Genomic DNA, 71,877 nt, shown 5'->3' on the forward strand with positions numbered 1-71,877 from the left:
TTTAATCTCATTTAGTCATCACGGCCATCTTTCTTTCTCCCTGGACGTTGGAATGTTTTCCTGCATGCTCGGCATAGTTCTGACAAGTTTTCTAACACATTACACAATCAATTACTCCATGACATCTAAAATAAGTATGAAAAACCATAGAACATTAAAAAAAGACAAATCTGAGTCAGTGACTAGTCTGCAAACTATTTCTCTCCTCAAGTGAGTGACAGCAGCGTCATCCGTAGAGAAATAGATAGATAGATAGATAGATAGATAGATAGATAGATAGATAGGGGGACATGTGTTTGTCGCAGTAGCAGCTTACAGACACAAAAATAACAGGAATGAAAGATTCAACAAAACAGCAGAGTGTATTCATTTAGAAAATTAAATTTAAACAATAAAGCAAAGTGCAAAAATGCGCTGCAAACTACAGAAGATGTGTTTATTCAGCAACAAAGGCTCAGCTGCACTCTGACCTCACAGACCAGAGCTGTTGAGTCCTGTTGTTCTGGATGCTTAATGGAGAACAGGTAAACTAGATTTGTATGTCTCGTAAAATAAAAATATAGTTTCTATTTATAACCAAGGATCAGGGTTCAGCACCCACTTCTCCTTTTGGATAAATGACCTTCACAATACATTAAACGAGGATTCATAATCACATTCAATCATCTTCTGGTTCCACATATTTCTTCAGATAGGCAATGTTTATTATTCTCTCAGTTCCTTTTGAGGTCAGCTCTCTTCCCCTCCATGTTATTGATGTATATGGACCCAATAAGTCTGCCTCTAGCTTCTCCCTTCTCTTTGTTCTTTCCCAATACCTCTCCTCAACACTTTGTCCCCCAGGAGAAAGCTGACATACAACCTAACGTTAACTAGCGGGGGCGGTTCATTTGATCCACTATAAGCTGCTTGTACTTATTTTTCTACACTAATGTTACAGATATCTGAGGACCACGTCGCTGCAATAACACAAAAATGAAGATGTTTTGCAGCCACACTAAAGACCTCAGAGATGTGCTAATGTTTCAGAAGAACGGGAAAGGATGTGAAAAATGAAATTGGCAAAGGGGGTTGATGTCAGCTTTCTCCTGAGGGACAAAGTGCTGAGAAGTATTGGGGAGGAACAAAGAGAAGGGAGAAGCTAGAAGCAGACCTCATATACAATCAGGGAAGAGAGCTGACCTCAAAAGGTCAAAAGGAGAGAATAATAAACATTGCCCATCTGAAGAAATATGTGGAACCAGAAGAACGGATACCCGCTACATGGGTTGCCTCCACGTCCACTTCTCCTTTGGTTCCTTGAGGCCCCCTCCGTCATAATTAGTCCACAATCCCACACCGTGACCTCCAGTCATGTAATGCACCCGCCTCCCCAGAGGAATGTAAGTATAGATGTCAATACAAATTAAATGTAATGACCGCTTGGGTGACCTTTTGGAACTTGATGCTGCACCTTGTAATCTCAGGAGCAGCTGACATCTGGGCGGGTAAACACGAAGGTGTGTGTGGATCAAAGTGGGACCCTGCCAGAAGGGAGCTGGAGAGTGAGGTACAGGCAGTAAAAGTATGCAGTCTTTAATTTCTTATGGCTTTTTAAAAACACGCCACGATTATCACTTACAGTTTGGAATGCATCCATTCATACAACAATGACGCTGCAAGAGAAAAGTCTGATTGACTGCCATGTGGCACGCATCATTCAGAGGATTAAAAAAAAGGTAAAAGTTTTAAAATTCTGTTCAGACATGATTAAAGATACAAGCAGCATTTTCATTAATTATGTGTATATGTTTTCAGCTTGACCTTCGATGACCTCATAGGACCGCTTTGTGACAAACCCCTGATCACCTCAACAAATGCAGAGATATGACAAGGCAAAGTATACATCAGTGGTTATGTCATAAATAGAAACTATACATTTCTTTTGAGACATAAAACTCGACACATTCCTCGGTGGACCTGTTCCCCATTAAGCATCCAGAACAACAGGACTCAACAGCTCTGGTGTGTGAGGTCAGAGTGCAGCTGAGCCTTTGTTGCTGAATAAACACATCTTCTGTAGTTTGCAGAGCTTATTTTAACCAGTGGGATGCTAGATCTCTAGATGGATGAAGCTGCTGTCACTCAGTTGAGGAGAGGAATAGTTTGCAGATTGGTCACCGACTCAGATTTGTGTTTTTTTAATGTTAATGTTTTGTCATATGTATTTTAGATGTCATGGAGAAATTGATTGTGTAATGTGTTAGAAAACTTGTCAGAACTATGCCGAGCATGCAGGAAAACATTCCAACGTCCAGGGAGAAAGAAAGATGGCCGTGATGACTCAATGATATTAAACTGACAGTTCTGTAATCTTACAGATATGGACTATGATTAATCTAATGGTGTGCTGCTCCTCAGATCCAGTGTACAACATGCGGTCTCTGGTTTCACTTCTACTGTCCAGCATGTTTTATTTCACAGTCGGTCTTGCCCGTTGTGTTTTATTATTTGTATTTATTTATTGTTTACAAATTGCTCCCGTAGCTGTGCCTACGGTGTATGAATGTGTGTGTGAATGTGTGCAACGCGCTGCACTGATTGGCTGTTAGCCGAAGGGTCTTTGGTTTGATTCCCACCTACTAAGTTACTACTACTACCAGTGAGGCCTTTGTAATGTTGTTGCATTTAGGTGTTCATGTTTCAATATGCGAAAGAAATATGCATCACTTCAGTAAAGCGGTCTGAATGGGAGCCACCGTAGTTCACTATAACGTTACAAGACACATTTAAACCTGGAAAATGTACACTTCCATGTCCCTGTTTTCATTGTTTTGTGAGTAGAACATTACTAGTATTACATTCATCTTGTGTTCGCCATGTTTTTAGTGTATTTTCACTGTAGGATCGTCAGTGTATAATCCTCACAAACGTACATTTGTTTTTGTCAAAATGCGTCGGTGGTGTGCGCCGTAGCCTGTGTGTGTGTGTGTGTGTGTGTGTGTGTGTGTGTGTGTGACGAGCCGCTGCAGCTGTGAACACAACGGCACGCACGCGTACGGAAACCAGTAGGTGTGAAAAACCAGTTGGGGGTGTAACACCGGGCTCACCTGTCCGACCCTTTGATGGCGGTGTTAGATCTGACACGAAACTGTCTAGCAAACATCTTCTCACAAAAATAACAACTCCCGCGACGAATTCAGCATTTCCGCCTTTTGATAAAACGATAAGCGACGCCTCTGCAACGAGACGACAGCCTGAGACTTTCTTTTTTTAATTATAAAATAGGTTTCACAGTAAACAACTATTTCTCGCTGGGTTTGCTGGTCCGACACGTATTTATGTCCGACGGGAAACTGCACCGCGCCAACGCTCGTTCCGTGGAGTGAGCGGACGTGGTCATCGTTGTATGACGCTACGCCGGGTTTTTAAAATCTAAACTAACTTTAAATTCACGGACATCAATCTGAACTTGATAGTTGTAGCATTGGGTACAGTGGGGGACATTTTTTAAGAATATTCCCCTGTTATCGGTATTAAATATAGTAATACATTGTTTCACACAAACGCTGGCAGGAGGGAAGTGAGGGAGACAGATGTTGACAGCAACAGCATGGAGATTAGTGAAGAAGTCCTTCATCTGTAGAAGTGATGAGAGGAGGGAGAGTGAGTGGGAGGATGTGGTGAGAGGCGGTAGATCAAGTCAGAGTGCTGGGCGTTCCAATACACTTGCACTATACTATTTAGTATGCCAGAAAAATATTTAGTATGTCCCAATGCATAGTGTGTCAAATGCAGGTTGCCAAAAATCGCATGTTCTACTGCATCCGGTCGCATTCTGGATATTCTGACCCACAATCCTTTGCGCAGAAGATATATACATGTAAATTTACTGTATATATATATATAGCGCAAGAGGGTCAAAGTTCGAAGTGCTGCGCGTCGGGCCTAACAACTCCCTTGAACAGTACATTATTGCACGACACAGTACTGCCTCGAGTACCTTATTGCTTAAATACAGCATGATGTTCATTTCATGAATTGTGGTCCATTTGTAGTCTAAATACAAAATATTCCAGTCCATTCTCTCTCTGCACATCCAGAGAGAAGTCCTTAAATGTAGAAGCACAGATCACAGCTATTTGAAGATCATGTTATTGATGAACTCTGTGCTGCATCTGTTTCTTGAGCCGGACCTTTTATTGGTCATCGCTGGAATTAACTGATGCATATTTTGTCATGCCAGACCGTTCATCAGAGCCAAATATCTGCCTTTTGTCGCATTATTGCTCTCGTGATGAAAGTCAAGTCACTTAGTTTGCACACCATCAGAGACAAATAAATATCTCACGCACACTGGACACAATGCTTTCCAAAATATCCTTTGATCCAAAAACCTTCATTAAATTATCTCAGCGTGATTCTTCTTCACAACATGGAGTCCAGATGAAAATGGTCAGGGATGAATTTTGTTCCCTGTCCGACCCTGCATGTATTTATCAGAATGTCCTCGTTCGAACCTGACAAGTTGTTTGTTGTATCAAGTTTAATTTAAGGTAATAAAACTGTAATAAACAGCTGCGACCACCCGGGTTTTGAATACATGAGAGTTAGAAAGGTGAAACAAGCATACTGGAAAGTAATCAAGTACTTTAAATAAAGTAGTGTTAGTAAAGTTTGGAGGTACTTGTATTTCACTTGAGTGTTTCCATTCTATGCAACGTTATACTTTGACAGAAGATGGGACCATTTGTGCGTACATCCAGGAAAAACTACTCAGGTGAGATATAAAAAGATGATCTTAGTAGATCAACTATTTGGAACATTAACTGTGTGCTGATCTGCTTTGTTCCTTCAGTAAACTTTGTACACACGAGTTCATGGTCTTAATCTCTATAGTTTCAAGTCTTCTTCAATACAGCTTGATGTTCAATCAGTAAATTATGGTCCATTTAGAGTCAAATAGACCTTAACGCAGGGTATGTTTTAGGGCGGGGCTTGCTGTGATTGACAGGTCGCTGCCACTAACAGAGACCTATACTTCTCTACGTCACTCCTCCGCATTCCAAATATGGTAACTTCTGTTTATTGGCTGCAAAAAACAACAACATGGCGACTCAACGCCTCAAAATAGCAGTCCTTAAAACAACGGGTGGCGTCACTTTGACTACGTCCACTTCTTAAATACAGTCAATGGAGGCAACAAGGAGAACGTGCTTGAGGGTGAACAAAATGGAAGTATTAAGTACGGAAGTTAGCGCGCTACAACTGTCGCAGTGGCATCGGTTGCATCAAAATGGCCGCCGCTCTGCCCATCCTGCTACATCTGTTCTGCTCCTCCTTCTCTACACTGAAGTATGGAGGGACTGAACAAATTGTTATGATGTTATTTACTAATAAAGAGTGGAAAGAAGAAAGAATCCCAGAGAGACGGAAGGAAGCGATAATTATTCCAACAAGGAAACCCGGGAAGGATGCCAGCAGGCCAACAAACAACAGGCCTATTGCTTTGACATCGCATGTCTGTAAATTGACCGAACGGATGGTCAGTGAGAGGCTACCGTATATCTGGGAGAACATGGGAGCGCTGTGGTGGCATGGATTAGAGGGGGTCATGGCACTATGGATTGTATGTATGGAGGAAGAGATAAGAAAACTTAAAGTAGATAAAGAGACAGTGGCGTCAGTGTTCTTTTTAAGTGGAAAAAGCATTTGACATGTCAGGGTTGATGATCAAATTATGGCAATCGGAGTAAAACGTCTCGTCTGTGTTTCGGAGACTTTTCTGATATGAAGATAAGAGTTAAGGTCAGAAAGGTCAAGCTGTAGAGCTTGGAGCACATCAAGGGAGAGTAAAATAGGAGTAGAAAGGATGTTACCATTCATATCAATGTATTAGGACGATGAGAGCAGTGGCTATTCTTTGTGTGCAGCAGGCTAGCGGGCTAACTTCCGTATGATCTAAACTGACTTATGGCGAGTCACAGTTTTGTGCAGTCATGACTAAAAAGAGCAGAGTAAATTGCCACAGTGTAGGAAAAGCACGTTGCTATCGCCAGAGGAGACAACTTTGTTCGCCTTATTTTCTGTAACCGATGTAGCATGAAAGCATGGTGGAATTAGCTATTTAGCACGCCTGCTAAGGAGCTAACGGTCCCCTTACACCGCACTCCCAGCTAACTGTGCTTCCTTCCTGGTGAGCTGTGACTACCCTTTACGAACCCCACTGACTGTCACTCACAATAAGAATTTAACAATAATCAAAATGTTCTTTTGTACTCATCAAATGACCACAGAAACCACTGGAATGTCTGTTCTACTCCTATTATATTTCTATGGTTGTCAGTCAAATATACAAATGCCAATGGATATGACTAAATAACTGTTTGCAGATGAAGGCGCTCTGATGAAAATAGTGGAAGTGTGGGTTTGTGTGTCATTTTTGTGTGAAAGGTCAACTAAGGAAGTTCGGACCTGATTCATTTGAGAAAATGACATAAAGGACAGAAAATATATATTTTTTATTCCTATACTACATATGATTATAAATGTTTTTGAATTCAAATTGGCTCAAATGTAAAAAAGAAGAAGAAAGAAATGGCACAAAAAGTTGTGGGTGCAAAAAGACAATTGACCCCCCAGGAATAATAGTCTCCTTCCTCCTTTACCCAGGCGCCTACACACTATTTCTTGATTATATCTTCGGTAGCGTGACAGATTCAGATTCGAAAGCATGAACAAAACAAAACCCAAAATTGATTGACACAAGATGTCATGCCCGAAAGGAGGACAGCAGGAGCCCGAACTTCTCTGTCCTGCAGGTGTCGCTGTTGAACCCCTTTAAACTGTTTCAATAATGTTATTATCTCTTCCAGATAAATATTGTATAAATGACACTGAGATTTATAAATGTGTTTATTTCAACCAATTAGCCTATTTTTGGAAAAATCATAATTGTGATCTCACTCTTGCCTCTCAGAAATAGAGGAGGAGCAACCTTCCTTTTTCCCAGGCACCCAAGTGAGATGCTGCTTTCAAGTCCACCATTTCAGCCCCGGAAGTTTGCTCATTCGTTTATCCCGTGATTGATTAATAGTATTCATTACGTGATTTATTTAGTTTTGTGCGCCGGGATGAGTTGTTCTGGCAGCCAGTGGAGAATCCCAGATGAAAGCTGACTTCCTGGTAAATCACTCCGCTGCTGGTGGAGGAAGGCTAATGTCACACAAGGACAACAGCACGCGCTGCAGCAGGAGACAGTGAACTCTCCGTCTCGCAGTGAGCGGGCGGTGAACACGCGACCTGCCGGACGGGTCGTTACCACTCATGTGTGGCGCGACATAGTTAAAGCATGTCGAACCAGCTCCAGCCGGCTCTCCCGAGCCCGCAGCCGCCGCCACAGCCGCAGCAGCAGCAGCAACCCAATCTGAACTCTGCTCCTTTCCCACCACAGTGTTTCGTGAAAGCGTTTAACAACCCTCTTCAGATCAGAAGGAGCGTCATAACAGACGAGTACAATGTAACACGTCAGGTGCTCGGGTCGGGGATAAATGGCAGAGTGCTGGAAGCATTCCACAGAGAGAGTGGAGCAAAGTATGCACTAAAGGTACTGTTACCCTATCATGCTGTTAAACTCATTTTGCATTGGCGACTATATTAATAAGACGCTTTGTGAGCTTTTTTTTAAAAAGTAATAATATTGTTTTTATCCTGGCTATTTATTACAAATATGAAGTCTTATGTAGATAGATAGTTTTACACCATTATAATTTAGTATTTTTTATAGTAGCCTTAAATATATAAGCTCCAATATTGTCCATTCACAGTCATAGCTGTTTGATATTGATATCAGACGTGTCTGATGTTTTTGTTTGTGGCTCTCGGGATGCGTCAGAGGTGGTGAGCTCATCTTTGACACTTGAACCGGTCACATGACCTCTGGCAGTGGCACATTATGCAAGCGCTAGAAAAAAACATGTCTTAATAACACCAAGTCTTTCTGTATAATGACGTTTATGTTGCTTAAATGCAGCACCTTATGAAGGATGACGCTCCTATGTTGTGATTGGTTTATCTTCAAGGTCATTACAAAGTGATATCCAGCGGTTTTGGAATAGATCGCACAGATTTGAATATAATCCCTATTTAAATAGTTTGTACTTGCAAAACAGCATTGTGTTATTGAATCAAATGAATACACCCTCACATGCAGGCGACAGTACCAGTAGTTCCCGGGGGCCTCTCCTGCTCCAGCCACTTGTTATCTACACTTCCTCATCTTAACTTTTTTCAGAGAAGCCGCTGAAACTTGTTTTTCATTATTGGCGAGCGGGATCAAACGCCTGCCCGCGAGGGACTATCGTGCGACGAGTTTGTCCGTCCTCGGTCACCTTCTCAGGCAAAGGAAGTGCAGCCAAGGCCTCGGAGTGAGGATGTGTCATGTGAAGCCAGTTGTGAAGTTAACAGGAGAGAACCTTTCTCTTGAAAATCTGCCTCTCTCACACGGGTTTCTCCCAGGCTCAGCCCCTGGGGAGAGATCAATCGGTGCGTTATCGCCCCGCATTCCTCTGGATGAAGACACAGGAGATGAAACGCGTGTGATGCATTTCCAATAATATAGATACCTGCTGTCACATCTGGATTTAAGGGCAATACTTGTATTTAGAGCTCAGCAGAGTTCAAGAGGTGAGGTGAACGTTGGTTAGTTATAGATCTTCGTCTCTGTGAACTTGTAATTTAAGGGCTACGTATATGACAGAGGGATTTGCGGGGAGTCTAATTTATGTTTCTACCGTTTGTAAATTATATATATTGTCCGAGGAGCTCTAGCCTCTCTGCCCCACTATCTTGAAGGTGTATGTTTTGCAAACAGGAGTGTTGACTTTCCCGATCCAAAAATTGCTGCCACCCAGAATGAGGGAGGGGAGAACATGCCTGTGTCTAAAAGTAGCCCGGTGCGAGAGGCCTGAGATGGCTGAGGGATTATGACGTGTGGTGAGCTGCAGCGGGACGGGGTGTCATGCTGACAGCACATGCTCAGTGGTGGAGGAACCTTGAGATGAGTAAACAAGATGGAGGAGCTACATGTACCAATCCTTTTCCCCGACATGTGTGTTGTGTGATTATCCTTTAGAAGTTTAGAGCCTCATATTTGTGTACATTTTCGCTGCTAATTATTTCAACGAGAACTGGACGTCCCCTCTGACATTTCATCAGATATGATTTCTTGACAAAAAGATCACCCAAATATGGTCTTTTCATTGGAAAGAAATAATGCTGTAGTTAGTTCTGCCATGGACAGCAGACAGCTTCCTTTTCTTTCTTTCCTTTTCCTTGAAAGAAAATCATCCTTATTAATATTGTATCGCATTTAAATCCCCCTAAATTCTGCACACTGTTGCTTTAAAGAAAACAAACGTATTCATATTTTATCCTAGTTAAATCCCCCTAAATTCTGCACACTGTTCCTTGAAATAAAATAATCCTTATTAATGTTGTATCACATTTAAATCCCCCTGAATTCTGCACACTGTTGCTTTAAAGAAAACAAATGTATTCATATTTTATCACATTTAAATCCCCCTGAATGCTTTTGAAAGGAACAGTGTATTCCTTTCAAAAGACACTTATTCATATTGTATCCCCTAAATGATGCATACTGTTCTTTTATAGAGGACACCCAATAAGCTCCAGGGACCGAAGCATAAATATGGAGCTAATCCTCCAGTTACAGGCGGAATCCTACTCTGATTCTTTGAACATCGGTAACTCCTCATCTTCCACGGGGTCGTCCTCTCAGATCTGGCACTGCCGTCTCCGAGCTCTTGTGAACGCAACGCATCCTGTGCGAGAGCATAACATCATGATACATATGGGAGACAGACTAATCCACTCAAGCACATGGACCACAGTAAATTATAGACCGAGCTCCTCCGAATGTGTCCGATAAAGGAGATTGTATAACTGACATCCTACAAATTTACGTTGTAGAAATATCACAGAAGAATGCGACTGAAATTCACAACACTTGTGGAAGAAGGAAGTATACATTTTGTTATCAGTATTGACAGAAATGAGTTGAGCCCGACGTAGCATGGGTTCTCCCATAATAAATTGCCCTGATCTACAGTGTGTGTTCTCCAACAAGAGCCAAGATTAAAGGAGAACCGGCCGACTGGCAGACTGCACTACCACTGATCTGATGTAAAACTATAAATCATTGCATTATTGATTGATCCGCAGATTGTTTCATCAGTTAAAGGCCGGATTTTTGATATTTTAGTTAAACACTCTCATCACATCTTGACAGCGACCAATGAATCAAAGGCTTAAAGCGAACAAAAGCTCGCTGTTTGCTTTCATCACGATCATTTTTGGGGGCGTGGCTTCGGAGGGAGGTCTGAAAATGATGGTCTGTCAGTGTTGACGGCGTTCTTGATCAATGCAGCGACTTTTGGAGCTGCTCGCTACTTTGATCGGACATGAGTTGGCAATGTGTTTTTTTGGGTTGGATAATAGATACATAAACCTTGCTTGCTCGTGCTCGTTTCTCAAGGTTACCAACCATGCCTTTTAGTTGTTTTCTTTCTCCAACTGCGTAAAAAAGTAAACAACGCCTGTTAGAATTTCCCAAATACTTTATTTTGTGGGCCCAACATTCCAAAACCCAAAGATAATCAGTTTACCCTCATTTAGCACAAAGAGAAAAGTTGTTTGATATAAAAAACTACTTTTGTGTAATTAATTGTCCATCAATGAATCAACAAAGCGTCTCTTTTTGCAACTGAGGCCAAGCCTTCTTGCAGCAACATCTTTACAGGGGAAATGCCTGAGCCCTGTAATTGCTTTTAAAACATCTACTGAGAATGGTATTTCCTTTTTGCAGAATTCAAAACAAACTAAATACGACCATATTAAACCGAGAGCAGGTTCACGTGACTGTGCCTGTCTTCACGCTCGGTGATTTGTCGGTTCCTCTGGCGCCGTGCGTTTCAGATGCTGCAGGATTGTCCGGAGGCCCGACGGGAGGTGGAGCTCCACTGGAGGGTGTCACCGTGCCGCCACATTGTGCCCATCATCGACGTTTACGAGAACCTCTACCAGGGCAAGAAGTGCCTCCTCATCATCATGGAGTGGTGTGTTCTCCTGCACACACACACACACACATACAGAGCCAATACTGTGTGTGGTCTTAAAAAGCATAATTGCATAATGTTAGCTTTGTTAATGCACACCATTACTGAGGTGAGCAGTTTTCTAAACGCTGCGGGGGAACAACGTAATAGAAAGCAGGCCGAGGCAGCTTTGTCGAACACACAACCGGACAGGTTTCCAATTTCCAACTCACATGTAACAAAATATTAGACGACGTTCTCAAAGCTGGCTAGGATATGATTAATGTTGTGTTATAATTCAAACCTCACCCAGAATACTACAAGTGACTAATAATGACTGTGTGTTGAGTGATGCTTCCAGCTGTTTCAGATTTTGGTCCAGAGCTTTTTTACTGTATACCTAAAATTCGCATTAGTAGTATTGCATTGAGGAAAACCATTTTTCGTGACACGTAAAGAGTCATAGAGCTTGGCAAAGTAATCCGCTCTTAAATGAGGAAAAGGACAAAATAACGCAATACGTTAGGCAAAGAATAAGGTAAATACAGTTTATCCCAGAACATAGGAAATAGTGTGTTATTAAGCACCTTGGAGGAGTCTTGTGAAACCCTTGATCCAGATTCCTTACCTTGGGCATCTGGGACATCTCAAAGGTCCTCACAACCTCCTGACACCGAGTTTAACTTTAAGCTTGCTAAGTTTGAAGGACTCAAACAGACCACTCAGGTTAGTTACCATGAAAGCAACAGGTATTACTCATTTTAAGTGAGTAATATAGCTCCTTTGACAACCATGTGAATCATTTGTGGTCATGTCCATTCTTTTTCCTGGTTCTTCGGTGAAGAGAAAAAGAATGGACATGCCATACATGCAGATTCTTTACACTGTGTTTATGTTCCATTTTTGCTTTTTTTGTTTTCAGTATGGATGGAGGGGAATTGTTCAGTCACATCCAAGACAGAGGAAAAGGAAATCATGCATTTACAGAAAGAGGTAAAGAGATTATTTTTTATCAAGTCAAGTCCAAGTTACAATCCTTCAGCGTTCTGTGCTGGTTGCTGACCGTTGGTCAGTGTGCTTTCATACTACAGGTCCCAGGGTTCTTGGGGCAGTCAATAATTGGCCTTTTTACTTTCATGACATGATCGATTCTTTGCTATCCACACAAAGAGAATCCTGTCCCACCCAACAGCAGACAGTAAAGGATTGGTTCATGGCTCCAATCCGCCGACAAGAAAACCCCAAAAAGCTCAAAATGACTAGAAATAAATAGTGTTTTCTCTTCGAATGCTTTCAATTTGAAGAAGCGCCAGGCAGTCCGAGAGTGAACAATAAACAGTAAGGTGATTCCAGCTATTTAAAATCACTGGAACTGGAGACGTTAATTGATAAGAAAAGTAAATAGCAACACTTCTTTTAACAATCAATTATATGTTTCAGTTGTGGAAAAACAAAAATGCCCCAACAAAATTCTGGTTCCAGCTGCTCAAATGTTTTGTTATTTAGAGAATTTAATTGTATATTTGGACGACACAAAGTATTAACATGTTTCACAATTGACATTTTAATAAACCTGCTGAATTGAGTGGTGAAGAACATTTATCAAAATGAAGTAATAATCGTTCATTGCAACAACCCAAAAACCACACTGGAAGCCAGGCATGCTTTGTTTTTCTTGGAGACGCTACTTTATAGAGAGGTAATTGCAGAAGAGAGACTGCTACAGCACAGCTGTGTCCCGAACTCACTCCAGGTTCAAACACAAGGAGGGAGAATACACAAGTTCCCTCGGCTCAGTTTGAAGGTGGGTTCAAAGCTTTGACGGGAATTTATTAGCTCATAAACCTTCATCTGACCAATAAAAATAATTATTCTGATTATTGGGTGTGATTTGGGCCGGGAAGGGAATTCATTTATTCACACCTACACAGACTTGAGCAGAGACAGATTGATGCAAACCAAAATTGGGAGGCCATGTGGGAGAGAGCTGCAAGAGAGAGAGAGAGAGAGAGAGAGAGAGAGAGAGAGAGAGAGAGAGAGAGAGAGAGAGAGAGAGAGAGAGAGAGAGAGAGAGAGAGGCCTAATAATGAATGAAATACACTTCAGACATGGATCAAATGGAACAGGGCCATACCTGATGGTATTAATTACCACCTCTGCAGTGACACGAAACACAGCTGCTGTAAATAAAAAGAGGCTTTACGGAGCACACAACTGGTTAATAAATAACGCAACAGAGCAATGTACGATTATCCCACCGAGACATGTTACATTTGGCATCAGTGACCGAAACAAAAAGATCAAACTGTCCATTCAGACCAGGTTTATGAACATTTTATTCCGTTTGTCCCCTGAATGGAACCCCAGAATACGCAAAAAGGCTGTTTGGAGACCAAAAAGGAAACGATTGATCAAATATTGTTATTTACTAAATGTATTAATGAGATGTGAACAAGCAGCATCATCATTGGAAATCAGTTTAGCCCTTTAAAAACTGTGAGAAAATCTCCCTGCTTCTATTATCAGACAAAAAAACAACAACATATTATCTCCGGAACCACAATGTTGTTTAACTTCATTTAAATTGCTACAATACCGCAGCCCTTGTGAGAAGATACATCTGGTGTGAAACATAATTAAAGTAACCGTTAAGTTGAAGTACTTACATAAACGCCATTTTTGAACCGAACGACACAGTTTTTTGACTGAAACCCCTTTGAACACCAATATGCTATTATGATTTGTGTTGAAGATTCTGATTCTTTAGGTCCTAATCTTTCCAAAAAGCTGTTTTATTAGTATGTGGGCTGTTGCTAGGGCACCATGATCCAGTTTGAAAAACTTGGTGACTGCTCAAGGAGGAATTTTCGAGAAATTTTGCTCATATCGTGCTGGATGTTATGGAAGCCCGTCTCCGCATAAAAAAAAAAAACCTAATTATGAGACAGTAAAGCTGAAATTATGAGATAAAAAGTCCTAATAATGAGATAAAAAGTCCTAATAATGAGATAGAAAGATTTTTAATCTCATTATTATGACTTTTTATCTCATTTTTATGACTTTTGCGGCTACGAGCTTCCATAGAGTTCATAGTTTTGATCAAAATAACGTTCAAAAGTGGGAAAAAAAATACATTATTTTCCCAAGACTTTGCTGAACAAATACATACAATAAACACAATTTTTGGAATTAATTTGGGGTTCCTACGATGACTCAAACACAGAGGAAAAGAAAAAAAAAAGTCTGGAACCAAAACTGGTTCCACCGTGCTTAAAGTTAAAGAGCTTCGTAGGCTTTAGAGCTCATCAGCACAGGTGTGCCAAATCACAGGTGAACCAGGTCAAAATCTAAAGGATTCTAACTTTAAACAATCTCAAAATGTGCTGCTGAACGTATAATTAAATCTGCATCTTGCTGTTTGAACTTGTGTCCTTGTCTTCTCTCTTCACTTCCTTTTTTCCTCAGAGGCCTCTGACATCATGAAAAGTATCGGAGAAGCCATACATTTCTTGCATTCCATCAACATTGCTCACAGAGACGTCAAGGTAGCGTTAACCTTTGTGTGCGTTAAAGACTAAACTTGTAACACGAGATCCTTCTTAACTTAATAAAGCTGTGGGTTTGTTGTCATTGTGCTCTCATGCCACTGACATTTTAATATCCTGTCAAAGGACTCATATTTAAGGCCAAGTAGAACAATCAGTAATAAGTAAAATCCTCTTGGCTGAAATAAGCAGACTATGCCGCCCCACATGGCAAACCCACAATCGTTTCCATGGACACGTCCAACACTGGAAGCTTTTCCTTCTCAGTTTTCATTTTATGTATCTTGATTTGGTCACCGGGCTCCAATTGTATTTTTATTATCTGCTGTTCACTCTTGGTAACTAGAACCATATTGGGTTCTTTGGCTCATCCTCATAGGAAAATCCCTTTAAGTTGCTATTAGAACCTTTTATTAGGGTTCCACCTGGAACCCATTTGCAGGGTTCTTCATAGAACATAAGGGTTATACCTAGAACCATCTTTGCACGTTTCCACCCAGAACCTCCAATGAGAGGTTCTACAGTGAAACCTTTGATGTAATGGTTCCATCCAGAACCACCTCTGGAGGTTTTATCCTTTACGACTTTTAACGGTGCTAACAACGGGGTTTCTACCCAGAACCCTTTTATATTCCAAGGTTTTCATCTAGAACCAACCCATTTGTTTCTACCAAGAGCCCTTTTATAGTCCAAGGATCATCTGAAACCCCCTCACAGGGTTCTATCGAGAACCTTTTAAGTTCCAAGGGTTTCATCTGGAACCCACCCAGATGTTTTTACCAAGAGACTTTTAAACTACAAGGTTTTTTTTATCTAGAACCCACCCAGAGGGGTCAATCTAGACCCTTTTATATTCCAAAGGCTGATGAGGTGCAGTGCATCATACAACAATCGTGGTTCACAATCACAGTTTGATGGTTGGTCGGAGGGATTGTGGGTGTTTAAACACTCATGCGTTCAATAATCCTTGAACAACTTTTTCTTTCAAAAAGGGTTCTTGATAGAACCCTTAGTCTCACAAAGAACCCTTGGAAATAAATGTAGTCAAAACCGGTTGTTGATGGAACTCTTAGTCTCACAAAGAATCCTTGAAAATTAATTTTGTCAAAAAGGGTTCTTAATGGAACACTTCATCTCACAAAGAACCCTATGAAATAAATGTAGTCAACAAGGGTTCTTGATGGAACCCTTCGTCTCATAAAGAACCCTTGAAAATGCAATTAGTCAAAAAGGGTTCTTCATGGAACCCATAGTCTCACAAAGAACCCTTGGAAATTAATTATTTCTGGAGCAAATGGCTCTGGCTAGAAATTCAGTCCTTCAGGAAGAACCCATTTGGAACACTTATTTCTAAGAGTGTAGCATAAAGATATATAAAAAAGTGCAGTTTTACAAACAAATAAAGTATTGTATTTTTCTTTTCTCGCCGCTGATGACCATATCTTCTCTTTCAGCCAGAGAACCTGCTGTACACCTCCAAAAGGCCGGATGCCGTCCTCAAGCTGACGGACTTTGGGTTTGCCAAAGAAATCACCACCTTAAACTCTTTGGCTACACCTTGTTTTACCCCCTACTATGTTGGTAAGACGCCACATCATATGTTTATATTTGTATATATACTGTACACACATATATATATATATATCGTTTTTGTCTCCAGACAACATGAAACATGGCCAATAGTAACTGACTTGAAAGAACAATTAAAGCTTTGCCCAATTGAAACAAGTTCCTGAAGATGAAGACCTCTCCAGATGGTTAGGCGGCCAAGACGATTTATTTTGTTTCCGGTTCATTGAACCCTTCTTCTGCTTCTACTCCGTTTACAGTTGGATTACATGCGTAGCCTATAGCGCCAACGTCTGACCAAGCTACGTCCAGTTTATTTGCGCCCAACCAGTTGATAGGAAGTGCAGAATTCACATTTCTTTTAATGCAACATTTCAAAATTTCCCATGAATGAACTCGAATAGAAACACCCATACGATGATCTGTGTTTCTGTGTCGGCAGCAGAATCCCATCTCTGAGTCAGCGGGACAATAAATCAGTGCAACAGCGTCTTTAATGATTGTTTTCCTCTGGGGGAGGGGGAGTTAGCAGTTTGCTTCCTATGGAAAGTGGCAGAACTGATGCGGGTTATGAGAAATTACTTCCTGTGAAGTGGTTGTAAAAATCCTGAATGCACCACTTTTATGGCCTTAATTTGTAGAAATTTCAAAGGGATTAAATGTGAAACGGAAGCGATTCCTCTGATTTAAAGCATGTCTCTTGACACTGTGACAGCTCCAGAAGTTCTTGGTCCAGAGAAGTATGACAGATCCTGTGACATGTGGTCCCTGGGCGTCATTATGTATATTCTGTAAGTCAACCAGAGTCATTTTACTTTTCTCGTCTTGCAATCAAACATTGTTCACTGTGAAGTTTCTCAAAATATTAATTATATGATTGTTACACACAGACTTTGTGGATATCCTCCATTTTTCTCACATCATGGTCTGGCGATATCCCCGGGAATGAAAAGGCGGATCCGTAATGGACAATACGACTTCCCCAACCCAGAGTGGTGCGACGTCTCTGAGGAAGGTGAGACGGGCGGAAAGTGAAACGGGTGTTTTAATCGGATTGCAAATTCGGCGTGCTAAAGGCTTCCCCCCTTTTCTGTTTTACTCTCCATGCATGCTCCATCCACCATTACAAAAATACATGCATTATGCATTGATACATGCAACACAGTATAAAACATGATAAACAGTACCGTAAAAGTTGGGTTTCACGCCGCTACTATCTTCGGTCAGTGTCCCCGTTTGTTCCCCGCTGTAGCCAGCTGGCGCTCATGCTAGTTCCCCCGCTAACTTCCGCTAGCTCTCCGCTAGCTCCCCGACAACCACCGAAGGTAGCGGGACCAGCCCCGGCACTGCTCCTAGCTTGCTACAGCGGGACACTGACCGGAGGTAGGAGCGGCTTGTGACCCAACTTTTACGATACAGACAAAAGTAGCCAACTAACAAGCGGTGATGTATGCAATCAATGGCCTGTAAAACATTGTAAAAAAAACCACTTCGATCAAACTCAAAAACAAGCGGTGATGTGTACAGGCAATTGGCTCGAAGTCATCGTATAAGAAACGTCATACAAAAAATGTAATCAAACTCAGGAAGATACATTTATAATATATTGTTAATCAAGTAACAGATTGCTAAACCTTTGCAAAGGCATTCAGATTTTTCTTTTTACTTTCACGGGGGACATCTGGAAAAATGGTCCCACATCAGTAGTTACGGCATGACATGTTGGTTAGAAGCAGATATAATTGTTTAAGGATGATGTTGATGATGATGATGATGATGGTGGTGAATTCCTGTTCCAGCCAAACAGCTAATCTGCCACTTACTGAAAACCGAGCCCACCCAGAGAATGAACATCGGCGAGTTCATAAACCATCCCTGGATAAATGTGAGCGGCCGCCTGAAGGCTTGAAATTGTCTCATGAATCGCAGCTTTTTGAGAGATGTTTGTGACGCTTATTCATGTTCTCTTGCTCAATGCAGCAGTCGGGCGAGGTTCCCCAAACGCCTCTTCACACCAGCCGCGTGCTGCAGGAGGAGCAAGAAGTCTGGGAGAAGGTGAAGGTAAGTGTTGGTGCTGTTTGTCACTTTGTTGCTGTGGTGTTTAAATGCACAAAAAACGGCTCTTGATGTTATTTTTTGTAATATTTTCATGCTATTTTTTTTACCCGTTTCCGTCGCCACGCAATGAAATCCAATCTAGCTTTAACTTAAACCTGGATGTGCGTTTTGCACACTGTTTTCCTCCCGGTTGTGTTTGCTAAAAGTGATATTGTTATTTCTATTATCAGGAGGAAATGACAAACGCCCTGCAAACGATGAGAGTGGACTATGATCAAATTAAAATCAAAACCATTGATGACTCAACTAATCCTCTACTCTTGAAGAGAAGAAAGAAAAGTAAAACCTCAGCCACACAACTTCCAGACTAATGAGACAAAGAGGTATTCAGTTTCACACAAACGCATGCATCCGATTTAGTTGGGGAAAAAGGAGAGCTTTAGGGATATGTTGCATTGCCAAGTGGCTCTCATACCTTTAAAGTATATTTTTAGCGGTTTTATTTTTTTTTTTTTACCTCAAATTATGTTATTTTTAAACTTATAAAGCACATATAAGCCTTTTTATAAACGTGCTTTAAGGATAAAAAGATATTCTGTGTGCACATAAATGATTATTCATAAATCCTCTCACTGAAGAAAAGTAAAAAGTACTGTATTTTTTGTATTAGTTGAGGTTCATGTTTTTATGTGACCTTTAATGCCCCTTTTAAGGGCTTTTCTGTCTCTTAAAGTTTTACTGTTCTCATAGAAGGAAACCGCTAAGACCGACTTTTTGCCTTGAGGTTGTTGTTGAGATAGTTTGCGAGTATCATTGATTTTTGACAATTGAATGACTATTACCAGGAACCACGTTTTATATTTTTCATGCTGATGTGAGGTCACAAGTATTTCTCCTTGTTGGTGTGCAGTATCTAAAACGTGTTGACCATATGGAGCAATGCTCGTGAGACAGAAACTGTGCTGCCAACTGGACAACTGTTGCCTGTTTAGCACTAATTTGTTTTCTCGCATCTTCAAAGCAGGCATTTAAATAAATACATAAAAGTGGACAGTAAATGTTTAGAAGGCAACAGGATGCGGATGTCTGTCTTTTACTGTGAATTAAATCTTTTGATATTCTCTGTGGTTTTGCGTGTTGTTTGACCCATTAGCTGTTCACTGGTGGGATAAATTGGGATTGTGCTGTCATGTAAAAACCAAAACAATAAAATCACAGAAATTTCAGAGAAAAGACTCATTCCCTGAGATTTATGTGATATATTTACGAGGAAAAAACTCACAAATTTACGAGAACAAAACGTGAACTTTTTCGGAGATTATAAAGTCATAAAACAGAGGAAAAAAACTCATTGCAAGGTCGCAGACGCCACCGTTGAACACTGTGGTAAAATAAGCTATTGTGTGCAAAATATATTAATCATATGAGTACATATCTATGTTAATAAAAACACACATAATGAACATGAAAGAAAACAAATCTTTTGGGACCTCGTTCAGTTAGGAAGGGCATCAGGAAAAAAACTAATAAATACATAATGTCTTTTTACATTACAAGCGGCCAAAATGAGCTTCCTCCGTGGGGTGGTCAGGGTCAGCCTTAGAGATAGGGTGAAGAGCTCGGACATAAGGCGGGAACTTGGAGTTGAGGCGCTGCTCCTTCGTGTCGAAAGAAGTCAGCTGCGGTGGTTCGGGCATCTAGTCAGGATGCCTCCTGGACGCGTCCCATTAGAGGTTTTCCAGGCACGTCCAGCTGGTAGGAGAACCCGGGGAAGACCCAGGACACGCTGGAGGGATTATATCTCTCAGCTGGCCTTGGAGCTCCTCGGGATCCCCCAGAATGAGCTGGAAAGTGTTGCGGGTGAGAGGGAAGCCTGGGTCGGCCTGCTGCCACCGCATCCCCGGATAAGCGGCTGATAATGGATGGATGGATGTCTCGTAAAAGTAAGTCTTTATTCTTGGAAATTATCATAATTGGTTTATTCAAAATTTGTTTTCACAGATAAAAGCCCCACATTTCACAATTAGCACTATTGTATTTTGTGATAGACACTAATGGGCTGTAAGGCGTCCTTAAACACACTTAAATCAAAACAAGCTGCGACGTATGCAGCAAGACATTTCATACAATCTTGCCAAAAACTAAATACAATAGCCAACTAACAATCGGTCATGTACGCAATCAAAGGTAAAACAAAAACACTTCAATCAAGCTCAAAAACAAGAGGTGATGCATGCAGGCAATTGGCTCGAAGTCGTCGTATGAGAAACTCTACAAGATAAATGAAACCAAAGTGAGTAGCAGCCGAGAGGTATGCAGCAGTTTGTGTGGTTGTAGAAGCACTCAGCTGTGTTATCTCTAGAGGCCCCTATTGGCTGGAGTAGTGAGTGAAGAGTCAGCCGGCAGTCAATGGTAATGTAAAACTGGCAATAAAATGTGTTTTGTGTGAGTCACCACCAGCGTGAGAGCATGCAGCCCCACAACTTGCCCAAAATATTATTTTGTTCATCACAACTGACCGTGTCATAACACATGTTTTCAGCCCACTTTATTGTTCTCCTTTCTTTTTTTTTGCCATGTTGTTTTTCCACTGTTATTTTTGGAAGGTGGTCCTCGGGACATTTTTTGGACCAATCAGAAGTGGACCTCAGGTTACAAAAAGGTCGAGAACCGCTGCCATAATTATGTTTGAGATGCATACATGTGTGCACATGCTTGAGGGATCACCACTTTCTGATCTTTTCATTTTGAAAGAATTCCTTCAAGCAGCAAATACACAAATGTGTTTTAAAGTATCATTTTTGTGTGCGTTGAATACAGTCCACCTTATTTATAATTTTTTTTAGAGAAATCCATTCAAGAAATAGTTGTGGTTTTACTGGACGCTGCAGCAGTAACAGCAGAATTCCTCAGGGATAAACGTTTATGGTGCATAGTCATATAATTGGGATAATGTAAGCTTTACAGGCTTCAGTTGGATCCATGAATATATGACACCCGCACAGAGGGTCGTGAATTTAGCATGCTGCTTTAATTACAAGACAATATTTCCAGCTTTTGCATTCTGTTTTTATCAAGCTGTCTTTGTGACACTCATAGACACACACACAAACACACACATACACACACAAAGACTGAACGTGAAGCTGTCCTGCCAGAGAAAAAATATATTTGTGCCCGTTGTATAGCGTGGACTATCGGGAAATTTGAAGATTGTTAGATGATAACTGAACGATGAAGCCAACTTTGAAGTTTTCAAAGGGATGTTTTCATTTCCCGAATGATTACTGCTACTTTGGACACAGCATCACAGTTATAACAGAACGACAGGTCTGGCTTCTAAAATATTGAATCATGTAACATCACTTGGAGAGAGAAAATGTGTATTTGGTTTGATTAAAGGTGGTTTTCGGTTCAGCTGTAACCAAAATACAAGTCCTTTGTGCAAAACAGGCCCATCTGTGTATCCTCAGGTCCACTTATGTCAAGTAATTATTCAATGAAGTTATTTTACGTGACGACAGAACGTTGTGCTGAAAGACTGTTTTCCAATCAGAGGGACACATAGTCTCTGAAACCTTGTGTTCCTGCTCCAGCGGCGGACATGGATGACAAGGCCCATACACAACCACCAGGGATAATGAGGGCTCCCCTCTCTGCAGGCGCCAGCACCAACACATGTTAACTTTCTCCACAGTTTGAACACTGTAATTGACAAAAGTAGTGACTACCAGAAGCTGGCGGGACAAAAGGCACAAAGGACAAATATGTTGAAGGAAGATGAGTGGGGACAAATAACAGGGTTCGTCATACTTTGTGCAATAATGGACAGAAGCGTGCTGATACTTGCGGTGGCGGGCCGTGGTATGTGTACCTAAGCCTGCTATAACAGCTGGGCTGGGAGAAAATAAGCTAATAGGGAACAATAATTATAATACATGTAGTGTAAAAACAACTAAATTATAAAATAGCTATAACTTTTAATTTAATAAAAAAAAAATATATATATATTAAAACAAATATTATAATACAAAATGTAAATTTAAATGTAAACGTTACGCCAATTACAGCGTCTAGCCAAGGTTCGTTAAATGTTCTATACGAGAAGCCCCCCTCATTTCCATAACATCCACGTTGCTGCAATAAACAGCAAGCCAGACGTATAGGGTGGCTAATGATAAGGCACAACATGCTAAGGGGGAAACAGGGCCGTTAAAAAAGCAGATGTCTGCTCCGGTTTACAGATGGGGTTGATATTGGCATGGCTGGAGGGGATAAATGTTGTAGTGCAGTGTAGTTTGTATGTCATGTAATGAGAGTGGGTGTCTGGGGCCAGGGCTACAGCTATGTATTTATTCTATAGCAGCAACAAATTCCACTCAGTCTGAGGAAGACACAGGCTACAGGAGAAAAGGAGGAGGCATCGCGTCTGACCGACCAACCGGTAGGTTTATTGTACTGTACTACTGTACTGTATTATTGTTGCTGTACATTGTGTACAAGTGGAGCAGAGAGAAGTAGATCCGTCTTAAATGAGCATAATTCAGTGTTAGTTGTCAGACATTTCATATTATCAGTGTATCACAGATTTAAACTTGACGTCATATGAACTTAACAATGTTTTCCATCAGGGATCATGTGGACCGGTGTGCTCCTAATCACTATGGGAATAGTGGATTTGAGCATCAGCCAGCATTACAGCCAGTTCCAGTGGCTGTCCCGTCTGCGTGGGCGGCATCGGCAGCGGCACGCCGGCTGGCGGGCCGAGGACGGCGACTGTCCCCTGGAGTGCGACTGCCCCTCGAGCTTCCCCACGGCCATGTACTGCAACGGCCGCAACCTCCAGCACGTCCCCCACGTGCCCTCGCACGTTAAGTACGTCTACCTGCAGCACAACCAGATCGCCGGCATCCGGGACGGGGTGTTCGACAACGCCACCAACTTGGTCTGGGTCGTGCTGCTTCACAACCAGCTCGACTCAGGCAAGATCGGGGACAACGTCTTCAGCAAGCTCCAGCACCTGGACCGGCTCCTCCTGGATCACAACCAGCTCACGCGTGTGCCACCCAACTTGCCGAAGTCCATCACAGACCTGCGACTCGGTCACAACAAGATCTCGAAAGTCCTCCCCGGCTCGTTCGAGGGGATGGCCGACCTCGTCACCCTTCAGCTTCGAGGAAACGTCATCGAGGACGCCGGAGGTGCATTCAAGGGACTGCGGTCTCTGACCATGCTGGATATGAGGGATAACAGGCTGAGGAAAATCCCTGAGGACCTTCCTGAGAGGCTGCAGCAGCTCTACCTGGAGTTTAATGACATAGAGAGCGTGCCGGCGGGCTTTCTCACCATGAACCCCAAACTGCAGTTTGTCCGCTTGGCTCATAACCAGCTGACAGATAAAGGACTTCCATCCAATGTGTTCAACATCAGCACGCTGGTTGAGCTCGACCTTTCTTTCAATAAACTGGAGAAGATCCCTGTTGTCAGTAGGAACCTGGAGAACCTTTATTTACATGCCAATAAGATCAAAGGTATGGACACTTCTCTGTTACTATGTGTAATATAAAGGTAAATTAGGGGTCCTAAACCTATGAAAGGATTTTTCATTGGAAATAAGACGGCTATTCAAGAGCAGTTACTTGACGATAGACACTTCATACTCTTATTTTTTAATGCTGAGATCAGTCTTTAATCGAGTAAAGGTTAACTCGAGTAATAGTTTGACAGTCCTGAGTGCTAATGGGGAAAACAAGGGGAGTAATGGAGAGTCATTCGACACCAAATGACCCTCCATTACTCACATACCACTTAAACAGTAATGAAAATAATCGAATCCCTGAACAGATAAAGGGGTCTGTTAACAATTTAAAATACATAATTAAAGTGTTCTGAAAAGCATGGCACAGAACAGTTAAATGTACAGTACAAGGAGGGCATTTCCCCAAAATCCGGTATCCTAGTTTGCTCTGAGGCCAAAAAAACAAATCATATCAATTTAATTAAATTGCATATTTGAATAAATTACTGAGATATGGAATTTGGGAAAGGATGGTTTCTGGACAAGCCCTTGTCTGTTTTTTGTTGATTTGTAACAAGGTAGGAAGGATAGACAATACCCTCCAAACCCTCGCCAGGGAGAGCAGACATAAACAAAAACGGTACGGTAACAAACAAAAGAGCCAAACATGTACTTACATAGTGAATAGTCAGAAGGTCTCCACTTTGAGAATGACAGTGAAAAGGGTGTGACTGAGTCGAGCATGAATGACATAGATGCTTTCTGACTTACTCAAATAACACTGTCAAATAATGTCAGCTAAAGAACAGAAAGAACAGCTCAAGGCAACTCAGATTTAACTGTTTATATCGTGGTTGGTTCGCACAGCAGGACACGCACTCTACGAACTGAGACAACTCACATTGGCACAGATGTGGGCAGAACGTTTGCTTGTGTGGGGTTGAATTGTTTAGACATGCGCCAGTTCACGCATATTGTCTCTAGCTGCGATAAAGGTCAACATATTAAACACATATTTGATGTAGTCTCCATTTCTTAGAGAGTTTGATTTATTGCACCGCGCCCAACGATGATGTAACACCAAACATGACTGAATAGGCAGATGCCAATGTAAAGGTTTTACATAAACAGTTTCAGTGGAAGCTCACACACATTTCACAAAATATAGAGTTAAATCTCCAATTCATAAGAAAATACTTTAAGTCCCAGCGGGAAAGCAATACTAATTTTGATTTAATTTGTCATCGTTTGATAGAACGCTGTCATGTGATTACCTAGATAACTTGAACAGCTTTTCTCAACCAGTGGGATGTGGCCTCAGAGCGCTATCTAGTGGGCCGCGAAGTTATTAGCTTAATTTAAAAAGATGTTTGGATAATTTACAAAGCTATCTAAATGTGCTCAAGAATTCACATAAGCAAAACATGTCAAAGGTCAGGTGGCAATCTCTGGTCCTAAAAAAGGAAACCAATGCTGAAAGGCCTTAAACCTGCGTTTCTTCTAATGGCCACTAGGGGGCGACTCCTCTGGTTGTATTGAAGTCTATGAGAAAATTACTCTACTTCTCCTTTGATTGATTCCCTCAGTAAACATTGTAACAATGAGTGTATGGTCTCAATAGCTAGTTTCTCCAATACTGCATGATGTTAATTTGGTAAATTGTGTTTTTTTCCTAATTTATTTTGGAAGGTGATTAGGTTAAGTAGGGTTCAGACTAAAGGAGTTTTGCGCCAATTTAACGCAAATTTACCCCACCTGACAATCGGTCCAGGGCCTTGGTTGGTATCAATACTCGGCCCACTTTATCTGGTAATGTATGTGGGTAACAGATCCAGTCTTTAACCTCCTTAGCCTTCTCAGGCCCCCAAATTGTAAAAAAAACAAATTTGATATTAATATTCAGGAGTTAAAATCTAGATGACTGTGGCTTAGTGGTTAGCATGCTCGTCTTTCAATCAGCGTGTCGGTAAAGACACTTAACCCCAAATTGCTGTGTCTACGGTGTATAGAAAAAATATAAGTTGCTTTGAAAAAAAAAACGTCAGATGTAATATAATCAGTACTTTCTTTACCGTTGATGGCGGTGTTTCTTAGCAATGGTAAAAGTTCCAACCCGTCGTGAGCAGAATACAACTTTAAGTCAACGACGTCCCACCTCCGGACACGGGATCGTCCTCGTAGCACGTAAATGCACCATTAACCTGCCGTGCCATCCGTCTCGACTCGAGTTCGAATCAATCTGTCCTTCCTCGTTCAAATATACATTACATACTATTCTAGCATAATTCTATTATTCTACTATTCTCTGAGCATCATATACAACACAGGGATAGAACCACAGCAAGTTGGCCTAGTCCCCCACCCCCACCAGTCCTCACAACTCATGTCCGTCGGAGCCACTAGTATACTGGGATACCACACAATTGGTCCGTACATCGATGCCGTTCCCTCTGCCGGTTTAAGACGATTTCCATGGCGGAAGATGGTTTGCAATAGATCATACGCGCCGCTTAATCCAGCACCCTCCAACGCACCACTGCGTTCTCGATGCAGCTCATGTCCGGGCTATTCCAACAACATCGCTTTCTTAATCCAGAAGTTCGGAAGATCAGATAGATCAGACACCTATCCACCTATAAACTCCCCACTTTTGTAGATCATAGATGAACAGAACTCCGTCGTCGATCTCCCTCAAACTTTTCATTCAAACGGCCAGCTTTGGAGAGTTCCCACTACTTCCTCGACGCAACCGGTGCATCATAATCAATCTCGTCCCAGGACCTGTTTTCGTTACGTTGGCCCTTTCCGTGATAGCTATAAGAAAAGGCTTCTTCTCTAAACTCTATGTGGTGACCCGAGCCTGGCCTCCAGACATCCTTACTATCTAACCTGATCAATGACATCACTCGCAAAGATCTTCCACACAAAGAGCCTGCTCAAAAATCCCAGCAGCTATCAGATGCAATTATCCTCACATTGCTTGAACCTTGGCAGCAGCATCCCCGCTCGTCTTTTTTTCGTCTGCCACGGATGTTTCGAGTTCTCCGCCTCATAATTATCACTTTGATTGACCATGGGGTTTTTGGGGGGTTCGCCGATTCCCTATCGGAGCTCCCTGCAACGCATTCGGCAAAGCAAGCCAGCTGCATGAAGTTCAAGCCTCGCATCTCAATCACGTTTACCTTTATCAAATCTGTTAAACACTTCTATTTGATGGTGTGATTCTTGCTAGTGAATTGGCGATACCTAGCAAGATTTCAGAAGCAGGACCACCGTGCCACTTCGTGCTTATCCATACTTCAGTTGTTGTGTGTATGCAATGAAGAAAAAATGTAATACAACATTTTTTCCCCTCCCAGGAATGTCACCACAAACACCCATTTCTCAATATTGCAAATACATAAACATTTATTTACATGGGATTCTTCAAGACAATTTTACTGTAAAAGGTTGTGAACCCCTGACCTTATGTTAAGCATCGGTATTGCATTTAATTATATCCATGCATGCAAATATTTGAAAAACAATCACCAATCTCTGACCTTAAATAATTCCAAAGCAAAAAAATAAAGGTTGCAAATTTCTTTGAATATAGTCTACATCATTTGTCGAGGGAAGAAGCAGAAATTTCAGTTCCAAGTTTTTATCAACTACAAGATACAGAGGAGCAATACAAAGCATCCTGACTGGGAACATTACAAACTGGCATAAGATGTGCACGACACGGGACAGGAGAACATCAAAGGTGGCCAAATACTGAGAATCAGGGATATTGGTGACAAGAGATGCCCGTAACGGATATTAAAATAAAATACCCTCCCATTCACTGTCTGTCGCTGTCTGGCGAGAGACACACAAGTATCAGCTGCCGTATCACCAGAGGTCAGAGCTGCTTTTTTCCTCAAGCTGTGAGACTCTTAAATCCATACAATGTAGTTTTTTTTTTTTTGTGTTTTTCTTACGTCGCAAAAAAAATGCAGCCCTGTGTTGACAATGAAAATAAAGGAAACCCTTGAACCTTGAAGTAGAAACAGTCGTCAGTCGGGCCTTAATCCAATCCCCCCTGTGAATCATAGCTTGTTTTATGAAAAAAAGCCCAAAACTGCTGTATTTGGATGTATTGAACACCATAAGTAATACACAAGTGAAATATATGGTTTGGTACATGAAAAAATAAAAATGGCACAGATGTGCGCAAATGTTCCCCAATGCAAATGTTTTAGTCCTCGCCTGACTTTTCTCTGTACTAAATCCTCTCTAACTTTGTTCTGCTTCACTTTATCAAAGTCAACCTTTGCAGAGAGAATGTTCCCATATTGAGCTATGATTTGGGTTAGAGAATGTTCACATATTGTGTATGATTTGGGTTAGAGAATGTTCACATATTGTGTATGATTTGGGTTAGAGAATGTTCACATATTGTGTTATGATTTGGGTTAGAGAATGTTCACATATTGAGTTATGATTTGGGTTAGAGAATGTTCACATATTGTGTATGATTTGGGTTAGAGAATGTTCACATATTGTGTATGATTTGGGTTAGAGAATGTTCACATATTGAGTTATGATTTGGGTTAGAGAATGTTCACATATTGTGTATGATTTGGGTTAGAGAATGTTCACATATTGTGTATGATTTGGGTTAGAGAATGTTCACATATTGAGTTATGATTTGGGTTAGAGAATGTTCACATATTGAGTTATGATTTGGGTTAGAGAATGTTCACATATTGAGCTATGATTTGGGTTAGAGAATGTTCACATATTGAGCTATGATTTGGGTTAGAGAATGTTCACATATTGAGCTATGATTTGGGTTAGAGAATGTTCACATATTGAGCTATGATTTGGGTTAGAGAATGTTCACATATTGAGCTATGATTTGGGTTAGAGTTGGACCTTACAGCTGCATCATTTCAAAGAAATAATCATCCTGAAAGTGATTTTTTTGTAGGTGGACCTGAAACCTTACATTTTTTTTCCTGTGTGCCATCTTCATTTACTCTTAACCAGTAACATATAGACTGATATTTATACATCTGAAAAAAATATCCCATGTGTAGCCTTTTATTATAACACCAAAAGTATTCAAATAGCCCTCGTAGTTGCAGAGATACACTCTTTTTAGTTTGGGTATGACATTTTCAAGGAAAGGGCCTAAAAATAGGTGTTTTTTTAAAAGGTTAAGTTACACAAAGGGTTGAGAACCGCTGGAGCCAGTGACCTCCCTTCATAGCTCTCTCCTCCTGTGCTTTTTTTTCAGAGTTCTCCCTGAGCAGCTTCTGCGGCCCGATCGACATGATCAACTTCTCCAGGCTGAGAATGCTGCGTCTGGAGTCCAACGAGATCAGCGCCAAAGACATTCCTGCTGAGACGGCCTACTGTTTGCGGCGCGTCGCCTTTATTGATGTGTAGCGCTGCCTGTTCTGTCTCTGTCTCTTTCTCGCAACGCATCCCGGGTGTTGCGCAATCCGTCACACCGCCCATTGCTATGTTTACCATATATTCTGCCACGGTCCGGCTCTATCGAGACACATTTGAGATAATGTATTGTGAAACAGTCATGAGAGCTACTATTGTTATTCAGAATGATTAAACAGTTCCAGTATTACTCAACAGGAAATACCAGAGCTGTTTAATCACATGTTCAGATGACCTATGGGGAAGGGCTTAATCCATTCCACAAACTAATTAGATTATCAGTCCTAGTATCCTGACAATTATAATACTAAGCAGCAATATGACTAGTTCTGCTTGTGCCCTGTCTGGCAACATATAACCTGTATAAATCCTGTCATCAATGTGTGAGTCAGTCTTTGCTTCCACCATGTGGCACAAGGTGATAAAACCGCAGGTTGAGCAGCCCTGATCCTCATTACAAGTATTAATATTTGGCACGTTCACAGCGTGATATCCTATCATATCAGTAACTGAACTGTTTGACTGTTTCATTTATGGATTATTTTGTAATCAACATTTAAAGTTGTGTGATCAAGTGTTTATCAAAGGTGAATGTATTCCTCCTTTAATGAGATCAATAGTAACTGTTGTTGGAAGACCTTTCATAGTGTAATTTATGAGTACTGGCATATTTATCAAGACCAATTTAAACCTGAAGTGATTCAATTTGTATCCACCGGCGAAAGCTATGAATCATGATTTGTGTGTGTAAAGTAAATCTGTGTACCTATTATTACATTTGAGGAAGATGAATTAATCCGTTTCCAGAGTTATTTCTTCCACTAACGTTTTGTCAGAAACATCATTTCAGAAGCAACAACATGTTCTGTTTTCTCTAATTTGAAGTAAAAAGAAACAGGGAGACGGGGTGAGAAAAGAAGGGCGGCAGTCGGTCTGGACTAACAGGTCGAGGGCAGTTCCCTTGTTGTTTTTCTGCAAGACAATTTGCCCTTTCATCTTGCACAGCTGCGTTTCATCTTCTGCAGAAAGGCACCTAATTTCATTATAGAAATATTTGTTCTTGCTTTGCGCCGGCGCTGAAGTCTTTGATTGTGAAATGGCCCACAGCCAGCGCAACAGTGAAGTGCACACTGATAGGCAGTAGCCTGTGAAATTAAATCTTTTATAGTTAATGATTTATTACAGGCCGCGAGCGGTTCTGCAGCGGATTTTGGGTTAAGCGGCGTTGCTGTTTTTCTTGCTCCTTCACTTCCTACACAGATTTATTCAAAAACTAAACAGAGGCCAGCACACATGGGATTCTTTTTGACAGGCTTAATGGATGTGGTCCGTGATGCACTTCAGAGGATGGGGAATTGTCCAATTCTACTCAAACTGAGACGTTATGCAATTTATTATTACAACCCCAGCTGTCTCAAATAGCTGCATCTGAGAGATAAAGGCCAAAGGGGCCGCTCTAGTCCCGCCCCCTTTCGTGTTTCTAAGCTAAATACATTATAGACTGGAATTTTATAATTCCTACTCCTGACCAATTTGCATCAAAAAGGACCCTTGAATTACAATTCCTGTTAATTTTAAGTTGTTTGTGCACAATTAAGAAGTCGAATATTAAATAACGGTATTACCCTGTTATTTGCCTCTACCGTGCGAGTAGGTTTAACCACGGTATTCCCACCAACTCTCGCTGTGATGATACCCTGGGCACAGTGTTCCCTCTAAGCCGTGCGCGTGCGCGGCCGCGCAGGCCAGTCGATGTGGCCGCGAAATAGATTTTTCAGACCGCGCAAACGATTTTTTTTCAGGGGTTAAAAATCTTTTTTTTTCCCCCGCTGTCCTCCTCCGGGCGCCAGGAGTGAAGCTCGCCCAGAGCGCCACATGAGCTCGGGCCGGCGCTGTTCAGGCTCCTCTTGGCGGGCCCTGCTCCAGCAGCTATAGGCTAACATGGCGAAAAGAAATGCAGAGCAGGTGCCCCAGAAAAAGGTCTGTCTAACGTTCAAACATGAGGGGCTAGATGAAATAGTCCAAACTGACACAGGTAGGATGAAACTTTCAGACATATTTAAATATGAAGAATATGAAGTTATTAAATTGTTTATATAGGCTACCTTTAGGAAAAATGACACCATGTCAATTTAATAGGCCTATACTTATTGTTAAGCACTGCATTAGCATTTTTCTTTCAATGAAGTTCCACTTAAATGTTGTACCTGCTGAGAAATGACTAAACACCTTTGATACTTTTATTTTGTATATATATCATTATCAGTCATAACCAGTGAACCAGTCATAACCTCCCCTTATTGAAGTTCAACAAAGATCCTTTTAGTTCAACTAAACTGACTGGCAAAACACCATCATTAAAATGTTCCCAAAGTCCAGCCATTATAAAGGATATTGAATAAATATAAACCGTGTACACATATTGATGCATTTGCTGCCATCTCTTCGAATCCCCTATGGCTAACGCAGGCTTGTGGTCATTTTCGGCAGGTCGCGTGGCTGCGAATTGCTCACAGTGCTGAAATGTGCGCTCATAAAAAAAAAGATTTGCTCAGTGCTGAAAAAAATTAAAGGGAACATTGCCTGGGCAGTTACGACACTCGCTCAACTGGTGTGTATCCAGCGGGGTTCGAATCTCGAGCTCTCTGCCAGTAAAAATAGCTCGGTGTGTTTTTATCATTAGCAGAATATTCTCCAGTATTCATGCTCTCAAACAATACTGTTCTGTTATCTTTGGTCAAAACTCTTAGACGTTGGCCGCATGAAGACCGTGCAAAGGCTGAAAGACATTTTTGAGTGGTCATAAAACGTGAAGTCAAACGGGATGTGGGCAATTAGGTTGCCCACATCCTTTAATAAGGTCGGACATGCTCTTTAGATGCGAGCTCATTGTGCTCGTATATGAAAGCTGGACAGATGTACAGTTTGGATTTGATATCAATGGAAGCTTTATTATCAATACAGTGGTTGAATAGTTGAGTCAAACTAATAAATAACGTATGGAAATGTTTGGCAAACAACATAAACAGTTGGTTAAGTGGTAGCAAATGGACGCACATGGTTCAACATATATAACTAGTGTAAAAATAAAACTTTTTTTTTAGTGGAAAAGATATCTGCAATACATAACGCAACAAACATAATATACATACCATATTATTCAAAATAAGGCCCCTCTTTGCTCTCAGTCAAAGCCAAGCTTCTGATTAAAACGGCGAGCGTGATACACGACAAACAAGACACAACAACACTGATGGGGAAACTTGTTCACGATGGAAAGAAGGTGCAGCTTCTCGAGTGCTCCGTCTGCTGCTGCAGCGATGTGCTCGTTGCTGCCGGCGGAGAGAGAGACAAATACTGAAAACACAAAGAATAAAAGATGGATATGTGCTGCAATCAACCAGGTGTGATTCATGCGCCGGGTGCAGCTGTGGAAACTGTTATACGCAGGAAGGGCACTCACATTATTGCGGCTCCATGTCCATGTCCTGCCGGTCTCTGCGTTGGTCCAGATGGCAAAGGAATGCATTAGAGGGACTTTCAACAAACACGGAGAGACGGGTCGGTTTGAAGAGCATTAGTTGTTCTTACCTCGAGTTTGTATGCGATCTTGATCTGTGAGGGTTGTGAGATATCTGTTTTTTGGAAAGAAAATACTTGATGAAATGAAACACGACGAGTATTCACTTGAACTTCATTTCTTAAACTTTAAAGAACGAAAAAAGAAGAAACAAAGCTAGAGCTCTGACTCATGAACTTTATTTGGGCGACAATTTTGTCAGAGTTAAAACATTCTGGGAACACTGAATGACGAGGCGGAAGAGGGAACCGCTGCTGGAATTAGAAACACTTTTTTATTGGTGATTCATTATTTCTTCGTCCAGCAAGCAAGGGTGTGAATAATGAATAATAATTCTCCTTTGACTGAGTAAACAACTTTTTATAGACACCTTTATACACTTTTTTACTTTCCAGCAGCGGAGCGCTTCACAGTCAAAGAACATGTTTTGGGTTACATTCCACTATCCAAGCCGCTCATCCTATCCTATCCTTAGGGTGCTGGAGCCGATCCCAGGGGACATTGGGCGAAGGCAGGCTTCACCTGGACCGTTCATCACAGGGCTCATACAGAGGCAGGCGGCGGCCCAATCCCAATCTCCACCCTCACGGACTCTGAGAGGGTTTAGTTCTGTCCCACTGTCACATGCTTGAGGGCTCCCTGGCAGACATTTTGAGCCCTTTACGAACCCTTTCCGTAAATCAGTATTAGATGCAAATTTTACCGAAGGGAATTACCCACAATTCATTGCAATGTGACGTTAAATACGCAGTTACCAATGGAAGAATGGAGACATAAAAAGAAAAAGGTAAACAAAGAGGCACGTGGGTGTTCAACCCGATAAATAACATTTACACAACAACATTAAGGATTAAATATGGAACATAAAAACACATGAAATCAGAGGAATGCAAGCATAATATATATATAATATATATATTTTTTACACAGATTTATTCATCAAACATTTAGTTTTGCTATTCGAGCGGTTTTGACAAAAACGAGTAAATAGATTATTTGAAATGACGTCTCATCTCGCGAGGAAAGAGCCTGGAAGACGTTCAAATCAGGGAATAAAATGTATAAAATAAGTCATGGTCACGTGATATGTTGCAGCAAAGTGCTGTCCCTTCATATTTACACCATTCCAAGCCCTCACAGCCTCTCACACTCTGTCTCGCCCCTGCAGACAAAGCAAATACACATCCATGCTCCCAACAAGCATCCCGGCTCGGTTTCTAGACCCTTTTAAAGTCTTTTGTATTTTCAGTGTTGCATGTTATCATTTACATTTTTTTATTTTTATAAATCTCTTTATTTAATATTCCGTGTTAAAACGAAATATACAATGAATATAAAGGTCACCGAGATGTACTGCCCACCCATCCCAGAGTCCCCTTCTCAACAGCTGGCTCATAGAACTTAAACATAGCACTAAACTAAGTTAACAGACATGACGAGCAAATGAAGTCTACGTTTAATTGAGCAAAACAATTATGATATAGATACCTATAATAATCACAATAATAAGGGGAAAAGCAAAGCAAACACACAGATTCAATATAAATATCAAGAAAACCGGTTGCAAAGGCACTTCTATACAATAGTTAGCGTATTCAATAAATATGGGATTGAAACAAATACCGAAAAATACTGTGCAAAAACAAATAATATAAAGAGAAGCAGGAAAGAAAGAAGAAAAAAGAGAGAAAGAAAACAATAAAATCAGGTTAGCCGCAAGTTATGATTTTGCTATGATGGGACTATGATGGGACTCCATCCATCCAATCATCCATTATCCATAACAACGGAAACCATCTGCAAACCGGAGCTGATTCCAGCTGACATTGGGCGAGAGGCGGCATACACACACATTCACACCTTTGGGCAAGTTCGACTCAGCATTTAAATCTGACCTGCACATTTTGGACTGCGGGAGAATCGGACACGGACAGAACATGCAAACTCCAAGGTTCAACTCCAGAACCTTGCTGCTGAGGTTAGGGTGCAAACCACCGTGCCCCCATGGCTGTGACTGCACGAAGGGGGACGTGGTCACCGCCATGTCAAACGTTGGTTTGTGTACGCCATCTTGTTTCTTTGCAACCAGAAGTGACACAAGAGGGTGAAGCTAGTACAACTAAACTCGGAATAAGACATTTGTAGGCGTCCGAAAAGGCTACAATTAACTCTCATGAAGTGAAAACGCACTGTGAAAGGGTTAAAGCTGTAAGACGAAACACAGACGACTCGTGGTGGCAACTAAAATAGCCCCGCCCCTAAAGCATCGCCTGCGTTATGGTCTGTTTGCACCAACATTTACTAAATGAACATCATGCTGTATTGAGGAAGACTTGAAAATAGAGATTGAGAAATAAACTCATGTTTACAATGTTTACTGAGGGAATACATCAAGAGAAGTAGAGTCATTTATATAGACTTCTATACAACCAGAGGAGTCACCCCCTGATGGCCATTAGGAGGACTGCAAGTTTTAAGACATTTCAGCATTGGCTTCACTTTCTAGACCCAGAGGTTGCCCCTCGCTTTTTGTACATATACTGGGAAGACATAGAGCAGCGGCATACTCTGACCACAAAGCTGATTCATCTGAGAACCATTACAAACAACTGTGCCTGTAAAACCCCATCTAATAAATTAGCACATGTCTTAATTTAGGCTTCATGACACAATAAATACAACAACTGAGACAAACATGGTGATGGTTGTTTCATACCCAATAGTTCCAAACAGAACTACATCTGTCCAAAGTGATGTCATGACCAATGCTTTCCACTTTCTCATGCCCCTTGTTCCCAACACGGATCACACAGGTGATGTTGATTAAAGTGAGAGAGGGTTCAGCACTTAAACCTGATGTTTTACATATAACATATACCCACACACTGTGGTTAACAGCAGGCAAGAAAGGAGAGGAAGTGAGCAGCAAAAGAAGAAGGCAATGGCTAGCAGGCAAAAAACAAGAGAGTTAACAACTACATCAAGCCCTTTATTGCAACAACAAAAGGCCCTTTTTACAGCAGCCATTTTGACACGCCCGTGAACACAGGTGCAATTGATCAAAGTAATTATGATCCCATTTAGTTTGACACATAAACACTGTTGTTTCGCTTAGAGAACTACAGCGGCCTTGAGGGAAGGAAAAAGGCCCTCGCTCGTCGCTACAGCCCGTGATTGGTTTGTCCATTCTGGGCTACTGTAGAAACATGGCACTCATGGAAACATCCTTAGTTTCAGGTGATTTACACACAAATTAAATCCTATAGTTGTGAATAGTATGTTCCCTTTCTGCCGATAAATCCCCTTTAATTCTAAAAAGTGATTTGTGTTACGTCAAAAGCAAATGCAATCCACTACAAAGTATATTTCCCTCGAAACATGTACGGAAGAGAGCCCTGGCCTGTGAAAAGGGCCAAATTGTAACTTTATTTGCAGTCTGGCTTTATGCCCAATGACTTCAGAGAAGATTGGATTATGTTGCATCTTGTCGAGAGCTGTAGAGGATTTAGTGTTCTGACTTTTGGGTGTTCTGTTTGTGTTATTTTCCCTTGTTTCATGCTCTTCATTCCAGTTTAGTGTTTCCTGATTTTCTTCTGTGAGTTTTGCTCTTTGTGTGGAGATTTCTTTCATACCTCTTCTGCTCCTTTGTTCTTTTAGGGGTTCATCTTTCCCATCACATGGAGTCTAGGTCCTATACCCGCCCGTATACCTGCCTGCTTTTGGACAGGTTCTCTTATAAATGAAATAATTTACTGCGCACATGTGCCTGTCTGGTCTGCGTTTGGGTGCAAAGTCTGTGCATTCTCTGCCGGTCAATAACAGTCAGCTAAAAAAGCACATGGACAATCAATACAAAGACTGATAGTCAGCCATGATAATAAACACAACCTGTGTGTTGAGACTAGTGAAGACCTATTCTTGATTCTTATTGTTCTGAGTTTGTACTCATGGTTGAATGCACTTATTATGAGTCACTTTGGATAAAACAAAGCGTCGGCTGAATGAAATGTAATGTAATCAACCTGTCAGAGGCTCTCGAGAGGAGCCATGTGTTTGCCGTTAACTCACCACTTGTGCGGAGCTATGATGCAATTTAATGCAAGACAAAGTGCTCAAAACTTCCCTCCAGTTTTAGTGTAGTTGGAATTACAATCCACCATGAGCCGCTCTGACTATCACCTACCAACTGGTGCCTTGCTATGTGCAGCCTGCATGTTCTTGCAGATACTGCAGTTGCATCCCAAACTACAACACATGCTTGTTAGCCAGTAGCAATATCAAAAGAATTGGAATTAGTCCACAGGCTGTGGCTGCTCATTGCTTTTTAAATATATAGATGTAAACAAAGAGAAAGAGAGAATATGGTCTCATAACTGAGAGTCAAGCCAGGAATCTTTAAACCGTTATCTCGGACTCCGATTTGAGCTTCAAACGCCACGTCAAATCCATCGCTTGGTCTGTTGGCTACCATCTAAAAACAAAAGACCCCTGCCAGGGTTTCCGACGTTAACTAGAAAACATGACCACATTACACCAGTTATAAAATACTTTCACTGGCTACCAGCCACTCAGAGAATTCACTTCAGAATCTTCGCCTCAAGAGTTCGACCAAAACACGGTGACGCAGAATTTTGTTATCATGCAACGCATACCTGGAATAATGTCCAAGATGATATTAGACAAACCCAGATGCTGACCAAGACCTGCTTCACTTTGAAATCTTGTTTCCACTCTGGACTAGAAATTGTTTATTTCGGGATTTGCACGCTTAGCTAAGTAGTATCTTTCATCTATTTCCGCAGCATTGATGCATATCAATAGCTGAGTGTGTATTATGTGTGTGTGCAGTTAGGGTGTGGTTGAAGGGGGGAGAGAGAGAGGAGAGAGAGAGAGAGAGAGAGAGAGAGACCTTGGCTGTCTTTGGGGCAGACAGGTCTTGCCGATCGGTGCACAGGGTAAGTTACAGTTTTAAACACTGCAAAACATATTCTCAAGCCCCAAAAAGCTTCCTGACTGGTCACAGGGCCTCTTTATTGGGCATCTACCTCGCATTTCCATGATTATTGTTAAGTGTAAATACTTTTTTTTTCTTCTTGTATATGAACCATAACATTGCGATTGTATTTATTCACTCAAACATGACAGTAGTGGTCGTTGCAGACACATCTGGTGTTGATTACTTTTACAGTTAACATTCTGTTCAAATATAATTAATTGTGCATCCGAACATGGGAGGACTTGTTGTGTTCTTTTGTCCTTTCATGTTCACTGCATTAGTTTACTTTTACATTTTTCTATCACGTGTCTGTACTTTTGCACTTTTAAAAATATTAAGTCTTTTGCTTTTATCAGTATTTTTATTACCCTGTGTAAAGCACATAAAATTGCTCTGGGGTGTTAAATGTGGCATAGAAATAAAGTTGCCTTTCCCCAAATGTATTATCATTTGAAACAGAAGCTGATCGTGCCAAAAAGCCCCGAAAAGGAAAAAGAGCATAAATGCATAAAATTCGACACGTCAGCTTTTTTGCACATGCTGCTGCAGAATAGCACCAGTAGGTCCAGCCCCCACCTTCTTTTGCCATGCTTAGTATTCACCAGCCAGGGAGGGTGGGTCCTCGGGAATGGCTAAACCATTCCCAGATTGCCAGATAGAGATTGCTGGCTGCATTATTCATTTTGTGAAATGGAGTTGTTTGAATATTGAATTATATTGTTTCCATGAATAAGGGCAAATGTGTATTGAAAATAATGCTTGAACTAAATAACTATACAGTATAGACCTGGATAGGATAAAGATATGCACATGTTTGCACACATTTACAGACAGGAATTAACTGCAGCTGCTGCTATTTCAGAGTTTTTACTCTAAGTTCTTAATATTTATTTGTATGTTGGTCCTCACCGAATAGGAATGCTCATAAAGAACAAAATCAATAAACAAATGACAATAGGGAATTAACTTGTCTAAAAAAACAACAACAAACTAAGACATGTTAATCAAAGGACTCAGCTCAAACCGTCCCCTTCAACTTAACCCTTCAGGGTCTTAGGCCTTTTTCTCAATTTTACATAATTTCTTAAATTCACCTTTTAAACACACTTGCATATGAGATATACACCCATGTGTTACATCAACACTTGCAGAACAGCTCTCTATATAATGAGGCACCATTGTCCTAAGGCACCAGTGAAAAGAGAAAATATGGCCCTAAAGCTGAAAAATTGAAGCCTAATTTTTTTAATTCTTTATATCTTTTTTGAAAACATACCTTTACTCATGTGGACGAACTGTTTTGGTGCTTGACATTGGTTTAGCAAAGGTCTTAGGTTCACAAAAGTGTTGTATGACACTACTTTCACCAAAATAAGAGAGGGACTGAGATAAAATGGGACTGAGGAGTGAAAAACATTTTTAATCCCAGCCAATTTAATGCCGAAAATTGTGAATGGTTTGCTTTCAACTAAATACTAAATATTTCCTCAACCCCAAGGTCTATTTGAATAATTTAAAATGCTATAATATACAGAAAACCCTTGTGAACATAGATAATACGTTCATCTATGTGTTTGTGGTATACTAGTTTATGATAGTACACAGAAAAGGAAAAAAGAAATCCAAAAGAAATAAAAACTGTAAATTGTTTTTTCTTATCCTAACTATATTAATGAATCTAATATAAAACATATCTCTATATGTTAGGAGTACATGTGTGAAGTTTGGCTTTAATTGAGTGAAGTTAAGTATTTTTAATAATTATTTTAGTTCAGGATTTTCGAGCGATCGTGTCAACTCGGCCGACACAAAAAAAAACACTCCCTCCCTGGTCCCTGAATTGTCTTCGCTTCACTCTAGCCATGTGCTGCAGGCTGAGAGGAAGCTATAGAGTCCAAACAAGGCCTGATGATTTATATTTCAGCCATAAGTAAGTCCATTTTTTTATTTTTTGCTGGACATAAATGGCAACGTTGTGCGTATCTTGGCGAAGGTTTCCCAGCAGATTTGGCGTTATTGGTGGATTCAGTAGGCTCTAAGGATTCCACAACTGTATGGTAATCCCGTGTAGCTTCATGCTATCAATATGAAAAGTTATATTTTCAAAAACCAGGTCACTCTTGAGTCCCTTCGAGTCATACTTATGGTTTATGCTGATATTTATTGTGGAATAGTGTCATAAACATGACAAATTGACTTACTTGTAAGGCCAGGATGTGCCGTTTGTTTTGCTGTATCACACCAGAGGCCCTATTTAGACTGGTAGAGCTTGGGAGATCGATGAAAAGGTTCGACGAAGGGCTTTTTGGGGGTTCTGGGGTTGAGAAGGTATTACAAAGAGTTTTTGTTTTCAAACAAAATATTTATTATTCCTACTCATATATATTTGAGTCAAAATATGTACTAAAAAGAAAAACAAACTATTTACTATGTTTACACAATGTGCATATTTCAGTTTCAGTTTAGTTTTTTCAAGAACAGTTTTCAGAACAAGAACAAATTATGTACTCTGTATGTATGTGCTATGTACTCTTTACCAGCGCATGGTCGTGTGTCGCGTCGAGTAAAACTGAGCAGCTGATCTGAGCTGAGCTGCCGTCTCTCTGCGGCCAGTGTTGTTTTGCAGTACACTGCAAGAAAACGCTGGTTTTCAGGTGGGTAGGTATGTTGTCTGTCTAACTGAAAACCAGTGTCTTTTTGTAGTGTAGGTGGGTGGGTGCTTAGGGATTTCCTGATTTCCTGAGTGGTTTTACACAAAATGTTGACGGACACATGAATCGACAAATCACGGTGAAAGGCGAACCTCGACACAGACTCCACAGGCTGAGAGCTCCTGTGAGAGTCACGTAGGAGCTAACGGACAAAGGGACAAGGAAGTGAAAAGTCTTGCGCCTCCAGCAACATTTAAATCATATTTCTGTGCCGTTTTTTCGCGGAGCTATGAATATTTACAAAACATGAACATCGTTCAGCACGGACCCACGTCGGAAGGGTTAAGCAACATGATTACCATTTCAAAGATCTCCATTTCGCTCTCTTTGGCGGCCCCTATCAGGTTTCTGCTTCTAGCAATGAAACTGCTAAATTACATTTTATCATAAAAAAATACATTTGAATAACTTATTACACAACAATGAGTGTAGTTTGTCAGTGCCTCATTCTCTAAACACCACAGAATGGCAACTGTGACACACTCGCTGCCGGGAGTAAGTTTCACCGCCCAACTCACTGACAACAAGTGATTGTCTCACTACTTCAGACTGCGCCCGACAGAACGCATGGTCTCACATATTATATTAAGATTGATTTGTCATTGCAGGGCTTGATACATAGCTTGCCTTGTTGTTAAACATCAAATTATAATTACTTTTTTTAACGTTAGCCGTACGCAACGTTATTGACTTTGAATCTTGCTAGCTTGTTGTTAGCTTCTAGCTCGTAGCCGAGGCCAAAGGGTTCTATGAGCCGAACTAAATAGAATTATCTTCAGTTGCCAAGGTGTGTCTAAGGACCGTCCTATTTTCTAGAGCAGTGAACAACATTTCCATTGCATGAGATCTTTATAGGATGGTAATGATTGTTCCAGGTTCTAAACCATTACCGGCTAACGGAGTGAATGTATTGTGAAAAAATGGTTCTGGCTTCAATTCATTTCGGATAATGGACATTATCCTTACTTACACTATTTACGTTTTAAGTGGTACACAACTTGTTTGTATTTACATTGTTCTTGTTGTATACGTCTACTCTTCTTTCTTTCACCGCCTGTAAAGCACTTTGAATGACTCCTGTGTATGATAAGGTGCTAAAAAAATAAAATAACATTTTGCCGTGCTACAACGGCAAAACAAGGTTTTTAAATTGACATAAGCGGTAAGTTGCATATCTGTTTTTGGTTCTCATTTTTGGTTCTCACTTCCCAGAAATCCAATATTGTTCTTTTTGATTATTTCCTGGAAAAGCTGCCACAGACACCCAGTTTGTAGAACTGCAAATGCCAGGGTTTACATGAGTGGGTCAAATGCTCCTTCACTTGTTTTAATTATGTTCGCCAATTAAAGAGAACAATTTGTTATTTTTTTAAATAATAACCGATGGTAAATCGGACAATAAGCATACATGCACACATTTGCATTCCTTTGTGCACATGCTGATGCAAAATAGTCCTTCTACTTTCCCCAGTTAAGTCCAGTCCGTATTTGGATGAATCCAGTATTCACCGGCGAGGGAGGGCTGCAAGAGCGAGGCCCGCTCGAGTGCAACATGACTGGAATGCATGGCTCAACTTCATTACAGCACACGTGATGTAGGAATCGACAGAACAGAGGTGCTAGTACCTTTTGCGTGATGAAACAGTAGAGGGTGAGTGTCAGTAGCAGTCCTCCACAGATGGAGACCAGGATTAAGCCGAGGATGTACAGGTCTCTGACTGGTCTTCTCTGCGACGCCTTCTCCGAACTCCTACCATAACTGTCTGTAGAAAATGACACCAATGCTGTGATCTCAGAGAACTTTGCACCCTTTGCATCATTCGTTTTGCGGAAGAGATTCCCACCTGTGTGATGTTGCATGGTCGACTCTGTGTACAGCTCTGTGGTGGAGACAAACATTTCTGTGTATTCGTCCTGGCAGCTCCAGTCGACCGGTGCGTCGCTCGTCGTCACCAGCTCCCAGTAAACAGACAGCACATCCGAAGCCCATTGCAGCGCCTCCAAAGATGACCCTCTGTGGAGTATCTCAAAACTCTCTGGCTTGTCCTGCGGCAGATTCCCGGAAACATACTTTACATTTCTTCCCACCCCATTCTTGATTTCATTATGTAACATCCAGTCTGGCTGCAAACAGGCACTCACCTCAACCTCTTCATTTATCTGAGGCACACATTTCTGAGAGTAGATGTTGAGGATGAGCGCTCTCAGGGACTGAACGTAGCCGTCGTTGACCGAACCCCGGTTGTATTTGAAGTGGGTGGTCAGCAGCTCCAGGATCCAGGGTAAAGCAGCTTTTACAAAGCAACACTCGCTCTGTGTGAAAACAGAACGCCAGGTCATAAACTTGAAAGCACAGTTAATGGAAAGTTGGAAAGTGAATCAAAGTGTTTGTTTTTTTTTGAAGGGGAAGAAAACACATAACACAAAAGTTACCTTACCAAACTTCTCCGTTCTATGACTGTGTAGGTTATCGTGCACCCGCTCCTCAACTGGTTATCCATCTGCAGAAACAACAACGAGGGGGGGGAGAGTTGTTCAGCCCGGGAAGCGCTGCAGGACCGCCACATTGTTTCTGATGTTGATTCAACACATGTGTTTCCAATGTTTCAACACCTACCAGATGCCTGACTGTGAGCAGGTGCTCCCTCGTGATGGAGTGTCTGCATGGACCGGGGACCTCAGCCATAGTCAGGGGGAAGCTCAGGAACATAAGTACACACAGACACTTTACCTGCAACTAACACAACCATACGTTACACCTCTGTGGCTCCCACTCATTGTCTTTACGTCCGATACACGTGGGTTGTTTTTACTCGGCTCCAAAAATACTTTTACTTGACAAACATCGCTCGAGTAGGTTTTGCATAACAGAAACAAAAAAAATTGAGGAATGCTCTCAACCACCAACCCAACCATGGGCCAACGGGGCGTTCTGAACTTAACCATTTCAATGTGAATGCTCTCCACATGGGAGTCTCTCTCTCGCTCCACATTTCACTTTTCTCTCCCTAATTGTGATCATCTTGTCTTCGTAAAAAGCCCTTTCTTATAAATTATTTTACAAGGAGAACCGGGTTCAATGCAAACCTAAATGGAATGTCCTGCTGATTGTGCCAGAATAGTTAAACAGTATGCAGACGAACATTTCTCCCTTTCCATCCAAAACACACAGAGCCAGCTCCGTTTCAGTTACAACACTTTATTTCCACCCTGGGACAATATTTTTGTGCAATTCTGCTTCTTGACTTGGGTTAAAGTGTCAGGTTTTGAGTTCTTGCAATATGTGTGGCGCCTTTTCTGCTGAACTGCCACCAGTGACTGATGTTTAAATGACCTCAGAGGAACCAAGCCTGAGTTATATAAATTGCATTGCGGTCAAACAGTGCCCTCTACCATGGAGGGAAAGCCGTGGAGACTCTTCCCGTTGCTGATGATGCCTGCTACCAAGCACCTTCTGGCAGCTCCAACGGGAAAATGGGATCCAGATGGACTTCATCCTTCTATTGAAGATTGAAACATGGTGACAAGCACATGTTCCTCAAACTGCAGGAAAAATGTCTGCACTGGAACGTATTCTTCTTTTTAAATCCTCCCATTGACTCACTTGACCTGTGTGTTCAGCTTCTGCAACAAACACTCCAGATAGACGGCAGCGAAACCAACAAAAAGCAATAAAACATGATTTATTTATTGGCCGATTAACATCTGAGCGGTTGAGAGAGAAAAAGACAATTCTTTGAAAGCTACCAGGGACACAAAGTACTCCTTTCATAATGAGTTTTTCTGCCCCTAATATGATGCCGAGCTGCACACTTAACACCCTTGTTAAGGTTTTTGATTCATGAAACATAAAATGTAGGCAGTTTTCTGCAACGATTGTGTGCCGCTATAATTATGTGTTGTAGTTTGCTATTAAATCAGAATGCACATCGACTGCTGAGACCCGAAGGTAAAGGAAGAAAAAAAAGCTGTTCCATCTTGGTTTTAACTATCAAAGCAGATTAAAAACAATAATCTGGTAAAAGTGGCATTTAACAGAACATAAAAAAAGTGATTCCCAAAGCAAAACTTTGTGAGCTGAAAGACAATCCAAGCCAAATTTCCGACTGTTATTACGAGTCCCCATGATGGGTAGTAATCAAATAAATGTAATCTAATACAATTATTAATGTCGAGTGGGATGTGCTCAATGCAAGAGCACATGATGTAAAAGTCACCTGTCACATGATTTGCTCCACCCCATGTAGGTCAGATGAAGAAATAAAGCAAAAAAAGAAATTCCGACACTGACTTACAAAAGAAAATCATTCTTTTTTCCCCTGTTTTGTCTGAACGGCAGAGGATCAGAGAAACGGTTCTCACCTACCTTAGCTTTGCTCTGAATCAGGGTTGCCACAAGGACGGTCATCTGGTACGTGTTTGACAGTGGAAAACACCAGACTCCTCTGTCACACACATTGAAGCAAAGAGATCCTTTTCATATAGTCAGTTCCACTCCACAGAAAGAAACTTCGCCGGTGAGAAAATTTGACACTATGTCATGTGGTGCTGTTCTTAAAGGCATTGCCTGATGCGCTCCTCCTGCACAGAGTGAGTTCAAACCGAGATGCAGCTGACAGACAGTCCTTTTTAAAGACCTCCCACCTCTCCACCGTTTGACTAAACCCACGGCCTGGGGCCCAGGATATGCAGATTGACAGTATCGGGTGTATTTGTTTTCTTCGACACACACTCTTATGGAATTATTCAAACAGATTAAGCTTGTGGGAGCTTGACGTCAGTGCTGATAACATCTGTTCTGGTTTAAGGAACTCTATCCCATGGAGGTGATTTGCTGGACCACATATGATCCCTCAGAGTAACACATTTGATAAAGAGCTGAATTTAACTGACAGCTGTAGTTACTTTGCAAATTAAACCCACGTGATCCATTAAAAAAAATACTTACTTCCACGGTAGGAAATAATAGACTTGGTAGGGCTGCAGATGGCAAAGTGAGGCCAGAAAGTATTGAGATACGGGAAAAAAAAAAAAAAAAAACACGTTTGGTGGTTTTTGGTCTTCTTCCACTTTTAAATTAGCCGATGTCTGTTCCGTGGAGCGTTGGGGATCGTGTGTGTGATCAGGTTTTAGATTTAGGCCCCCTGTGATTCCACCGCTTCAGTTTCATGGATACTTTGACCTTTTGGGAAATTCCATTAATTCACTGACTTGCCAAGAGTCAGATGAGATGATCGATAGCAGGCGGTTAGTGGAGACTGTTGTACATTTACTCATTAATCTCTTGGCGAGAGGTTGATGTGCACGAGCCCAAAATGAACAAATGTATGTAATCTATGAAGTGCCCAAGTGTATGAAGTGCATTGTCTGATGAATTATCCTTAAGTGAGGAGAAAGAAAGCACCACGTTGTTTTTCACAAATTCTAAACTGTACATCCAGAACGATGACTGATATTCCCGAAAGGATGAAAGTTATATAAACACGAGCGACCGTTACGCAACATGTGACTGTGCCAAGATGTTGAAAACTGCCAATTGATTGACAGATTGGGATCTTTTCAAGGAAGACAATTGTTCCAGAAAGAACCTTTCCAACATACATATTTGAGCTATTTATCCACCAAATATTTGGCAGTAATAATAATATATATATATATATAATATCTAGTGAAACACGGAGGTCAATCTGGTTTGTTTCCAACCCGAATAACTCTCCTAACATCTGCGAGAAATGTTTTTGCAGCGGTTTGAACGCACTGTTGATTGAATGCCAGTGAGATCCACCCTCACCCCGCTGCCGACTGCCAACAGATCAAATCCCAAACAGACAATTCGTGGATGTGAGATGCGAGGAAGAGCTAAGTTGGGCTTTTATTGTTTCGTTATCTTGATGTTTTTTTCTTCGGGTCTGCTAAGTAAGCAGATCTAAGTGTCTTTGTCGAGTCAGTTAGAAAAATCACCCTGAAGGGACAAGTTTACTTTGCTGCTAAAAACAGGCTTTCCGCTGTCAACTGGCGTTGAGTGTGGCCTTTTTTTTTAACACCAAAATACACTGTACAGAAAAAGACGATGTAATTTCAGGGAACACGAGCTGCCCAAACTAGAAAAAGGGATGATTTTGTGTAAACTGTGACAATGTATCTGGCACTCGCTCCTACCGTAACCGTTGCTTACTAAACATAGACAAGCAGCACACATGCCTGCAACACATGAGACCAACGTGCTTCTAATTGTTTTCGGATAGCAATGCATATGACAATTTTCTATCAAGAATGTCTAATATTTCCGTGACGGCTCCGGCGTGGCTGATTTAATCTGCTGCAGGAATCTGTTCTCAACTTGACTTTCACATGGTCGGAAAAGGCATTCAGGAAATAAACAATGCAGTCGTTAATGAAGTCAGGCTCCGGTCACATTTTAAACAAGTTTATTCTGGTTACGTCGGTACAACGCGGCTATGGATTTACTGTGTGATAATTATCAGCGGTCACACACATCACATTTGCTGGAAAATGCTTATAAATAATAACAAACCAAAAAAAGGTGAGAAGTGCAACTGGTGCAAACTATCAGAAAGCAGGATTTGCAAGACAAATGGGAAGAGGGTGATCTTTAATGTGCTGTCTTCTTTAAAAAAAAGTGTTTACAAAACAGATGTGCTTTTGTCTCGAGTTATGAAAAGGAGGACTGGGCCAAGAGGAGCTGGCAGCACACACAGAGAGAGAGAGAGAGAGAGAGAGAGAGAGAGAGGGAGGGCGCATGGGACAACATGGCGCATGGGACTTCCCGTTACACAGCGGTGGCAAACCCGATGCGATTACTGCGGCGGTCGAACTCTGTGTAGTAGCGGGCGATGAAGTTGGCTCCCAGGATCCAGATGGGGCCTGTAGGGGGCGGCACGTCCAAGGCCCTGAAGGTCACGGTGCAGACGTCCCCTTCCATCCGCGATTGCTGGAGTCACAAAAAAAAGGAAAAGCCTGCGTCATCACTGAGAAGGAGCACGCTGAGCTTTTGCACGAGTGAAAGACGCTGCAATCCATTAGTCAAAATTATTGTGCAATAAAATGTCTACTTCTTGCATAACAAATTCTACGAGTCTTGCATGAAAAATTCCACTAATTTCTTGCATAACAATTTCTACTACCGAAAAACAACAGTGTGGTAGCCTGTGAAAAAATAATTTACAAAATGCTCTGTTTCATAACAAAGTGTCTGCAGCTGTGAGATACTTATTTCCACCTGAAACGTAGTGGAGTAGGAAGGATGAAGCAATATTAACGTGCTTAGCAACCGCCACTGCATGTTTTTTACCAAACGGAGTCAGTATCCACCACCCTGCTTACCCACAAGATGTAATCCTCATGGGTGAGGGAGTATTCTTGGCCACCCAGGTGGAAACTGACGTTGGGCAACGTCTTGACCGAGTTACAGTTGACTTTGTACTGATGAACGACACAGATCAAAAAGGTAAGGGCGGGTAGTTACATTTTTTTTTTTTTACAGACAAGCGTTTTCGTGGGAAACAATGTTGCGTGTGTAAAAAGTTACTCCGCTTTCATCCAGCTGTGCTCCGATGGTTTTCATCAGCGCCGACACAGAGGAGGCCGGGCCTGTGATGTAGGAGGAGCCGGTGTCAATCACAGCTGTGCAGCCCTCTGCACAAAAATGCATCTCCATCCCCACGGAAACCCTGAAAGTATGAAGGAGGAGGTGGTAGACAAGACATATTGTTACTGATTTGGAGTGCAAACACACACACATACACACTTTATAATATATAAAGCAAATATCTCACCCTTTCATCGTAACTTCCCATTTGCCCGTCTCTCTGGTGTCAAGATAATTAAAGGTTCCAGTGTAGTAGTTTGGGTCGGTGCCACCGAGCACCAGCTCTCCACCAGGGGAGTGTTTTGGATCCCTGAAAAAATAAATAAACCACATTTTAAGTCTTTATTTTCTCCCCCCTCCTCATTGTCAGTGTTTTCTATCTGCGGTTGCACTCTCCCTTCAGATGCACTTCAGTCCTATGACCTCTCACTCACGGGGATCATCATCATTCTTCTTCAATTGGTTTTCTTTTCACATATCTGATCATGATAGATGTAGAGGAACATTCTCAAAACACCATCTTGTCCCACTGACATCCCAAAAAAAGCTTATAGTGTTATAATAATAATCTTATGATTTTCTCCTCTGCCCAGCTGGTCCCAGTCAAAACGACACAGCAGCTCGAGGCGGTCGGCGGACTCAACCCACCGGCTGTAGTAGACGGAGAACACCTCTTCCTTGAGGACGTGCTGAGACATGATGCGGTCGAACACTGGGGTGATGCCGTCGATGGCCACGTTGGGGTAACCCATCCCCAAGACGCCGTCAAATTTGGCGAAGATGAAAGGCAGGGCCGACAGAGAGGTGGCCTCGGCGAACACCTGCACCACGGGGATACCGCCGACCTGCGAAAACAAGCTGGGGGTCAATGGTCGGACATGTAACCCGTGAGAGGAAATTAAAGCAACTATTTATGAAAAGAAAAGACTCCTTTCATCTTTTTTACTGAGTGTTAGCCAATCTACTTTTAGGCCTCTGCTCGGAAATGTCATACCCAAACTAAAAAGAGTGTTTCTCTGCAACCACTAGGGCTATTTGAATAATGTTGGTTATAATAAAAGGTACACATGTGAGATGTTGTTCAGATGTGTAGATATTAGTCTATATGTTACTGGTTAAGAGTAAATGAAGATGACACACAGCAAAAACGAAAAGGTTTCAGGTCCGCCTATAAAAACATCACTTTCAGGATGATTATTTCTTTGAAATGATGCAGCTCTAAGGTCCAAATCTAACCCAGATCATACACAATATGTGAACATTCTCTAACCCAAATCATAGCTCAATATGTGAACATTCTCTAACCCAAATCATAGCTCAATATGTGAACATTCTCTAACCCAAATCATACACAATATGTGAACATTCTCTAACCCAAATCATAGCACAATATGTGAACATTCTCTAATCCAAATCATAGCTCAATATGTGAACATTCTCTAACCCAATTCATAGCACAATATCTGAACATTCTCTCTGCAAAGCTTGACTTTGATAAAGTGAAGCAGAACAAAGTTAGAGAGGGTTTAGAACAGACAGTTCAGACGAGGTCTCATTTGGGCCCAAATGTTTTTCTTGTACCAAACCATATATTTCACTTGTGTATTACTTGTGGTGTTCAATACATCCAATACATCAATACAACAGTTGGGGACTTTTATTTTAAAAAAATCATTAAAAAAAAACTATAATTTACAGTTTTATATAACAATTACCCCCCCGTCCCCCTTAGGTACAGATTGGTTTTGAAAAGGTTTTAGGAACTCACCACGACCACGTCCTCGCTCAGAAATCCCCGGACATTCCCAGAGGCGTACTGGATGGAGAACCCGGTCCCGTTCTCAATGTAAGTCCGAGACTTGGATGCATCGTACTTGTTGTGATTAACTGAAAGTTCAAAATGCATATGAGTCGTAAGATCAGCGTGTATCCGGGAACAATATTTCCTCCAACATATCATATATCTAAAAGCAACAAAAACAACACAACCATGTATATAATTAGTTTAAACCTGCAAAAGCAGACTTTAGTTCTTTGCCCACTTGAGGGAAGCGCAAACAAGTTGATATGGTATAGAACACGTTTACGACATTATCATTCATGTTGGGTCATAGTTCACAAGGCGAATGTGAGCCCAATTTGATCCTAATTTTTGGTCTCCACCAACTCCCGAGAGAAATATCTGCCCCCCCCCCCCCCCTTGTTTTCTTGAAAACAGCTGTCGGCCAAAAACATTTACTATGAGAGCGGTGAGAGTCAGTTGCTGTAAAAGCAAACTCCTTAAACTTCATGGGGAGGTAGACTCCACTTTCAGTAAATGTGATCTTGGGTTTGTGTGTGTGGACACTCACTGCAGGCAGTGGAGAAAGGTGAGCAGCTTTGGGAAGGAACCCACAGGTTTGACGAGCCAGTGTCAAACACCACGTTGAACATCTGGGCCGGGGAGCCGATGCTGATTTCCCCAAAGTACTGAGTCTGTTCAGGGTAAACAGTGCAAACATAAATATCTGATGAATTCATTTCTGGCTTTCCGAAACCGGTGAATTCCTATATGGCTTTGATGTTGATACAAGTATTTATTTGTTATCAGTCAGACACAAATTGTATTTGAGCTCACGAAGTACACAATTTAATAAGTTTGACTCGAACCCAAAGAAAATCCTTCCTTCAGTTTTACTCTTGGAGACGTGCTGAAGCCTCTTGGATGAACGACTTCTCTGACCTTCAAGAATAAAGTCGTTTTTTTCCCCTTCAACACTAAAACAGAGACTTCACCTCAGCACATTTGGATTTCCTATCAAAAGCATGACCTTCTGAAACACACACACACATGTTTGAGAAGTCTTCCTTTTAAATATATAACACGCTAAATTGTCTCACGTCCAGGTAGTTGGTTAGAGGAGTGGGAACAGTCCCGTTGTTGTTGTCCAACTCCGCCAGGACTTGCTCTACGGAGACCCCCAACTCGCTCAGTGTCTCTCTGATGGAGGGCATCTTCTTCAGGGAGATTCTGGAAAAGATCATACAAACAGAGATAATTCCTCTCCAGCTGTCACAAGCTAAAAAACCCTGCGTCTGTCATGACTGAATTCTCAATCTATTTTTTAATTATCACGTTATATTTCAGCTGTCATATGCCTGCTTATTATCCCGGTAGAATAACGAGCCCCTTTACAAAGCACGGAGGGCTTTGTTCTCCACAACTTGCCAGAAAAATGAACAAAAACACATGTCAAGTCAATGCTGAAAACATTAGCTATAATAATGAACAAACAAAACCCATTTGTCTTCACGTCCTGTACGGAGGAATGCAGCTCTCACCTTCTCAATGCGTGGCTGGAGGTCACGGCGGATGACAGAGCAACCAAACACATCCAATACATCATCAGCAGAGCCATGTTGAAATCACCGAGGACGGGCGGAGAAATAATACCAGCCGGCGATGAAGATGAAGGCTGAACGTGCAACGGCGACTTCCCCGGTGAATGCGAATATTCCACGTTTATTAAATCGCAGGTATTGAAATCTGCCGCTCCCTCTTGCTGCTAGTCTGGACCCGGGACCCTCTTTATACCATGCGCTCCTCTCCCTGTGGGCCACCGGCTCTGGCTGGGAGCTCTGCTGGGGGCGACCACTAGAGAACAAGCTCCACCTGCCCCCCCACCCCCTCCTCCACCTCCAACCCTTCTGACTTGGTCACACAACCCCTGCTGTGATAAACAGGTCCCAGTGACAGGTCTGATCTTTGACCTCTTGCTGAAAAAGAAAAAAGCACCGAAGACAGAAAGCAGGGGTGCAGAGCTCCATGAGATTGCTGACGTCGGTGGGATGGACACCTCGTCTGCGAGGGCCGTGAGAAGCTTTTAGAGGGGTTAGACGATGCTCGGAGGAGGATTAGTTCTTCCCAAAACTCCAAACTCGAGTCACTTTAAACCTCCGAACATGTGCTTTGAAACGCCCAGACTGGACGTCGAGAATGGCCAATTTCATGAGAACAATCCAGTTAAAATTTGGATTTCAGTTTGTTGCTGCAGCTGATAGCATGTCTTGTGTCATTTTCCCACAGCTGTCAATGCCTTATCTGTGGAGCAGATAGAGTTGGACACCTCTGTGTTGACCCTGTGCTGCTAGACCTCTCTCCTCATGCAAAGAGCACTGCACCCCATGGGCACCGCAGTATCGATTCTCACATAAACAGCCTAAAGGGGAAAAGACACAACTTAAATGTTGGTTTAGTTCAAGGCCAGTTCAATGGCAGGTATCTCCGCAGGAGGCCCCGTGTGGAACCAGCTGTGTGCCGTAGAGTTCCTCTTGACACTTCATCTTTCAAGCGCTGCTCTGCACTGGGTTTACACACTGGGAGGATTCCCACAGTATCTGACCTGTCAGGTCGGGGTCCTGTTTTTGGCGCTGTTGCGACCACCCAGCCCATCTGGAGATATGTGGGGGTCCACAACATGCAGACAGCAACAGCAGAGGTCAGAGGTCAGAGGTCACTCCCTGTGGGCAGGTCTTCCAGACAATGATGATGTTTATAGAGGCAGTGGTGAATTACAACAACATTAACAACGTATTGCAGCGAGGTATCCTAATAATTTGAGCTTGTCATCATGCATGCGTCGTGGTGAAAGTCAAGTTATGAAAGACATAAAATTGACCTCTGTGCTGACCTGTTTTTATCAAACAAAATTTGGGTAGCACTTTATAATAAGTACACACTATTTAGCATTAGTAAAGCATGAATAAACACTGAATTCATTATTTATAAAGCATTATTCCATCATTAGCAACTCATTAGTATGCAATTCATAAAGACAGTTATAAATGTTTAATTCTTGATTAATAAGCTTGGGTTTTCATACTTAAATAATAAATTATGGATTCCCCAAATTATGGATTCCCCATTTGTAAATGAAGTATTAAGGACTTATAGATGATTAATAAGATAATTTGTAAAGTAAAAATGCTGCAATTCATGATTAATTCAAGTACTACTCGTTAGTTAAGTATTAGTAAAGTATATACATTTATAACTGTGTTTATGAATTGCACACTAATGAGTTACTATTGAATGTTCATGTTGGAATAATGCTTTATATATGATGAATTCAGTGTTTATTCATGCTTTACTAATGCGAAATAGTGTGTACTTATTATAAAGTGCTACCCAAATTTATCTTATAATCAATTTATAATAACAATGCATCAAATAACAGTGTGAAAAAGGGTCGCTCACAGAGAAGTATCACCTGAATCTGCAGCTCTGCAGCTTAAAGGAGCTTTAGAGCTCATTATTTAGCTGCCTGTTAGCAACTTTACTGCCTTGGTTCAAGGCTGCATACATGGAGTTTGGATGAAGTGTGTTTTTACGACGCCTTACCACCACACCACTATTTTGCGGCCTGTTGGGGGTTAATAGAAAGAGCTATAAACGCAATATTTCTATCCCCTTATGAAGTCGCTTTGGCAAACGTAAGCATCCAACAGACAGCTAACAGCAATAGCATTCATTTGGAGTTGTGTTTCTTGTTGTCTTATTGCTGCTAAGTGCTCCACTATGTGTTCACCAGCTTGTCTTTGTCTTCGTGCTGTTAGGTTCTGTGCAGGCAGATGAAGCGTACAGTGTTTTTTTAATCAGAGCATTTTCATTAAAACTGCAAGCGAGGCTCATGAGTGAACAAATAGGGAAACAATGAGGGGCTAAAGAGCTTTGTTCGATTATTCAATCCCTTTTTTTGTCTTTCAAACCTTCAATAAAGTGAAGAATATCGATTGGTGCAGCTTTTGAGACGACATATCTTCCTCAACGAGAGGCCTCGTCTGTCCTCGGCCTCACTGACCGGCTTTGACAGCACATTTTAGGGACAATCTCACAGACATCTGACTCTTGACCTGCTCGGGTAAAGCCTCTTTCCCACACTGCCCTGACGGACCCATGCGTCCCTCCGGCCTGGCCTTCCACCTTCCCAGTGAGTCCACTCCACTGGTGTGCATGGGAAATGTAGAAATCCTCAACAAAAAAAGATTTATTTGAGCTTCATGTGGTTTTTAGCGTCATTAATATTTTCTTCGGAGGCTGGAACCTTAAATCAAAACTCTACCATCGGCTGTCCAGAGATCTTGAGAAATGGTACATTTCTGGTCATTAAAACAAACTAAAGTAAATGTATGATTTTTAAAAATGAAGGCAGTGATAAAGATACAACAGACCAAAGCTCCAAGGAGTCTCACGCTGACAGACACACATCAGAGGCAGAGGATCTTGTTGGCTGTGAGCTATCTATCTGATAAGAAAGATAAGAAGCAGAGCCGGGTTTGTTTGCAGGAAACGGGACTTATGGTACCACTCAACCGAAGACGCCTGACTCCCCAAAAAACACTCAACTTTAAATCCTAACCAGCTGGCGCGAGCCACAAAATGATCAACCCTGCTGCTGATTTTAAGAAATTGTGGATGCAAAAAACAGAGAACAATAATGTGGCCTTGCTAGGAAGCCAACAGACTCCATATTTGAGATGACGAGACTGTTATTCCATCTGGAGACAATATGTGGGATAGTCTTCACAACAGGGAGGGAAATATGTAGAAATTGAGACCAAACGATGTAGTAAAAAGTATTTCATGTGCGAACATGTGATATCCATTCCCAAAGGCTTTGTGCGTAATATAACTATTTCTCAGAATATATGAGTATTCTAATTTTTCCAATGGTTGTTTGACAGTCTATTTGGACTTTTCTTTTTTTTCTCGTGTGGAATAAACATGCTGTATCGCTACTGACCAGCAGAGAGCAGCATTGGACTTAAAACACATCAGAGCAGAGCTGCGAGCCAACCAGAGTTCACCTGAGTCAGTCAGCGACAGATCTCATGCAACTCTACGCGTGTGTGTGTGCGTGTGTGTGTGCGTGTGCGTGTGTGTGTGTGTGTGTGTGTGTGTGTGTGTGTGTGTGTGTGCACATCTTTGTAGAGTTGTACTTGTGTGTCTGCGTGGAAGTGTGTGTGATTGCATGACCAGCATAAAATCATGCATTCTATTAATTCCTATCAATATTAATTATTTGTATTTATTTTTGCAAAACGTTGCAATACATTACACATAATTAGTTGTAAATAATTTCTATATATATATATATGTTTTTATTTTACTTTTTTATTTATTCGAATAATATGTGAAAATAAAAATAAAACAAGAATGTTACCAACTAATAAATAAGCCTTTTCTTGAGATAGTAGTACAAACACAGGTGTTGCTAAGAATGCCGTTGTTCTATTAACCAACCATGACGGTGAGCCAGCATGCACAATACCAGGAATCTGAAACTGGATTGACCAATCCTTCATTTTATTATTTACATATAAACAATTTCAAAATATCCTTTTCATTACTCTCCAACTTCTATTCTTAGTTCAAATGATGTGTCAGCTGCACATTATTTGAACTAATCAAGAAAAAGGTGTGGAGGTAGAAACTTTGAGGATAAAAAAAAGATCACATGTGAAAAGGAAAACCCCTAACATCCCATATAATAAAAGATAAAAAAATAATTAATGAATACAAATGTGACAATGAGAAAAAAAACTAAATTAAATGAATGTTTGCTGCACAGAAATAGAAGCTACCACTTTCACCATCTGACTTAATCTAATGAAAAGAGTCTGTGTATCTACAATAAGTAAATATAATAAATCCAAAAGACAATGATGAAACATTACATACAATAAAATAAGGTTACCCAGTGGTCTGTTTTGAAGTGTATCTGTTGCTCGTCTAGGAGAGAGAGCATGTGAACATATCGTGGTCGTGTCCTGTGAAGATGCACTTTGATTCCCATGGAGCTCCATTAGGAAACAGGTGCTCCACAAAAGGCAGAAAACATCTGGTGTTTTCACTGTTTTATTTTGGCGCTCACGGTTGGAGACGCAACAAATTGTGCCAATCCGTCACCTGGTCCCATGAATATTTAATAACGGCAGTCGCACAGTAATGCATGTGGATGCCCGTATTGCTGTAGCTCTGATTGTTGTCCTCAAACATCTTGTTGGCAAACTGTGCGGTGCTTCGGCTTCTTCTGTGACCACACGTCTGGTTCTGGTTCTCTCACCCTACAAAATATACCCTTTTGCGGCCGACGTCATGATCACATCACGGTGTTCGCTGGAGGCTAAAGCTGCACATTGAAAATGTCATCTGTGCTGTGTTGTCGGGTGATAAAATCCATGTAGCGTACATTTGAGGCAGCGTTGGAGAGAAAACATTGCTATTAGCTGAAACCGCTAGAGAGTGTTGAATGAACGCATGGTGGAATTAGCACGGTGGAATTAGCACGGTGGAATTAGCACACTAGCTAGCGGATTCTTGCTAATTCCGCTGTGCTTTCATGCAACACTGATTATATAAATTGACCCGAACCAAGTTGTCACCTATCTAGCGATAGCAATGTGCCTTCCTACGCCGTAACAGCAGTGTGTGGCTGAAGCATTCAAGTTGTGGATTGTTTGCTCATTTAGTGGCTGGCTAGTAAGCTAGCAACCGTGCTAATTCCACCACGCTTTCATGCTACACTGGCGACAGAAAATGTCCCTCGGCCTCATTCTTTGACACAAGGAGATTAGTGTGTAATAGTGACTGTACATATTGAGAAAAACCTTTGCCATTATAAAAATATTTTTAAAAAAAAACTTTCTAGCTAGCATCAACTAACGAGAATCTGCTTTCGAGAATTGCTCTGCAACCACCACATACATCATCATGTTTCCTAACAGAGAAGTGGTCTGGGATTTAAATGTGTCTATCACACACACGCACACACACACACACACACACACACACACACACACACACACACACACACACACACACACACACACAGTGAGGCACAGCATGACAAGATAAGGACAAACTCCAGCCAGCTGATGAAGACGGATAAAGACCCCCAGCGGTGGAGCCGAAATGATTCAATGAAATAGAGAGCAACGCCACAGTGCAGAGAGATAATCCAACTGCTCTGCGGCCTGCATCAAAAGTCAGGCTAATATCAAAAACACGGCCACTCATTCCAGCGCTCACAGAACGATCCGGCAGTCAGAAGCTTTTTGCTTTGTTAGTCGTCCTGGTGAAATATGGGTTTTTAATGAGAGCTGCTTTATTCATAAAGTGGACTCATGGCCGACCGAGTCTGTGGTCCAAATGTGGCTTCCTACATCTGATTGTATACACTACTTTTATACGTATTGTACTATTAGAACCCTCTGTGGTCGAGTGTTAGCGGTTCAACAAACAAATAAATGCCAATTTGAGACCAAAATTCAGTTAAGTGCAGTTACTTTGTTTACATTTCATCTGTAACATTAAAGCAGCAATAGGGATTTTGCGGATTAAGATTTGTAACAATTGTAATGAATATTATGCATTGATACATATTTAACAGTATAACAGTTTATAAAGTGGTTATAATCATCTCCAGCTTAACAAGCTACAACATGACCGGGGCCATTCTGCACAATGAGAAGCCTTTATTTTTTACTGTTGCTACATTTTAGGGATAATAGTATTGCATTTTAACTTAAGTAGAGGTTTGCATGCAGGACCTTTACTTGTAATTTACATTGTGGTATCTCCTTGAATATAGACTCTGGATACTTTGTTTGGCTCTTCTCAAGAGTTACAAAACTAAAGGTTTTAATGGCTTTATAAACGAGCACGTCTTTGCAACATGTTGGTAAAACTTCCACGAAGGTCTTATACACCATAACATCTTATTGACTGGTGCGAAGAGGTTGAAGCTCCCAAAATGCCAGGCTGAAAACTCATTAATAAAGCAGATTTTGTTTCATTGAATGCAACAATCATGCATCTAAACGTGTGGAAGTCAACAAAGGTAATGTAAAATAAGAGTCAGCTCTTTCAAAGCGGTCATACCTAGATCACATGACAGGACATCCTGATTAAAAAAAAGGGCATCCTACTCTAATTGCTTAGCTTTGTGACTTCCTGAACAACAAGCGTCCATATCCTCACACCCGCCAAACATCCGCTCCGTCGTCTTCCCAATAACGGGCTGACTCATCTCGTGGAAACGTCTGATTGTATCACTTCTATTGTTGTGATCTTTATTGTCTTGGGGACCTTCATTGTGTTTCTTCTTTTTGCCACAAAGAAAAAATGCTTTTGTAGCTTTGCACTGCGTTTTCCGAGAAAAGCGGTTTGAACTATGTTCCCCGAATGCCCTCAAACATCCATCATGTGCTCGAGGTTCTCAGAAAACAAAACTAACGAATGAAGAAAGTGCCAAAATAATATTAACTCAGCATATATAGGGACCATACAAACACAATATGACAGGTTTAGATAGTTCTTCGGCTCCCGGTCTTGCTTCTTACAGCGTTTTAGAGAACCGCTCATTGCTGGTTGACTCCAGGGAAGGAGAAGCAGAACTCTTAAGCCCCGCCCACTGCTGCTGCACATGCCACAATATGCTTGTTCAGTCAAGGTTTGTTCATATTTAATGCTACATGTGTCCAAATACCACCATTTTCGACATTGCACTCTGTTGGGTTACGCCAAGTGTGAAGAAGATCGGATGAACGGTTCTTAAGATATGTGAAGAACACACAGACACACACAGACACACACACACACACACTGACAAACAGACTGACAGTCAGACAGGGCGGGGCTTACTGTGATTGACAGCTCGCTGCCGCTAACAGAGACGTATACGCCGTCTCTACGTCAGTCCTCTGCATTTCAAATATGGTAACTTCTGTTTATTTGTTGGGAAAAAACAATATGGCGGCGACGAAATTGTCAAATTCAAGGCTTCAAAACATCAACATCAGTCCTCACACCAATAGGTGACGTCACGATGACTACGTCCACTTATTATATACAGTCTATGGTTGCTTTATAGTTAAATGTAGATAATATATTAGAAAATGAGCAAACCTCACCAATCACCAAGAGAAGACTCTCTCCAAAGCCATGCTAGCAGTTTCCCCCTGTTTACAGTCTTTATGCTAAGCTAAGCTTTTGCTCTACTTTCATATTTAATGGACAGATATGAGAGTGGTATTAATCGTATCTAACTCTTAACAAGGACACAAATAGATTCCCCAAATGACTAGTTCGTCTTTTCGGCTTGTCAATTACACATTTTTATCATTGATGAGGACTGTTTTGAGTTGTGTAAACAACTCACATACAAAGACAATATACTGGCAGTTAAAGTGTAACACAATTATTAAGACTCACTTCAGCTGAGAGCAAACAGTTGAAAAACAAATGATTCATATCAGCCCAGTCCTCACATCTTTGAGTGCTTTTCACTTTATGAAAAACACACTGATGTTAAATCTATTTTCAACTCAAAGATGGTAACTTTGCTTTTTAATGGGTTCGCTTTGCTGCAAATCATCATTTGTTTCGCTCTCCTTGGTCTTCTGTTCATGTAGTTTTGTGGGTGTTTTGATATTCCAGCTACAGTCTCACTAATGAGGGAGCTAAATTTAAATCTTACCCAAAAGTCCACTCTGTTACCAGGTGTATATGAGCTAATATAGAATAAAGGGGCAATCAAGTGGTTATGATAATAACTGCAGGGTTTGAATCAGCATATGGAAACAGTTTATTACATTAACACTAGAAAGGCACACACTGTAGAGTGCAGTGATTATAATAATTAGGCCATAAAAGACTATGAGTGCTTATCACAGACATAAGAAATGATAAAAAAGCATTAATGTGAAGATAAAACAAACAGATGCTATATTTAGATGCAAATAAATGCAAAAAAAATGAAAGGAAACCGCTCCATATTATCTCCCCCTGATGAAAAGAATAAAGCACTTGAGAGGATGGAGTTTAGACCCAGACAATAAAAACATAAAGACAGGATTTATGTTTTCGTCACGTTCCTTTTACATCTTTTGATTGTCGGAAAGTGTCAAATGATGATACAAAATCTTACATTTAATTAGAATGAATTGCATTGGTGTGTGTCTCAAGAGGACGCGTGGCGCTCGTGTGTTCATGTGATGTTTGATGGGAGAGGACCGGAGGCAGCGTCTCAGAACAAATGAAACACCTTTGTGACGCCTGCTGTGAAAGATCTCAGCTATCGATCTCCAATGCAGCTGCAGCCTCGCGTTGGTGAACGCAAGTAGGCGGGAAAAAAACAACTCGCTGTTAAAGTCTGTTTATTTCATTATTTTCACTTCTGTGTGTTTTCTAAATATAAACCCTATTGTATGCATTCCTGTCCCACATAAATTACAGCTCCACCTTCAGTTATGGATCTGTCAGTCGGCATCAGGTTGACCGTGTTTGCCTCAAAGGCAGAAATGTCCCTTTAGTATGTCACTCAAACCCCATGAGAGTTCATAGAAAGATTAAAATAGATAATGTGGAAGCATGAATTATTTTAGTCGACTTACTGCTCCTTAACGTACATTTATATCCTGCAGAGTTGAATTTGGGTATAAAAGGAACCTTTAATGTGTCCATGTGAACCTGATAAGGACTTTAGTTGAACATTATAGGATTTTATTGATTTACATTTATTGTGTTTTATTGTTACCTTGCAAACACAACGTTGTTTTCTACATCCTACAAGTTATTACAACTATGATAATTTGTGTATTTGAAATCTTCCTGAGATATTCTGTTCAGCAATAGGTTTCCTTTCCATGAACTGGAATTGTTTTTCCCTAAAATTATATTTATGATATCTCTCCTAATGTCGTTATAAGATGCATTCGGTACTCTTGTCTGTTTTATATATATATATATATATATATATATATATATATATATATATATATATATAGAGGGAGAGAGAGAGAGAGAGAGAGAGAGAGAGAGAGAGAGAGAGAGACACACAACCTTCATTTCCTTTTAGATTAAACCTTTTTAACCTTTTTTTTTTTTTGAGGTTATGAGTGATGAGTGACTGGACCCTCCACTCTTCCAGAAGTGGGTCAAAAATTACCCATATTAGAATCAATGTGTTTTTATGGCATTTCACTGCAATCACTTTTATAATATTTAGTATTATATTTAGGACCACACAAGAATGATTTCATGTTTGAAATATGTTTAACATTTTAACATTTTTGAAAAAGACCCAGAACCCAGAACAGCAATAGAACAATGTGAACATCCATTGTGTGTGTGTGTGTGTGTGTGTGTGTGTGTGTGTGTGTGTGTGTGTGTGTGTGTGTGTGTGTGTGTGTGTGTGTGTGTGTGTGTGCACACACACTGCACACTGACAGTTCCTCTCTCTTTTCCCTGTTTTGCCTTCTTGTCTCATCACTGTATGCAGTTCAGACAAACTACCTGTTTCTGGCTGTGATCATTAATATTTACACGTATCAGCTCTTGCTGTGTAAAATAATCTTCCTGAGGGGTGACATTTCTGATTTAGTCTGTGTGGTCCACAGTTAATTTATTCCTGACAGCCACAGTTGATAAGAATCAAAGGTTCCCATTGGATTCCATAGAAAATGCAATGTTTGGGGTAGTAATACAAAAAGTACAATTTCTTAAAATGCATAAAAGGTAAGTTAAAAATGTAAATGGCATTATATCAAAAACATGTTGTTTGACGAATGCCTGGAATATGAAATGGTAAGAATTTTTCATTACGAAGATATTTCAAGAAAACAACCTCACCGGGTCATTTTTGACCCACTTAGCATCTAAGGGTTACATGTAAGTAAGTACAAATGATTTATACAGCACCATTTTTTTGATGTCACAAAGTGCTTGACAGGAGTATAAAAACAAAAATGAACACAATGTGACCATAAACGTTTGCACTTTTGATTGTTTACAGTTTCTTTGTGGACTTCACAATATTTGTGCAACATAATAACATAATGAGCGATAATAATAAACGAGGCCTAAACGTAGCAAGAGGTCTAAGTCCTGTGGAGCTGCTTCTGTCCCTCTTCACCCTGAAGAAGACTGCCGTGTGGAAACGTTGGTAAATTATTAAATACCTTTTGCACCGTGACTACGAGTGTGGGACTTTTATTCCGTTACACTTGTTTTTTTACCGTGGTCAGCGCCTCTCCGACGCTTCTTTCTCATCCTGAACACAGACTTTATTATGTGATGTCTAACTACTTTTTGTCCACTTCACCGGCTGAGATCAGTCTGACTGGAGCCGTGCGCTTCTGTGATGAAAAGTCGAGGTGGAACAAAACCACATCATCTTGTTCGGTGAAATATTTGTAAACGGAGCATGAGGTCTGTGTGATGTGGATCTCGTGGCTGCTAATAAAATACGTCAGGGTAAAATCTTGTGTGTTAGCGTGGCAGCAGATAATGTGTTTGTGTGTGCACTCAGAACCCTCTATCACAATAAAGAAACTGTTAATCTATCACACTTTATCAAATGTTACATAAGCTTTTATAATGTACTTAATAGAATGTTGGTCATTATTTTTTAAATCATCTGCAAAGTAGCAAGACAAGAATATGCTCTCTGATCATCACATCAAGATTGACACTCAAACATTGTAAAAACATTCAAACACTGTAAAAAAAACAGTAAAAAACAGTAAAACGCTCTAACACTGTAAAATACTCGAACATTGTAAAACACGATAAAAAACACTGTAAAAATACACTGTAAAAAACAGTAAAACACTCAAACACTGTAAAATACTGAAATATTGTAAAACACGATAAAAAGCACTGTAAAAATACACTGTAAAAACTGTAAAACACTGTAAATAAACACTAAAATACTAACATACTGTAAGGAAAAACATAAAACATTGACACTCAAACATTGTAAGACACTGTAAAAAAAACAGTAACAGCCGTGTTGCTGTCCTGAGCTGAGGAACAGAGAAGAGACAGGCGCTTGTGCAATGAGAAAATAAGCTAATAGGGAAAAAATAAGTATAACACAGGTAGTGTATTTGTGAAAAACAATTAAATTATAAAATATATATAACTTTTAAATACAAAAAATTACAAAAAAATACAAAAGATAAAAGACAATTACAAAAAATTAGTTAAACACTGAAACCCTGTAAAACATTGTAAAACAGAACATCAAATAACATTACCAGGACATTAAATTTCATTGAGAACATTATTTATTTATTTACTTACAGCTATACGTTGCATCACTGGTGTGCAGACATGCAAAATGAACACCACGATAATAACTTTCACAACAAACCTCACACATACAGAAACCCTCTGGGGAATTTGCACGAATAACCAACTTCGCCTTTTTTTTTTATCCTCGTTGCTTTGCTTTCCAGACCAAAAGTCAACTCAGCCCAACGCTGCGATGTTCTCTGTGCCTGAATAATTCAATATTGCTCACTGTCTGCTCCCGTTGTGTACGGCATGGTGAGGATGCAGTGAAGGGGAAGGCTCGGTGCACGGGGACAGGCCTTGTTTTCTACGCCCGCAGCCAAGCGTGTGTCTTACGTAAGGCTTGTGGATGGTCCAGTACAGCATCCATACCGCATGACGGCTCCTGTGGCTTTGTCATCATGCGTCTTCATGCTTTCTATGGTATGACCTCACCGATGCCCTACTTTTTAACGAGTGGTCAAAATCACCGTCGCCAACGGTTCCCACGCTGCGATATTTCATTTTCTGTTGTTCTGAGGATGTTTGAGTCGGAGCCATGTTTCCATACCTTCCACTCAGTTCTCCCACACACACACACACACACACACACACACACACACACACACACACTCTAATGGTTCTCCTCTGAGGCAGGACGTTCCCCGATTACCATTTTGGATGTCTTCAGGTGCACTTTATGCTTTTTCATCATGCAATGTTTTTTTGCCACATGAGCAAATGTTTTTAGGGAGAATTTTTATTTTTTTCAAAAATATTTTAACAATACATGAGGATGTGCAGAGGACACGGAGCACAACATTACATAACAAGTTAAGAAAGAGAAAATACACAAATATCTGAAATATAAATAAAAGTAGCATAGTTTGACAGAGTGTATATTGTAATTCAGAGCTCCAAATAGTTACAGTAGGTACGGTTAGTGTTGTACGCATGGCGGGCCGTGGATTTGGTACCTATGCCTGCGGTTTAGTTTAACAGCTGATCGCGACGTGCTAGCTAGCTGGCCGTTAGCATGTTGTTTAACGCACTACTCTTGCATGGTGCTTGTGCAATAAGAAAATAAGCTAATAGGCAAACATAATTATAACACATGTAGTGTACACATGTAGTGTATTTGTGAAAAACAATTAAATCATAAAATATATCTAACTTTTAATTACAAAAAAAAACAAAAAATTCTAAAGAAATACAAAGAAATTTTTAAAAAATCAAGAAAAATACAAATAAATACAAATAAATACAAAAAAATACTAAGAATTACAAAAAAAATTACAAAATGTAATTATAAAATAGCTATAACTTTGTGATTCTGTTCAGGTGAGTAGAGAAGGCTTAAGGCTGCCAGATTTTTAAAAATAAATGATATTTCTTTCTGAGACTATATGTAATCTTTCACATGAGCAAATGTTGTTGACGTGTCAAACCAAACTCGTGCTCGTTAAAATGTTAAAATTAAAAGAGAGGATTTGAACCTTGTTTCCTGCGAGACATCTGGAATATGAGGATTCAGCCGGTAACCGCTGCATTATTTAACAAACCCTGAAGCCATCTGATCCTTCGCAGGTGTACATGAGTCTGATTCTCATGTTTTCACTCACCGCATACACACACACACACACGATGTTTCTCTGAATTACAAATAGCCTCTGAATTAATCTCTGTGTCGATACGCTCTGCATTCCACAATCTCAGGTGGTTTCTAAGCCTTCTCGGGTTGCGTGGTTATGAACAAATACCTCCAGTGGGATTAAAACACCGCTTTTACACTCGATCTTCACTGCACCCATCAAAATATGCAGCAGCGCAACAGCCGGGGCATGTGGGTATTTTTGTTCTTCATGTGAAACAGAAATCATTATTTCTATACTCCACTGACCAGCTGTTCAACTGTGTCGCACTAATCTCTCTCACATGCACAAGAAGGTAACCGAAGGCATCTCACACACACACACACACACACACACACACACACACACACACACACACACACACACACACACACTGCTGGCTGACTGGCCTTCACAGTGATATGTACTTTAAACTGCTGCAGGGAGGCTGCAATTTAGGCCAAAAAGGATGATAGCATCACACTGGCTCTCTTCACAAAAAGCCAGTTGAATTTCTCCATTGGATTTTTTATTACACACAAAAAAAGGCAAACACAGATCCAAGATAAGCTTCACAAATGAACACTGCTTGTGCTTTTTAATTGTCTCGTTTAGCCACTTGTTAGTAACCGTCTTTTTTAAGACATATATAAAAATCCAATTTCCCTGCTGTCATTTTAAATTATGAAACAAAGCGTTCAATCTTTTACGCTTTTGTTAACCACAGAATGGATTCTGGGCGTCAAACGGAAAACATATTAAAAAAACGTCAACATTTGTGAAGCAAACGAGCAGAATTGCGGACTCATTTCCAGGTTTTAGGACTCAATCCTGCACCAATCTACAGTCAATATTTATACTCTAACGAATAAAAAAAGAATATTCACTTGAATCTGCAGCTCCCCTCGGCTTTACAGTCTTTTTTTTGTCTTTTTTAAATTTTTACAGTACTCCAGCTCTAAAAAAAAAAGATGTAGCGACTAGCCGATGAATGTAGCGGAGGATTCGGCTGAAAGAGAGATACATAGATATATACTTTATTAATCCCCAAAGGGAAATTTGTTGTCGTAGTAGCGCCTTACAACTTACAGCTTACAGATACAAATAAACACACAAGATAAAATACATATATATATATAAAAAAAGAGAGCCGGATGTTTCCCTTTAGGAGTCGGTGGAGACCAAACACAGAGCCAAGAGAGAGAATATCAGACAAGGCTTCGAACAAATGAGTATGTTGCTCTGTAACTGAAGGATGAGTAAAGAAATATTAACGAGTGAGTTCATTTAAAAAGTGATGATATGTCAGATTTCTTTTTTTCTGCAACATTTTCTACCTTTTTCTCGTCACTCTTTCTCTGAATAAACAATGTCCAACCATGAAAGTCCCCTTGATGTCTGCGACACAACATTTTAGTGTTCTTCCACGCTTTTACATTTTTAGTTTTGCCACTGTGACATACTCTTTGTTGCAGAATCGTTTAGAAGTAGACTAATTATTAAACAATGAATAGTCCTGCCTATAATACCAGATGTACCAATGCCACGAGGTAATTTGTCCGAATACAACCACTGGAGCGTAGAACATGTTCTATAATTGATCGGACTTCTCAAGGAACGTCATTTAAAACTCCAGTTTATTAATAGGTAGTAAGGCAGTTGGAGATTTAGTAAATAATTCATGCATTGGACGAGTAATTCAGTCGCCACATATGGATGAGAAAGCCAGAAGAACATGTTAAACCTATTTTTAAGATTATAAAACGTGTTTCCTTTCTCTTTTCTGTGTCCTGCAGAGTGAATGCACTGAAACACACGAGTCTCTTTGTTGTCACCAGCCAACGATGCTTTGATGTCTTTTATTCTCCGACCGCCGGGACGGATCGATGCGGTGTTTGACTTGCCGGTTAATGTTTGATTACCGCGCATTAACTGTGGACTCGTGGCATTCTCCAGGTTTCGGACGGCCAATTACTGTCACTCAGGAAACTAAACACGGCCGCCGCCATACTATTCTGAGGGATTAGCGTTCGTTATTTAACCCGTCGGCGTCGCAGGCGCGCCTTTATGTACCACTCAAAGTCAGGCTTTCCCCATTTGTCCTAACAAAGTTAAACATTGTGTTTCTGTGTACTTTCTATTCTCGTAAGAGAACAAAGTGCTTCTTTTACAAATCGCTAAACCTTGTTTCAGAGTCACCAAAGTGAACAGGGAGTGGAGTTTTGATCGATGGCTGCTGGAAATAGATCTTTCAATTATCTTCAATAATCTGCTCTCATAGCAGCCGATTAGCTTTTAGCTTAGCATAAAGACAGGAAAGACAGTTTGTCCAAAAGCGTAATCTGTGGATGAGAAGTGGACGTAGTCACCTGTTGGTTTGTGGACTACGGTTTTGAATTAGAATGGACGAGAATTTCTAAACACCCGTCCAGATAAATCAACGCTAGCGGCTCATTTCACACGGGGATCGACCAGCGGTCGTCTTGACCGAAAGATCGCTGTTTGCTGGACCAATCCACCTCCTCTCCCACCCACTTAAACCTAACCAAGTAGTTTAGTTGCAGAAACCAAGTAGTGTAGTTGCTTAAACCTCGCCAAGTAGTTTAGTTGCTTAAACCTAACCAAGTAGTGTAGTTGCTTAAACCTCGCCAAGTAGTTTAGTTGCTTAAACCTAACCAAGTAGTTTAGTTGCTTAAACCTAACCAAGTAGTTTAGTTGCTTAAACCTAACCAAGTAGTGTAGTTGCTTAAACCTAGCCAAGTAGTTTAGTTGCTTAAACCTAACCAAGTAGTTTAGTTGCTTAAACCTAACCAAGTAGTGTAGTTGCTTAAACCTAGCCAAGTAGTTTAGTTGCTTAAACCTAACCAAGTAGTTTAGTTGCTTAAACCTAACCAAGTAGTGTAGTTGCTTAAACCTAGCCAAGTAGTTTAGTTGCTTAAACCTAACCAAGTAGTTTAGTTGCCTAAACCTAACCAAGTAGTTTGGTTGCCGAAAACTAACTAAGTAGTGGTTTTGCCTAAACCTTACTAAGTAGTTTTGTTGCCTAAACCTAGCCAAGTAGTGTAGTTGCTTAAACCTAACCAAGTAGTGTAGTTGCAGAAACCAAGTAGTGTAGTTGCCTAAACCTAACCAATTTGTGTAGTTGCCTAAACCTAAGCAATTAGTGTAGTTGCCTAAACCTAACCAAGTAGTTTGGTTGCCTAAACCTAACTAAGCAGTGGTGTTGCCTAAACCCAACCAAGTAGTTTTGTTGCCTGAACTTAACCAAGTAATTTAGTTGCTTAAACCTAACCAGGTAGATTAGTTGCTTAAACCTAACCAAGTAGTTTTGTTGCCTAAACCAAACCAAGTAGTTTAGTTGCCTAAACCTAGCTAAGTAGTTGTGTTGCCTAACCCGTACTAAGTAGTTGTGTTGCCTAAACCTAACTATGTAGTTTAGTTGCCTAAACCTAACTAAATAGTTTAGTTGCCTAAACCTAATCAAGTAGTTGTGTTGCCTAACCCATACTAAGTAGTTGTGTTGCCTAACCCGTACTAAGTAGTTGTGTTGCCTAAACCTAACTATGTAGTTTAGTTGCCTAAACCGTACTGAATAGTTTAGTTGTCTAAACCTAATCAAGTAGTTTAGTTGCCTAAACCTAACTAAGTAGTTTTGTTGCCTAAACCTAACTATGTAGTTTAGTTGCCTAAACTTAACTATGTAGTTTTGTTGCCTAAACCTAACTATGTAGTTTAGTTGCCTAAACTTCACTAAGTAGTTTTGTTGCCTAAACCTAACTACATAGTTGTGTTGCCTAAACCTAACTAAGTAGTTTAGTTGCCTAAACCTAACTAAGTAGTTTAGTTGCCTAAACCTAACTAAGTTGTCCTGTGCAGATGGAAGTCTGTTTTGAAAAAGAACCGATAACGAGTGTACATGAACACAAGTTGCTGAAAACACATGAATAATTAGGAGGAACTTTTCAGTTCGATCATATGAACCGTTGCACGAGGACACGTTGATCACTGCTGCGTCTTGTTGGCTTTGTGTTGATTTAGTTGATTTCAGCTACAAGTGCAGTGCTATTGCTAAAGCAAAATATCCTGTTGGGGACAATAATGTACGTCTGATCTTAAATTAAAATGCAAGTAGTGATACGCATAAGTTCTCTACGACAAGCAGCAGAGGTGAAAGTGACGTAGTTGAGTCGACACAGACCCTCCCAGCACTCAGCGCTGAGAGGAAATGGGATGGAAAGCTGCCTTTCATGCGCTGCTATTCAGGCCACTGCCCTTGCAGCCTCTAGTGGAGTGCCAGTTGCTGCACTTTATCCCAACAGGCATGAAACACAGAGAGAGAGAGTTCCCCCCGCTGAGGCTTGTGCTTCTCACCTGATCCCTCCTCGCTTTTTTCCAAAGAGACGCCACAGATATTCACGTTATTGGTGTTATAGGACAATACAGTAAAAACACTTCCATGAGGAGATTTAAAGGTCACGGCAAAATCAAACAAAGAATACCACAAAGTAATGCCTGAGCTGGTCGAAGAGACTAACATGAACATAGAGGGCGCTGCCATCCAAGGAAGTTATAGCATCGCACTGGTTCTTTCCACAAAAAAGTCAATTAGTTTTTGGATTATTGCAGAAAACACAAGTTTATCATACTCATACGTTTGTTCTCAAATCAACCCCACATGATTTTTGAAGCGTGAATGCAATCAGCAAATGTAACGCTTCAGGGTCTTAGGCCTTTTTCTCAATTTTACATAATTTCTTAAATTCACCTTTTAAAGGCACTGCATATGGGATGTATACCCATGTGTTACATCAAAAATTGCTGAAAAATCTCAGTTCTCTATATAATGAGGCACCGTTGTCCTAAGGCACCAGTGTAAAGAGATAATATGGCCCTAAAGCTGAAAAATGTAAGCTTGATTTTGAAAATTCTTCATATCTCTTGTGAAAACATAACTTTACTCATGTGGACGAACTGGTTTGGTGATGGAAATTGGTTTACTAAAGGTCTTAGGTTCACAAAAGCAGTGAAACATATGAATACAATGGAAAAAAAGAACTCTTAAACATGATAGACACATGTAAATAAATGTCTAGAACCAAATGTTGTATTATCGTTTTTTGAGTATTCACACAACACATTTATTCTAATATCTCTCTGTGTGAATCGCCTTCGATCTCACAGGAGAAAGCCTATACTGATTCCTCTAGATTTTGAAACGTATTTCTGTGCCGTATCATCGCGGAGATAAAAAAAAATATGTATCCATGTACAGGTGACAACACATCCCAACAGGTGCAAACGTTCCCACGAGACATCCTTCTGCCCGCCTACTGCTACTTTTATTCATGATAATAACATCATCAACAACAACAATAATAATCATACAAAATAATAATTAAAAATAAGAAGATATGATGAAAAAAAATGGAAAGAAATGGTCTATTTCATTCTTACATTACAAATATTTAATAATAATAATTTAAACAATTGCATTTGTTTATATGATTTTGTCTGTGTCAGCAATATTAAAGATATATTGATAAAATGTCAGTTGTTTTCTTTCAGATTGAGCTCTGAAACATTTGCTCTGAACTTGTCACTTCTCCAATAAATAAAATAAAACAAATCTGAGACTGAATAACAGTTCATGTCTCCTCATGGTGTCCCAGGCCGGTCTCTCCGTGGATCGGGCTCCATTAGTTATGAATAAAGACTAAACGCCGGCGCTCCTGCAGGGTGGGATTAGACGCGGAGATTCTCTGTAATCCGTTTGGGAACGCGTGCGGGGAGGAGCCGGTAGGTGTGGGGTCGGGGAGGATTTTCACCCACTGAGGAGCAGCTGGACGCATGCGCACGCGCGCACACACACACACACACACACACACACACACACACACACACACACACACACACACACACACACACACACACACACTACTACTACTCCTCCATCCACCGCGCAGGAGGAGCAGATGGGATGAACTTGTCGCGTTACCTGCTTAAAGGAGCCGTCAACCTGCTCACGGGATAGGCGGATGTTTTTATTTTTGTTTAAATCCTGGAAAGTTTAATAAAAGGGGTAAAAGCACGAGACCGAATGAGAAGATCAATGACAAGAAAGGTCTACTCTGAGTGTGTATGAGCGCGGATTAGAGCCCAGAGCGAGGGACTGGAGCGCGCTCCCACAAAGATGCGGAAACAACAACAGAAGCGACAACAATCTGGATTCTGACCCAGCGGGGTATTCGCGCGCGCTGTGGCCGGCCGGGCAGCATGCCTTGGCTCAGGAGGAGGGTGAGAATAATGTTCCAGCTCGGAGTGACACCCAGACACCCTGAAGTTTTCTGCCAGCTGGGACTATTTCTTTGCTATGCATCGGCTGGTTTTTGCACCATTCCGCGGAACTAACGTTTTTTTTAGTTTTCTTTTTTTCTTTTTCTGGGGGGGGGGGGACATAAATCACCATGTCAAAAGTCCTCCAGAGGAAGAACCACTGGATCACCAAAGTGAACGAGTGCCTGGTGGACCGGGACGCGCGCGGGGAGCTGAGCGTGGATCTGCGCGGCGGCGCCGAGAACGGAGAGTTTGCGTACGTCGGGCAAGTTAAGGAGGATGCTGCGGCTCCCCGGGACGGGACCCCGTGCGAGGGGGAGCTGCTCCTGGAGGTGGAGGGGCTGCCCGTGGCCGGACTGCCCCTCTATGACATCTCCACTGTGGTGAAGTGCTGCGCGGGTCCCGTCCGGTTGAAAACCGTGCGTCAAGGTAAAATACATGGAAAGTGTGCGTGTGTGTGTGTGTGTGTGTGTGAGAGAGAGAGAGAGAGAGAGAGAGTGTGTGTGTGTGTGTGTGTGAGTGAGATTAACACTCACGCACTAAAGAGTCCCAGGGGAAGTTGTTTTCATAATTATGTGCACACACCAACATGGGGATGCGTGTGAAGTGCTGCTCATCTTCTCCTCCACATCAGCCCTGGAGTTCTCTGTGACGTGGATCCGGCCTGACAGCCCTCCTGCCCTCATTCAGTCCTCCACATCGCCAAAGCCACTGCG

At 41.0% G+C, this 71,877-nt stretch overlaps 6 protein-coding genes across 7 annotated transcripts in view; 3 read left to right on the forward strand and 3 right to left on the reverse strand.

Moving 5' to 3' along the window:
• eif2d (eukaryotic translation initiation factor 2D) overlaps positions 1–3,221 on the reverse strand; it is an 11,855-nt gene extending 8,634 nt beyond the window's left edge. The window contains exon 1 of the mRNA XM_079226586.1: positions 3,090–3,221. Within this exon, the coding sequence (XP_079082712.1) occupies positions 3,090–3,145 (56 nt within the window). The 5' untranslated portion in view covers positions 3,146–3,221. The remainder of the gene's footprint in view (positions 1–3,089) is intronic.
• Positions 3,222–7,479: 4,258 nt separating this feature from the next.
• On the forward strand, positions 7,480–19,388 carry LOC306743680 (MAP kinase-activated protein kinase 2-like). Its single transcript, XM_079226222.1, has 10 exons — positions 7,480–7,585; positions 10,975–11,114; positions 12,016–12,086; positions 14,559–14,638; positions 16,093–16,219; positions 16,923–16,998; positions 17,098–17,222; positions 18,007–18,092; positions 18,188–18,268; positions 18,496–19,388. The coding sequence occupies exons 2-10, from the start codon at positions 10,975–10,977 to the stop codon at positions 18,634–18,636; spliced, it is 927 nt and encodes a 308-aa protein (XP_079082348.1). The 5' UTR covers positions 7,480–7,585; the 3' UTR covers positions 18,637–19,388.
• Positions 19,389–22,901: 3,513 nt separating this feature from the next.
• Positions 22,902–29,198, forward strand: fmodb (fibromodulin b; the record flags this gene model as incomplete). Its single annotated transcript, XM_079226872.1, has 2 exons — positions 22,902–23,796; positions 29,047–29,198. 2 exons carry the CDS (start codon positions 22,902–22,904, stop codon positions 29,196–29,198), a joined length of 1,047 nt encoding a protein of 348 aa, XP_079082998.1.
• Positions 29,199–32,140: 2,942 nt separating this feature from the next.
• Positions 32,141–44,979, reverse strand: csf1b (colony stimulating factor 1b (macrophage)). 2 transcript variants are annotated; one of them, XM_079225736.1, is made up of 9 exons: positions 44,858–44,979; positions 43,109–43,228; positions 42,930–42,992; positions 42,634–42,804; positions 42,336–42,537; positions 42,118–42,254; positions 32,796–32,839; positions 32,668–32,702; positions 32,141–32,561 (listed from the first exon to the last, which is right to left on the reverse strand). In XM_079225736.1, exons 1-8 carry the CDS (start codon positions 44,897–44,899, stop codon positions 32,669–32,671), a joined length of 813 nt encoding a protein of 270 aa, XP_079081862.1. In that variant the 5' UTR covers positions 44,900–44,979; the 3' UTR covers positions 32,141–32,561; position 32,668. The 2 variants fall into 2 exon arrangements, 1 of the variants encoding a protein (XP_079081862.1); XR_013771080.1 differs by lacking the exon at positions 32,141–32,561 and having other exon boundaries at positions 32,670–32,702; positions 42,118–42,250.
• Positions 44,980–47,281: 2,302 nt separating this feature from the next.
• ren (renin) lies at positions 47,282–51,498 on the reverse strand (the record flags this gene model as incomplete). Its single annotated transcript, XM_079226707.1, has 9 exons — positions 47,282–47,443; positions 47,836–47,934; positions 48,041–48,182; positions 48,288–48,410; positions 48,749–48,945; positions 49,869–49,987; positions 50,452–50,575; positions 50,981–51,110; positions 51,422–51,498. The coding sequence occupies 9 exons, from the start codon at positions 51,496–51,498 to the stop codon at positions 47,282–47,284; spliced, it is 1,173 nt and encodes a 390-aa protein (XP_079082833.1).
• Positions 51,499–71,292: 19,794 nt separating this feature from the next.
• LOC306743731 (membrane-associated guanylate kinase, WW and PDZ domain-containing protein 1-like) overlaps positions 71,293–71,877 on the forward strand; it is a gene marked incomplete at its 5' end in the record, with an annotated part of 94,283 nt that continues 93,698 nt past the window's right edge. The window contains one exon of the mRNA XM_079226279.1: positions 71,293–71,590. Within this exon, the coding sequence (XP_079082405.1) occupies positions 71,293–71,590 (298 nt within the window). The remainder of the gene's footprint in view (positions 71,591–71,877) is intronic.

The sequence above is a fragment of the Taurulus bubalis genome, assembly GCF_910589615.1.
Source record: "Taurulus bubalis genome assembly, chromosome: 11".
Classification (NCBI taxonomy): Eukaryota; Metazoa; Chordata; class Actinopteri; order Perciformes; family Cottidae; genus Taurulus; species Taurulus bubalis.

Bases quoted from the DNA above. Each gene is read 5' to 3' on its own strand.
- csf1b (XM_079225736.1), bottom strand. From the start codon at position 44,899: ATGACCGTCCTTGTGGCAACCCTGATTCAGAGCAAAGCTAAG. The intron at 42,255-42,335 runs GTGGGAATCTCT...CATTTTCTACAG, and splicing joins GACCATGCAACATCACACAG to ACAGTTATGGTAGGAGTTCG. The intron at 32,840-42,117 runs GTACTAGCACCT...TCCAAAAAACAG, and splicing joins ACTGTTTCATCACGCAAAAG to ATATCTCACAACCCTCACAG.
- LOC306743680 (XM_079226222.1), top strand. From the start codon at position 10,975: ATGCTGCAGGATTGTCCGGAGGCCCGACGGGAGGTGGAGCTCCACTGG. The intron at 11,115-12,015 runs GTGTGTTCTCCT...TTTTGTTTTCAG, and splicing joins CTCCTCATCATCATGGAGTG to TATGGATGGAGGGGAATTGT. The intron at 14,639-16,092 runs GTAGCGTTAACC...CTTCTCTTTCAG, and splicing joins TTGCTCACAGAGACGTCAAG to CCAGAGAACCTGCTGTACAC.